Source organism: Delphinapterus leucas, chromosome 8 (genome assembly GCF_059928025.1).
Source record: "Delphinapterus leucas isolate spDelLeu-1000000601 "Yukka" chromosome 8, BTC_Dleu_Yukka2, whole genome shotgun sequence".
NCBI classification, from domain to species: domain Eukaryota; kingdom Metazoa; phylum Chordata; class Mammalia; order Artiodactyla; family Monodontidae; genus Delphinapterus; species Delphinapterus leucas.
In genome coordinates, this window is record NC_143136.1 from 20,050,153 (window position 1) to 20,122,241 (window position 72,089).

At 45.4% G+C, this 72,089-nt stretch overlaps 1 pseudogene; it reads right to left on the reverse strand.

Moving 5' to 3' along the window:
• Positions 1-25,056: 25,056 nt before the first annotated feature.
• LOC111172050 (potassium-transporting ATPase alpha chain 2 pseudogene) lies at positions 25,057-28,523 on the reverse strand (annotated as a pseudogene).
• Between the last annotated feature and the right edge of the window lie 43,566 nt (positions 28,524-72,089).

A 72,089-nucleotide genomic window follows, 5' to 3' on the forward strand; every position in this document is an offset into this window, starting at 1 on the left:
TTTGATGAAGCCCAGTTTATCAATTTGTTCTTTTATCGCTTGTATTTTTGGTATTGTGTTTTAAGAAATCATAAAAATTTCCTTCTATATTTTCTCTGTATATGGTTTTATAGTTTTGTATTTTACCTGTAGGTCTATAATTCATTTTGAGTTAATCTTTTTTATCTGGTGTGAGGTACTATTCCTGCTGCTCCCCATTCCTTTGGGAGGTTAATTTTCCATCTGGTTTTATTTTCTTTCTGACTGATGGACTTTCTTTAACATTTCTTCTTGTACGAGTCTGCTGGTTGGTAATGGATTCTTCCAGGTTTTTATGCTTGAAAACATCTTTATTTCATCCTTGTTTTTGAGGAAAGATTTTCATTAAGTATAGAATTCCAATTTTTCCTTTCAATACTTTGAAGGTGTTGCTCTACTGCCTTCTCATGTGACCTGTTTGGGATGAGACACCTGCTCACATTTTGATCTTTGTTACTTTGTTTATAATGTGTCTGGTTTTCTCTGACTGCTTTTAAAGTCGTCTCTTTATCACTGGTTTTGAACAATTAATTCTGTGGGTGTTTTTCTTCACATTTCTTTTGCTTCACATTTATTGGGTTCCCTGGCTTTGTAGCTTTCACTAAATTTGGAAAATAGCCAGGATTTTTTCAAATTTTTTTTTCTGTCATCTCCCCCCCCGCCCCCGCCCAATTCTATGACATCAGTCGTACATGTATCAGGCTGCTTGAAGGTGTCCCATAGCTCACTGGTGCTCTGCCCATTTTTCGTAAACTATCTTTTCTCTCTCTGTGTCCTTTTGAATAGTTCTTATTGCTATGTCTTCAAGTTTACTAATCCTCTTCGGCAGTGCCTGATTTCCCATACATACTAACTAGTGTATTTTTCATCTCAGACATTTTAGTTTTCACCTTTAGAAGTTTGATTTGAGTCTTTTAAAATATCTTGCATGTCTACACTGGACTTTTTACACATTTATAACACAGCTATAGTAACTGTTTCAATTTCCTTGTCTGCGAATTCTAACATCTGTGTCAGTTCCCGATTGGTTTTGGTAAGTTGATTGATCTCATTATGGGTAATAGTTTCCTGATCTTTTGAATGTGTCAGTGTAGAAGTCACCTCAGTCATTTCTTCACTGGAGCCTTTGAACCAATAGATTAGATGTTGGAATCTAGTAGTCAGAATGCTGAATCCAGTCTCTGGATGTGTTTTTTCTGTGCACAGTGTTTTAAAAATGATCTCACCAGTTTCTTACACTTAAAAACCAAGAGATCTCCTGCAAAACCATGGATTCCTTTAAAATAAAAAAAGTCAGGATATCTTGCAGCATGGCTGCCGTTCCTGCTGGGAACAAAGAGCTAGAGAGTGACCGCCCTATTTAGATGGATGGGACGTTTTGATAGCCCCTTCTATTTACATCACCTAAATGTGTGCATTTTAGTTTGAGTAGCTGTTGTCTCAGTTCAGTTTTTCAGAAGCAGCTCCTGAGACTAGTATTAGTGCATGAATGATTTATTAATGAGGGGCTCCTGGTACAAACTTGAGAGGGAGTGGGGCATGCAGGACAGAGGAGAGGGAGGAATCAAGCAAGCGTGAAATTTCAGGCAAAGATGCATGGGGGAGAATTTTCCTTGATCCCTCTGAGGAATGAGGGAGTGACATGTATGCCTCAGAGTTTGTCCCATCTAGCGGTAAGGGACCCAAACTTTCATACTTCCTCCTCAGTTAGTCAAATAGTTCCCCTTTCACCTGGCAAGGTGGGCAAAAAGGGAAGGGCAGTAGGGCTGGGCATCTGCATTGCCAGTTCCGTGCTTTTCCAGCTGTGCCAGAGGGGCTGTGCCGGGCCCACCTGGGAGCCTCCAGTGGTCCTGGCTGGGGTAAGGACCAGAAAGGATGCTGCTCTCATGGGATCAAAACCAGGAAAGAGTGTGAAACTCCTTCATCTTGACAATGCCACAGCTTTCTCATCTCCAAGATGGGAAGATGAATTAAGATCACTAGTGGAGGCTCATTTTATAGATGAGAAAACTTGGGTGCAACGATGGGTGGGGATTTACCCAAGGACTGCTCTCTCCTCCTGTTGGAAAGCCTAGCTGATGTCACCTCACACGTTTCCTTACTTTTAGGAGACATCCCCCAGATTTAGTATCACTGTAGTCCCAGGAGTCCCTAGCGAGGGGAACCCAGTAGCCTTCCATTCATTCATTAACTGACTCACTCATCATTCATTCACTCACTCATAAACAAGAACAGCTTGAAGGAGTGTAGTTTGACCCATTTATGAAACAGTGCCTTATCACTCGGCCTTTGCTCACTTCTCCCAGTTTTCAGGAGGAAATCGGGCAGTCTGCTATTGTTGCTCCAAATTCCTTCAAATGCTGCAACTGGAGGATTCCAACCTATGTCCTTCCAATCTATGCCTAGAGAGGAAGTTCTGTGACTTAAGTGACAGACCCAAGAGCCCCAAGTTCAGGCCCCACAGCCTGCCCTCTGGGTCTCTCTGTATCTCCTCTCTGTCTCTAGATCTTCACTTTCCCCCATGTGAGCTAAAACCATGAAGGCAGGAGACCAGGGGCCGGGCACTGGCCGTCACGGGCTCCTAGGACGGGGTGAGCAGAAGGAAATAGAGGAAGAAGAAAGCCCTTCGTCAGGCCATCTCAACCTCCGCACAGCCTTGGAGATAAGTGTAAATAACAAATCTGCTTTGGGAATGCAGTGCTCTGAAGGAATGGGCTAGATGGGGACCACAGGGAGACAGTGGGGGTAGGGTGGGGCAGGCAGGAGATAGAGAAGATGCAGCTGGTGGTGGGCGTACTGATGCTCTAGTCATTGTTCAGCTTTCAGTCTGCTGGTGTGAGCTGAGAACTGGAGGCGAGGCAGAGAGAGAGGAGAGGAAGGGAAGAGAGAGAACAGAGGAAAAAGAGCGGGAAAGTGAGAGAGAAAGGCAGTGGAGGGGGAGAAAGAGACACAGAAAGAAAGAGAAAGAGAAATCCCGTGCTTGGGGAGGGGAAGGATGCTGCCGAGGGATGGCCCGGTTTGGAAATTCTAGGGGTGCTGCAATTCTGGGATGTGGTGAAAGCGCCTCAGGGTCTCAAGAAGCTAACGGTAGGCCCGTGCCAGGCCATAATGACAGCCCTCCCAGTGGCTCTAACCCACTCTGGCCTCTCAACTCCCAGGAACACTAAATTCACACAGGCGCAAAATGCAGCCCCGTTCCAGCGCGTGCAGCCTAATAGCTATCATTCAGTTTGTGCTGCACTCGCAAGCATCACGGGCAATTAAGAAAGTTGTCTGTTGCAGTCCTGGGCTGCCATTTAAGGGCTGGAGCCTGGAGCCCTCCGATGCAACACAAATGAGCGGGGAAGGAGCGTTGTTTCCCGGGAGAGGGACCCTTGCCATCAGCTGGCAGATCCCAAAGGGAGGCGGACAAAGACTGCTGTGGGTTTGCAGGAAGGGGGGAGGAGGTGGACGGACGAGGGACCCTGATTGTGCAAAGGACACGTACACACACACAGGCACACCTTCTCACAGGCCGGCATGCACTAGCACGTACACACATTCACCCCCACCTGGAACACAGTCCTGCAGACATGTCAGGGGGAAATATGTGTAGAGCGCGCACACACTTGCATGCACACACGACAGCTTCATGCACATGCCACCAACAACTGCACACACTCACGGGCTCACACGGGCATTTGTACCAAGTTTGCATTTTCTGGGTACATTTATTGACATAAACCCACACTCACACATTGTTAGGCACTCTCACGGACACAAATATATGTACCTATGCACACGGATAAAAGCGTGGATGCACTCAGGCTCACATACATGCGCACATACAGACATACCCTCATCTTTTCATCCAAAATCCCAAAGCAAGATGGCTCTGAAGACCTTTAAAATATGCATACTCTAAACTCCAAGCTTCTTTCGTGGCCGTGAAAAAGAAGGGACTTGGAGACTGGGGCTGATGCATTTGTCTGGTGGAAGAGAGAAAAGAGTTAGAAGAGAGAGTTGCCCTCTCTTTGTTCTGCTTTGAGCCACAGCCAGTGTCATTTAGGTAGTTGAAAAATAATTGTTGGTGGACAGCGTCTTTCCAGGAGCCCGTCACCAGCCCCTTGACCCTGTTGCCACTGATGCCATGCTGATGAATTTTAGGCTCTCTGGGAAGGAAATTTCAACATATTCTTGATGCTGTGAAAGCAGAGCTGACACGCCTCACTTCCCCAAAGTGTCTCTTCTTCCGTAGCCTGCCCAGAGTAGGGGACCAGGTTGGATGAGTAGAGGGCTGTGTGCTGTGACTTGGCGAATTTGATTTTCTCATTTTTGAAATAGAGTTTAGAAATGTTTTCCTCCTTTTCTGAGGTTTGGGGTTTCTCCCTTTCCCTGCCTCCCTCACCCCTATCTCCCGCACTGTTATTAGGGCAAGAAAATTGGAGACCGTGTCCATTTTGAGAACATCTCCCAGAATTATTGTGCTGTGACACACGGGGAGCGCAAACTGAAAACAGGAAACCCAGCTGCAAGGGCTCGTTTGAACTGGCAAACTTTGCAGCAAAGTTTTCAGCCAGAAAATCCTCAGCTTGCAGCCATTGCCCACAACACCACTTCCCTCCGTGTCTGGTTGAGAATGGAGCCTGCCATTGGCCTGATCCATATCCTGTGGTGGGGATGGTGACCTTCTCCATCAGACCCCAAGACAAAGTTCAGTGCATTTGCTGTTTTCTCCACGTGGCACATTCTGGAAGCCAGCAGCCTCTGACCACCCTCCTATCCATGGAGCCAAGGCTCTGTTGGAAACCTGCCAAGGACATTTGTTTTGGAGGCTTTTTGGCAGTTTAGATTTGGGTCAGAAGTGGCTTCAAGAAACCTAATTGACTTAAGTATTTTCATTGTACTTTGAGCACCCTCCTCATTTTGATCTTTCAATTTCTCTTAATTGATAATGAAATGTGCTAGAAAGATCAGAATATTTGACTGCTGGGGTGCTCAGAATTCCTGGTGAGTGGACGTGATGCTACTGAAGGATGCTGACATCAACTTCAATAGAGCTTCTTCTGCAGCTCCTGGGGCTGGCACTGGGTGAGAAAGAAGTGGCAAAGGATGCTTTGGGGTGTGGTTTTCCTCTAAGACAGGGGCTAGTGTGTGTGACCTCCCCAAGAGCCATTCTGGTATTTAGAGGCAATGATAATTAGCTATTTTAATATTTAAAGGTCTTTCCCCCTGGCCAAGGAATCAAGATTATTCTGTATAGCTCTAGAGGGCTACTATGGAGTGCATCAGTTTATATTTTCTGCATAGGAAGACACCCCAAAACTTAGTGACTTAAAACAACCATTTATTTAGCTCATGATTCTGAGGGTGTGCAATTAGGGCTGGGCTCAGCAGGGCGGTTCTGCTGATCTGGACCAGCTGGGCTGATCTCAATGGTGCATCTATGGTCAGCCAGCAGGTTGGCTGTGGCCTAACTAGTCTAGGATGGTTCAAGCTGGCATGACTCAGTTCTCCTTTACGTGTTTGTTCATCCTCCAGCAGGCTACCCTGATCTCGTTCTCATGGTGTTGACAGGGTTCTGAGAGAATAGACATAGGCAAGACCCCTTGAAGCCTAGGCTCCATAATGGCATGACATCACTTTTGCTGCATTCTATTGGTCAAAGCAAGTCATAAGATCAATCCTGCAAAGTCACATGTGAGGGGCATGGAAACAAGGAGTGGAGAATGATGACCATTTTTACAGTTTACCACAGAAGGTACAGGTTCTGACTTGACATTCAGAAGCACTTTCTAAACGATCTAGAGCTGCTCAGTGGTGGGACAGACAGACCCGCCCACCACGGACTTGCTCTGGAGGAAGGACTACCTCTCAGGTGATCAGAATGGGACCAGGTAGCTTCTAGAAGCCCTTTAATTCCAAGTGTTTCTTTACTAGGACCTTATTTTCAACAACCCGGAGTAGAATATTTTCATAACCTGAGAACCAGAAGAACTGGAATAATTTCCCAAGTCCCTGATAGCCCCAGTCTTGACCCCATCCCTCCTCTCCTTCCCCTCCCCTTGCCAAATGCTGACCGGATTCCTCTCTTTCCCTTTCACCCATAATTACACCCTCTAGTCCCATGCACCTGCCCGGGCTCTGTTTGGTCAGGGATAGGGCAGAAGAGAGAGGATAAAACATGCTTCCAAAGACCAAGACTGCTGGGCTCCAAATTTACGCTATGGTCTCTAAAGAAAGATGTGTATTGGAGAGGAGAAAGGAAACAGCATGTACGTATTTTTCAAAGAAAAGCACACATGCAGGGAGTGGAAAATAAAAGAAACCAATAGCCCAACCCAAAGTCACTCTAAAGGAGGGCGATGTGAACTTGAGCTCTGGAACTGGGGCCAGGACAGGAAGTGGGCTTGGCCTGCACGAGGGGCATATGCCACATGGAAAACCACCCTGGGCCCAGGCTCCCTGTCTTCCTAATTCCCTTCAGCCTCCAGCCCCTGCTGACCCTGGGAACAAAGCAGCTCTGTGCTGAAGGGTTTTCAGCCCAAGCAGCCAAGACTGTGCCTTTTGTGATGGCCTGGGAGAGGAAGAATGGAGAAGCTGGTTGGACGTCTGCACGTGTGAATCACTCATGTCACGTGGCTGGGCCTGCTGCAGCGGCTCCCCGGGGACACACAAGGGCACTAGGGGAGCATGATTTGAGCCCACGCCTGGAGGCTGGTGAGCCAGCTGCAGGGTGCCCTGCTCTGAACCGAACAGCCAGGGAAAGGACAGGGAATGGGCTGGGGGTGGGGGAAAGCCTGGCCCAGCAAGGCCCTTGAAGACATTGGTGCCACGGTGCGGGCTCTGGGACCCTGGACATCTCTCTCCAAATCCCAGATCAGTTGCAGGGACTGTGTCTGATGGTCTTGAGTCACAGAACGTCTGCTTCATCCCTGAAGCCTGCAGGATCTTGGCTGGTTCCTTGATGCAGGCAGGTCAAGACTCCTTCCGCTGAGGCAGCTTTCCCCATGGACTGGAGAGCGTCCAGAGTATGGAGAAGACACCCCATTCTGCAGCAGAGAGGATACAGTGAGTCGGGCAGGAGCTGGGGGCTGCTGTGTTTCCCAGAACTGTCTGGCTTCTGGCTACAAAGTGAGAAATGCCCAGGCCTGCCTGCCGGCTCCTCCGAGGGCAGATTGGAGAATGTGAACATCAGGGCAGGTGGAAGGTTCAGGCCAGGCGGAACAGATTGCTGGGGGTGAGGGCAGTCCCTGTCCCTGCTTCAACTTGGAGGGGGCTTGCCCTGCATGGAGGCAGGGGTATAGATCCCATGACCCTGGGAGGTCTGAATTACATTCACCTGCCCCAGCCCAGCCCGGGTACCTCTCCCTGGTGCCCTGCAGAGGGCAGTGTGGTACCGCGGGCAGGACTCCACTGCCTCATGAGCTTTTCTTTCCACTCCACTGCCCTCCAAATCTTTTCAAACCAAAGCTGCTTAGACACACACAACCTGAGCCCTGCTTGAATGACATGGATTTAACCTGGTGTTCTGGGCTCCCTTTGCTGAGAGAAGCACCCCCATCCTTGGCTATGCTCAGAGAGGATGCCTAACTCTCCCCCGGTCCTAAAGGCAGCTGCGTAGATGGGCAGAACTTGCTTGTACATATGTAGAGCTTTATGGTTTTCAAGACACATTCTCATGGGCTCCTCAACAGTTATGAGAGGTGTGGGAGCGGTGCAGTGACAGCACGGAGGGGCTCAACTGGTAAGAGGCAGAGCCAAGTTGGGGTGCTGTCTTCTAACCCTTGTTCCGCTGCCCACTCCACCCTGCCCCGGTGCCCCTGAAATTCAACCAGCACCATCCTTATCCCCCAAACCCTTCCCCCTCTTTGTGGTTGTATTTTCTCCCAAAAGAGAGTTGCGAAGACATCTCTACCCTTCTAGATTCTCATGCTACTCTCTGGTCAGCTGTATAATCTTGGGCAAGTCACTTCCCCTCTGTGGGACTTTCTTTCTCCATCAGGAAAATGAGGGTTTTGGATCAGATGGTGTCTAGGGTGGCTTGGGATCTTGACTGTTTGTGGTTCCATGTTTGGGCTGTAGGACCAATTACAAGTTAGCTGATCTAAATGAAGAATAAAACTCTCGAAGGGTGTGATGGGTGGAGTCGCTATGTGAGTTCAAATTATGAGTCTGACCAAACTCTTGCATTTCAACTGGTTGTTTCCACGCGGTGGATGCAACTTTTGCCCTCAGGGCTTAGGAGAGTCAGACAAAGCCACACGGGGAGTCTCTCATGCCGACAAGTGACACAGACAACGGTGGCGGTGAACACGGATGATGGTCAGTGACTGAGCCCAGGGGAGCTGCACACTCAGAAGCTCTCCGGGAGATGCTGGGGATGGAGCATGTCCCTCCGGAGGTCTTGCTTTTTCTGCGCAGTCTCTCCAGCAGCCATTTACAGTCCCAGCAGTTAGGAGGCAGCACAAAGCTACCTCTAAGGCTGCCTCAGGAGGTCTGCTCTTTTCCAAGAGGTGGACATTGGACAAAGAGGCCAACTCTCCAAGGCACAACCAGGGTCAGACCTACAAGATATAACTGGGGCGTGTGGTATGAGGAGGAGTGGAAGGCCAGAGCCTTCAAGTCAGAATTCCTTTATAACATCACGCGTCGCCATTACTTGCGGACAGAGTCAACCAGTTGATGCCGTTACCATCTCCACTTTACAGATGAAGAAATTGAGGTCCAGAGAGGTTGAATAACTAGTCCAAGGTCATATAGCTCACCAGAGGTAGTGTTAGGACTGCAAAGCACACATCCTTAATCACCACTCTGGGCTGTGACTGTCTCTCTGGGATTGGGTTATCTTCCCTATTCTCCGGACAAGAAATTACGAGATGCCATTTTAAATGGATGAATGTGCTAAAGAGGCATCTGAGGAAGAACATCTGTCATCCACACTGTTTCCAGAAATCTGGGTTATTATTTGTCTGTGTATCGATTTATTATCTATCTATCTATCTATCTACTTATCTACCTATCTTCCCTCTCCTCCCCCATGCCCAGTACCCCACCAAGCAGGAAGTATAAAAAGACCTGAAGCCTGTTCTGATTTCTATATCATTGTTCTCTGGACAGCTCTGCGGTGTGGGGAGGGTCTCAGCTCCCTCATCATCCTGAGATGAGGGAGCTGAGACCTGGCGAAGGTCAGTGACTTGTTCAAGGACCCACAGGTGGTTGGTGACTGTCCTGGGGTAAGAACCAAGATCTCCTGATTGCCAGTCATAGTGTCCTGTTGACCACAGGTGTCCTGGGGACAGAGTGTTGGCTTGGCCGGTGAGACTGGGGGATGCTGGCTTCCCAGCCATAGGGTCTCTGCCTCTGGGTACTTTGAGCTCCTGGGAGTTCTGTGCAAATATGCACCCGGAAGTCCAGCTCTGCCTTTGACAGGAACAGCACAGGATTTCGGTCCAAATGCAGGTTTGGGTGGGAGGTGTTGCGGGATTTATCCTGCACCTAAGTTCTGACGTGGGGAGGCATGAGCTTTCCTATAAGCTGTGTCAGGGCTGAGAGTCAGGTGGGAGTGCCGAGCTTTGTGCTTCCAACCAGAGCTGCCCCCACCAAGCCAGCGCTGCCGCTGGGCTGTCCTGGGGCAGCCGGAGACGGAGACAAGCCCACAGGAGGGAGACTTGGGTGAGGCTGAACGGCATTTGCACGGGGCTTCATGCCCCAGATGCACTGTGCGGCTTAGATTTCTGAGAAATGGTTCCACCCAGTCTGGGTGGCTTAAGGAAAGTCTTTTCTGGAGGCAGGGGTCTAGACCGAATGATTTTAGAGATTATTTTCTACTTAAGTTTTTCCTTCTTCTGACTAGTTTTACTTTTCTGCTTTAAAAACTGCCATGGTTAAATGTCTATAATGTAAAACTTCAACTATTTAACTTGCCAGTAAGGCTACTTTCTTATCTCATCCCTGCCGCTCCCTTTCTCAGGCCTCGATCTTCCTCTTGTTTCTATTTTCTAACCCCTGTGAACACCTGTGTGATTTTGGGCATGTCTTGTGTGTTTCAGGCTGTAATGACTAGAGCTGGGTTCTAATCTCTGCAGGCAGGCTCCAGCCAGCTGCGTGAACCTGGGTAAATCACCCTATCTTTCTGAACCTCAACTTATTCTCCTGTAAGACGGGGATAATGATATCTAACTCATCTAGTTGTTACCAAGATCTCAGGAGGACCTGTAAGTTCTTAGAACGTAGAGAGTCTCAGAATCTGCTGGAATGAGGCAGTTTGGTGAGTGAGGAAGAGAGAATCTATGGAATGTGGAGAAGACCAGATTTTTGAACTTGATTTTAGTCACAGAGTAATTGAGTTCTTCCAACGTGACATGTGAATCTGTGGATTAGCAGATGTGCCTTTGGGGACACTTGTGGTCAGTACCTGTCCTGGAATGTGAGCTTGAGTGCATGCTGCTGATGGCATTTGGAGTGGGTGTGTGGGGTAAAGGAGGTATCTGAGAAGGTCTCCCGGCACTGGGGATTCAATAGGATTCTAGCATCTTAGGAAGAGGGAAGCTGGAGAGCTAATTCACCATGTGAGATAGTTTGAGAAAGTGCTGGAAGGCTGGAGAATGAAGTTGTGTGGCATTTGTCTTTGTAGGGGTAGAGGTGGTGTTTTATGGCCCTTTAAAAGAAATTCAAGAAGGTGGGGGAGGCCAGAAGATGGAATGCTTTGAAGCTCCATCCGTAGAAGGTTTAATTTAGGCTGAAAGAGGCTTTGGCTAACGGGTAGAGGATTCAGCAAAATATGGGGAGGGTGGAGTGAAAGCGGAGGTGGATGGGATGCTGGAATTCTACCAGCTTTTGCTTATGAGAGCACACCCACCTCGGAGAACATCTTAAAATGGCTTATTTGTTTAATTTTTTCATTGCTTTGATGTTTCAGACAGCAGCCCTCAAAGCAGCCTACCAGACTCAACTTAGCCTCAGCGAACACTTAGTTCCAGATGATCTGTGTCTCCATGTCACACCCCCTCTGAGCCCTGCGGCCCAGGCAAATGGGCAATGTGAAGCACTTGAGAAGCTGCTCCTGATGTGAGCACCACGGAGATCATCAGAGAGCCCCATGGGTGTGGCATGGTCAGGGGTAGGCTTCTGGCAAAGCTCAGCCTTCTTACCCTTGGCAGCATCTGGTGGCCATGACCTTCTCACAGTCTCCTGGAGAAAAGCTGCTATGGAAAGGAGGAGACCAAATGATTGGTGTCTTGAGTTAGCATCCTGTGTCCCCGAGTGATCTTCACAATTTCTAAGCAACTCATTCTAAGCCATGTGAGCCTGGGATAGGCTTTTCCAGGGAGAAGCAGACTAGGTGTTATTCATTTAGATTTAACTGTCTAAAAGATATTGACCTTTTAAAAGAACTGAAGTATAGTTGATTTACAACGTTGTGTTAGTTTCAGGTGTACAGCACAGTGATTCAGTTATATATGTATGTGTATATATATATATATACACACATACATACATATATATATATATACACACATACATACATATATATATATACACACACATACATACATATATATATATACACACATACATACATATATATATACACACATACATACATATATATACACACACATATATACACACACATACATACATATATATACACACATACATACATATATATATACACACATACATACATATATATATACACACATACATACATATATATATATATATATATACACACACACATACATATATATACATTTTTCAGATTCTTTTCCATTATAGTTTATTACTGGGTATTGAATATAGTTCCCTGTATTATATAGTAGGACCTTGTTGTTTATCTATTTTATATAGACTAGTTTGTATCTGTTAATCCCTAACACCTAATTTATCCCTCACTCCCTTTTCCCCTTTGGTAACAATAAGTTTGTTTTCTGTGTCATTTCTGTTTTGTAAATAAGTTCATTTGTATCATTTTATTTAGATTCTACATATAAGTGATATATATTTGTCTCTCTGCCTGACTTACTTCATTTAGTTTGATAATCTGTAGGTCCATCCATGTTGCTGCAAATGACCGTATTTCATTCTTTTTTATGGCTGAGTAATATTCCACTGTATATGTGTATATATACACCACATCTTCTTTATCCATTCATCTGTCAATGGACATTTAGGTTAAATAGTGCTGCTATGAACATTGGGGTGCATGTATCTTTTTGGATTAGAGTTTTCTCCAGATATATGCCCAGGAGTGAGATTGCTCGATCATATGGTAACTGTATTATAGCTTTTTAAGGAACTTCCATACAGTTTTCCATAGTGGTTGCACCAATTTATATGCTCACCAAGAGTGGAGGAGGATTCCCTTTTCTCCACATTCTCTCCAGCATTTATTATTTCAAGAGATTGACTTCTTAACACTTTTCAGAAGGCCTGTAAGCATTGCAGTCTCTTCCCCTGTGGAGGAAGATACTCTTGGCTTGTGCCCAGAACTTGAAAGGGACTTCGGGTATTGTCACATCCCTGCTGTTTTCTTTCTTATCTGGCGCAACAGGAAGTTTAGCCATCTTTGGACTCCTGTTTGAGACTTCACTCCAGCTGTACTAGAGGTAAGTAGTGTTACTGCAAACCCTACCAGGTGCTGATAGCATAAAGGGTTTAAGATTGCAGTTAGAGAACGTGCATTCAAATCCTGGCTTTGTCACCGTGTTCTGGGCTTCAGTTTATTTCCCTGTGAATGGGAAAAATAATGAAATCTACCTCAGAAGTTTGTTGTGAGAATTAAAAGAGATGATGAATGTGAAATGTAAAAGAAAGGAGATCATAAGCATAGGAGAAGCAGTTCAAAGATGGCGTCGTTTCTTTCACCTGGGTTCCAACAAGTCTTTAGTATTTTGGGGCTGAGAGCTCTAGTTGTGTCATTAAGAGAGTTCTAATCAACGGAAGGGCTGGGGTCCTGTATTTGGTGAGGATGCAGCCCAGTTCCATCACCCCCTTAGAATCTTCATCATGTTTCTTGGGTTGTCTTTTTCTGCAGACCAAGCAAATACAACTCTGCTCAAGTGCCCATTATCTGTAGGTTGAATATACACATCACTTGAATTGGACACATCAATTTAAAATGGAGTTATAAGACTAATCACTGGCACAGGGCCTCCTGCCACTTTGGATGACACTGAAAGAGTTCTCGGTCCCACGTGCTACCTGGCCAAGGCACAGAAAACTGTCTGAACCAAAGGCATCTTTTGATACCTCCTTTTCTTCCCTTGGGGGGATTTTCGGTCTTTCCATGTTACTTCTAATTCTTGCTCATTTGCCTGAGTGGCCTCTACCTTGTTTCCTTCCTACTCTCTTTTTTCTACTAACTGACAATGATTAAGGTTGATCTATGTTGCAAGTGAAACCAAAAGAAAAGGAATTCTCATAATACTCTTATCAAAGCAAATGAAAACAGTAGACTTGGGTATAGTTAAGAAATAAGGAAAAGAATGACAATACTCATGATATTGAGAGTGTGGGGGGCAGGCACTCATGAACTGGTGGAAATGTAGTTTGGTCCAACCGTACTAGAAGGCAATTTGGCATATGTATCAAAAATTAATAAACTCTTACATGGTGATTTTACATCTAGGAATGTATTCTGAAGAAGTGACCAGGCAAAATTCACATAGTTGTATATGCAAGATGGGGAGTTTATTACAGTGTTGTTTATAAATACCAAAAATTGGAAACACGGTAAATATTCAATAATAGGGATTTGTTGACTAGATTATAGAATAGCCATATGATAGTACACTACATAGCCAATTAGAATGATGGTCTGGATTGGATGTTATTGTTAAAACTGAGAAGAGAAGAGACTACAAAATATGTATAATTTTTATATAAACAAAGTACTAATAAGTGCATAGAAAAAATCTGTAAGTTATGCGGATTTTGTGGGAGAGGAAATTAAGCGGGATTTAATTTAAAGGAAACTTTTCTGTTCAATTGAATTTTGATTATTTTTTTCCTACAATAAACATATATTGCTTCTTTAATAAAGAAATCACAATATTTTAAATAGAATCATGACCATTAACACAGACTTAAATAGTGTCCAGCTGACATTTCCATCAGAATCCCGAAGTCTCTATCTTTCTTTCTCTTTAGAATAGATTTGCTTCCCAGGATTCTAGGAATGTAAAACACAAACAATTAGTTCTTCAGCAATATTATTGAGTAATCTTGTGCTGAATTTACTAATTTGCCAATGATACTGTTTTCCGCTGTTTTTCGTTTATGGCATTTCTACTTCATTTGGGCTGAAGGAAAGCAGAAGAGGGATTCTTAGTCCTGTTTTCATTTTTCCATGACTGTCCTTTCCAGCTGCAGCTTTGGAGAGAAAACATTGAAACCCCAGCAGGGAGGCAGCTGCACCCATCCCAATCAGTCTGCCTGGAAGGACTCACTCTTGGGAACTGACCCAAGGGCAGAAGCTCATTTCCCGTCCTCCCAGCCCTGCCACCCTGTCTCCACTTTTCTTGGCTTTCTCTGAGCCTTGCTCCTGGAGGGCTTTTGGAACTGAGTTTAGGGTACCTGTAGCTTAGTTCTCTTTTCCAGAGGAACTTAATTTGTCCATGAGAAACGAGTTAGCATGCAGAGCCTGGAGGTGTGAGACACTTCTGTTCTGAGATCTGGAATCTTCCTGACAGTCAAGAAAGTCTTGAAGAGTAAAGGCTAAAGGCCTAAAGGATGGAGCATTTGGTTTCTGGCTTGGGTAGGCATGTTCTCTAGAGAAGGCAGAGCGATTTTGTTAAAAACAGGAAGATACACTGGTGTGGGGTTTCTGGGCTGGCGTGAGACCGGACCCTGCTCCCCTGCAATCCTGGCCTCACACCAATGTGTGAATTCATTATCAGAGCACTTGTTAAATTCTGGGTTTCATTTAGGGCTTGGCTATGTGCAGGAGAAGAGCAGGATGGGACAGCAAGCTGAGAGGTTAGGGTGAGAAATTTGAAGGATTAGGGTAAGCTAACAGGATAGCATAAGATACAACTGGGGGTCGGGTGGCATGGACCCAACTGAGCAGTGGTCCTCTAAATTGCGAGAGGAGATTGGACGGACCCCAGTGAAGGATTGCTGCTGGTGCTGTGTTCCTTACTTGCAGTCTCCATCTGCAGAAGAGGACAGAATAAGACACCAGGAAGAAAATCATGAGACATGGCAATCAGTATCCAGTGGAATTTTCTCCCCTGGAGAATTTGTTTTTCAGAAGGAAAGAGGTGGTCCTGGCAGGACTGGTTTGGTTGTAGCTTTGCAGAGATGTAGAGTGATTAACAAGAAGGCACACGGGGAGGGAACACTAGTTACCACCCTGGCTGCTTTTCATCCCAACCCTCTCCTCTGCTAGGAGAATTTACCACTGTGTGAGTCTTAGGTATGAAGCGTGGCTCTTGTCCCCCCATAGGAAGCTCAAAGAATCAGAACCCTATTCCCCTGTGACCCTGGAGGTTCTGCAATGTTCAGTGCTCCCACTGGAGGACTAAAGTCTCAAGAAGCTTGACAGAAAGAAGCAGGGACAGTGTAGAACTCGTTCTGGTGGTGGTGACTCCCAGAATCCAGGGTCTAGTGGTAGTGATAGTGCAATGGTGGTGGTGTCCCAGGACAAGTGACAGTAAGAATGGCACCTTAAGCAGATGGTTTCTGAGGCATAAACTTGGCTATTCTCCCTGAAGAGTGGAATTATCTGTCCTTCCTGTTGATTCTTTGAGTTACCCAATGTTGTTCCATTAACTTCTTTCCTGAGGATGAAACAAGCAGAATCACCTTTAGCTCATTTCTATAATTTGTAACCAAGAAACTGGACTGGTATATTCTTGAAGATGTTAATCTTTTCAAGAACAGAAACTTGCATTCCCAAATGAGAATATATCATAACCCTTTTCTTCCTTCCTTCCAGGTGTCCCGCTGGGACGACTTGTCACTGGAATCCCTGATTCTATCCTATGCCCCAATTGTAAGGTGGGCTTTGGAGAGTCTAGGTATTTTGAGCTGTGAGTTTTAGGGTCCCTGGGGTTTTCCTGGTTGTTGAGAGGGTTTATGTAACAGAGATAGGCTAATCTTAACTTGTCACCACTATTAACCAAACAAGGATTTATAGAAATCAGCCATGTACCATTCAGTCCCAGATTCCACCCAGACTATAGCAAAAAGATGATTCAACCAAAGAGATATATCAGCTCCACCTCCTTGAATAATACCATCTTGCATTTATGTGGGGCTGTTAGCTTTTCAGACCTCTGTTTAGTCTGCTCTCTCATCAGATCTGGGAGAGCGGTAGGCATGGAACAGTAGTTACTTTTTTTTTTTTTTTTTTTTTTGCGGTACGCGGGCCTCTCGCTGTTGTGGCCTCTCCCGTTGCGGAGCACAGGCTCCGGACGCGCAGGCTCAGCGGCCATGGCTCACGGGCCCAGCCGCTCTGCGGCATGTGGGATCCTCCCGGACCGGGGCACAAACCCGCGCCCCCTGCATCGGCAGGCGGACTCTCAACCACTGCGCCACCAGGGAAGCCCCACCTATGTCTTTTGATGTGGTCCTCTCATTATAGTCCCAACACTAGAGCAATTCTTGGCAGTTGGTTATTAAACAAAATACTTGAACTTAATTTTTCTTCCCCCTGCCCCTGATGGAGGAGCTGATGAACTTGGCATTGGGAAAGACGGACATGGAAGGCAATATGGAAAACAGAAAAAATAAGTCATGACTTTGGATCAGACAGGCCTAGGGTTGCTCAGTTAACAGGCTAGATTTTTCTAACTAACACTGTGACTTTGGAAAGTGACTTAGAGTATAGCTGGAGCTTTCGTGTTTGCAAGTGACAGAATCCCAACTCAAACCGCCTTCATCGGCAGATGTATTGGATCGTGTTCCTGGGAATGATGTGGTGGGGCGTGTGTCAGGCGTGTCTGATTTCAGAGGGTCAATACTCATCGGCCTGCTCCTTCCAGTTTTGCTTTTTTGTTTGTGATGGTTTGGTCTAAAAGGCATCCTCAGTGGTCTGAAAGCATGTCCACTTCAGTGGCTCCCATGTCTGAGTCTCCTTTCAAGTGTCCCCCTGCATTCTGCTATGCTCTGTCCCTCCTCGTCCATCTTGAGACCATCAGGGAGTCTCCAAGGACCTGGGTTCTTATGATGCTGACCCTAGAACGTGGGGCAGAGGGAGATGGCATTCCCTGAGATCCATCTAAGCTCTTGCTACCATCTTGCCCTTTCCCCCTATTTTGCACTCAAAGCATGCTGTTCTACTGGGGCCGACTCCTGGTGACCCGACGGGGAGCTGAGCTGGATTTCTAATGTGGTGATTGGAAACAGAGATGCAGTGGGGAGTTGGGGAAGAGGGAGGTGGCTGATTCAGGAAAAGCAGCCAGTTCTGCTGGGCCAGCCTGCTGCCTGGGGTGGTATCTGAGGCTGGGATCTGGACACAAGTCTGTCTCCCATCCAGATTTCTGCAGCAGGAACAAAGTGACCTGGTCCTTGTCTGTCCAAGCCTCCATGCAAGTGGTTTCTGTCAAGTTTTGTAATGTGAGAGCTTCTCTGGAGGCCGAGGCCTTTGTGCTTAGCTACAGGTTGTTGAGACACCATTTCCAATCATTTTAGCAAGTGGATTGGCTTCCAGATTGACAGCCTTGGAAACCGGATTCCTCTGTTTGTCCCACAAACAGGTATTGCCTGTGGATTGCAAGCAGACGCAGAACACGGTGTCCAAGGCCAACTCCTGATTTTCTACAGTTTGGGGTGGGTGTGGGAGGGTGAGGGAACATGTGAAGAACCCAGAAAAATGGTGTCTGTAACCCAGAATTAATAATGGTTATGAAAACTCAGCCACCTACCTTAACTTCCCCCTGAATAAGATGTTTCTAAAGTCAAGTAGCTGAAAAGTGACATTCAAACGATTTCAGTTCTAACTCGTCCATCACTTTGAGGCTGCCCTCCAAGGACAGAGCTGATGAGAAGCAAAGAATGTTTCTGCCCCTCTTCAGGCAATAGAGACAGGAGAGAGAGCCCAGCCCTTACCCTTCCTTCCAGGTGTACATCTGAGAATCTGGTGAAATTGGTGCTAGAATTTCAAATGGATTGTCTTGTTTAATTCTACCACAAGAAGAAAGACAATAACAACAGGAGGATCTATGGTTTATTAAGCACCTACTATGCACCAGACGCTTTATACATATAATCTCTAATCCCCAAACACTCTTGCGAGGGAGTTGTCATTACCCTCATTTTATAGACGAAGGGTCTGAACAAAGAGTCTAGAAGAAGTTGTCACTTGCCCAAATTTACATGACTCAGAAATGTTGAGACTGGCATCCAGGTGGACATATTTTCACTCCAAGTCAGGAGTGCTTTTCCTCATGGTGCTCTGGGCAGACTCACGATCTCCATCTTCCCCCAGATCCAGGACAGGTCAGGATCAGGGAAGAGAGACGTCCACTGCTCACCCAGCTCTTGGCTTCTTCAGTGTACAGCTCTTGGCTGGAATCCATTGTCCTGGTCTACCGCTTGGCTGGGAGAGGAAATGGATTAATTTGTCTTCCAAACCTCAGAAAGGTAGAGGTGGTTGGGCAGAGGGATGTCAAGGGAGGAACCGGGGGTGGAGATAGGAGGTGAGAAATAGGCTGTGTTGGTTTAGAGGACTGTTTACAGATATTTCTCAAGGTGAGGGGCATGTTCACTCGGTCTTTCCTGTGTTCTCGGAGATGATGGAGGCCTGGTCTAGGGAATTGTCTTTAAAAACAAAATTTACAGGTATTAAAGGTTTCTGATTTCTCTGATGAAGACTGGTCAGCAGGGCTCGGTCAGATTCACTTATATCTCAGGGTTGTAAGAGCATTTTAGAACTGCGCAGCTGCCCTTTTAGCCACCACCAGTGGTTCTGGTGTCCCCAGAGAATTTGGGGGAAATCTCCCAAAGGCCCCATATGGTTGGGAGGAGTCAAGGAGCCCTGGGAAGAAATGTAAAGCCGTTAACCAGAAAGATGTCCTGAGCCAGGAGCTCAGAGGCAGTGATAGGAAATGGTTGCAGATTTGGAACCTGGGGCCAACTTCACCACGAGGGACAAAATCTTCAACGCTTGCTGATCGGTCAGCACGTTGGACCCTCCCCTGTCCAGCCCTGTCTGCCTCTTTCCCCACTCTGAACCCTGCCTTCTGCTTTACGACTCATGCTACCTCACGGCCCCAGTCTCCCCATTGTACTAGCCTGAGATGACCACAGTCCCCTTAAGTAGTGGTGACAGGGAGAGAAGTTTCAAGGACAGTCAAAACAAAAATAATGCTCCCCAGAGGGTGGACTCCACACCAGGCCTGCAAAGTGCTTTATGTACATTAACCTTAACCCTCTGTAGAGAGTGGGCGTCCATTTTACTGGACCAAGATTCAGAGAGGTTAAGCGACTTACTCAGGGTCACACAGCTAGGAAGAGTCAGAATCCAAATTCAGGTCTGATGGGTTCCAGAACCCACAGCAAAGAGGACAGAGTAGAAGTGGTCTTTCTAGTCATGAATACCAACATCACTGCTCAGTTATCCCTGTGCTTGGTGTGATCTGTGGGATTCTGCGTTCTGGGTGCTGTTAGCCCCAGATGGAGAAGCTAGAGCACAGAGATTTTGAGTGAAATATCTACGGTCCCAAACAGGTCAACAGAATAAAGCAAGATGTGGGTGGTCCATTAATTCATTCCCTCTTTGCAAAAACTGCCAAGAGATCCAATCGATTCCATGAAAAATATCAACTCAGGGAAACACGTCAGTCAAACTGATAAAGACGTCAAACATCAAGACACGTGTTTGTCTAGTGAGCCAAGTGTAAGAAATGTGGGTGGGTGATGTCTTCGAATGCTGGGCAGGGTGATGCTCCTATTCACAGGATCACAGATTCCAGAGTAGGGAGACATCTGGAAAGTCAGAGGGCCTAGCCCTTACTGCATCCCTGACAAGCCATCGGCCAGCTCCTGCCCAATACACACAGTGAAAGGGAATTCACATTTTCAGGGACTGTGAATTCTGCTTCTGGACATTCTGACTTCTGGTCAATAGAAGTAGAACTTCAGTATTCCCAGCCTGAGTTCCTTTAGATGCAAATGAGGCCACCATAAGAGTCCAACACTTTGGGACCCTTTGGGAATGCCAAATGGTCTAGCCACTTTGGAATACAGGTTGACCCTTTCTTATAAAGTTAAATATATGCTTACCATAGGGCCCAGTGGTCCCACCCTTAGGTATTTCCCCAACGACAACATGCGTCCACACTAAAAGTTGTATGCGAATGCTTCATTCTTCATCATCAAAAACTGGAAACAATGAAACATCAACAACAGTAGTCCGCCGATTGGCAGATGGATAAACAAACTGTGGTGTGCCCATACCTGGGATGGTACTAGCATAGCAAGAAAAAAAGAACATAGGACTGATAGGTACGACGTCATGAATAAATCCCAAGAGCCTTACCTAAGGGAAAGAAATCACACTCAAAGGCTACATATGCTATGATTTCATTTATATGACATCCTGGAAGAGACAACAAACAGAACGTATACATATACTGGGACAAAAGAGATTGGTGGTTGTCAGGGGCTGGGGATGCAAGTGAGGTACTGACTTCAAAGAGGCATGAGGGGATGTTTCGGGGTGATGGAAATGCTCTGTATCTTGATTGTGCAGGTGATTTTACAACTTTATGCGCTTGTGAACATTTATTAAATTGTACATCTTAAAAAGCTAAATTTTAAGTCTGACTTAAGGAAAATATTAAAAAAAGACACAGATACAAAATTGAATCACTGGATGGCCTCCATCTGTGTGGCTGCAAAAGCTTGGTCCTCATGGTGAGAATGGTAATGAGAGGACCCCTGCTCCGGAAATCTACAAGGGTTCCCGTCCACGAGGGCCTGAATCCGTGCAGCCGCTGCCAAAAACCTGGCCACTACTCTCTTATGGGCCAATAATTCTGATATTCCTGCAGCTCTGTCCGGGGCTCTATCTCTGAAGCTGCATTTGGTCTGAAGTCTGTGTCAAGGCCTTTCCACCCCAGGCTGCTGATGTGCTCCCTGTGCTCCAAGCTTCTTTTTTTTTTTGCGGTACGCGGGCCTCTCACTGTTGTGGCCTCTCCCGTTGCGGAGCACAGGCTCCGGACGCGCAGGCTCAGTGGCCATGGCTCACGGGCCCAGCCGCTCCGCGGCATGTGGGATCCTCCCGGACCGGGGCACGAACCCGTGTCCCCTGCATCGGCAGGCGGACTCTCAACCACTGCGCCACCAGGGAAGCCCCAAGCTTCTTGACTGTAATTTCTTTTTCCTGCCAAGATGGAAATGGTTTCTTTTTCTTGGCTGTCTACTCCTTTGCGGTTCTCTCTGAAGAATTGCTTGTGTCCTTAAATCTCATGGCTTTTTTAATGTTTACACAAGACACTTTGCTCTTTATACACATGTCACCAGGGTGCCTGGGACTGAGGCAGATTAAAGCAAGGCCACCACCATGCTATTCCCAGTACCTCCACTCTCACCCTTGATGCCCAGACCCTGGGGCGATGTCCAGCACTCCAGGGTTTTTCTACCCTCGTTGCAGATTCTCCTTTGCTTCTTCCTTTCAAATTTAGCTTCTCTTGGCATGTGCTTCACGCACACCCCAAATTCAGCATGCCCTTTTCTATGTCTGAACACCAAGTTTTTCTACGGTTCAAGTTCTTTCCCCAGAATATTCTAACACTCTATGCAAATTAGCGTTGTAAATAAATTTTGGGCTTGGAGGAGTATGCCTAACTTCAGATGTTTGCGATAGTTCAATTCTAATTTTGGCTAAAACCTTTTTTTTATTATTATTATAGTGAAGATGTTTTTGCCTCTAGCATCTTCTGTGTATTGTCCCCATTCTTCTCCTCTTCTGCTGAGCTGAGCAAATCTAATGCCTCTTCTGGTGACAGGGCTTCAGCTACTTGAAGACAATGGTCATGTTTTTCTGGACTCTTCTATCCAGGCTGGCTTAGCAAGAAGGCCATGTCTGTTGAGAAGACTTCATCTGGAGCCCTGAACTAAGATGTGGACCCTGGAGGAGAGAAGAAAATAGAAAAAAAGAGAGGGAGAGGTGGCTCAGCAAAGGACAAGCAGAGGCACCCACACCAGCAGCCCCGGAAGAGGGACAGCCCTGGACCCACCTTTGCTTCCTATGCAGGAACAACCTGTCCTTGCCACGTCATTACTGAGCAAAAAATCTCCTTCCCATCAGAGAATCTGGAGTGAAATGATACTACCCCTGAAAGTTTTCCATGGAGTTATTGGCATGTTTTTGAATAAATTATTTTTACTTTTTGGCCCCAAAGTGAATTTAGCATCTCCTAGGAGTATCAGCTTAGGCTGGATTTGGGGTAGAGGCTTAGAAGGAGGAAAAGTCCTGGTTTTAATGGAAGAAACACCCCCAGACATGTGGGGAAAAGACTCAAAAACTAAAACAGAGAGGCGTAGTGTACCCAGCCCTCCTCAAAGCACCTGGGAGTTGGCACTGTGTGTGCAATTCTGGTGCTCAATCAAGGTTGAAATATAACCCAAACATTGGTGAGTCCAGGGGCCAACTCCCTACATTTCTGGAATGGTCTCACTGAGAATTAGAAATACACTTTATGGATCAGAATTCCTCTTAGTCTTTACCACCCAGGCTGCCTCTTCTGTCTTTATTGGACAAGACCGACCCCATTCTGAGCACAGCAATGTTGTCTGAGCACAGATGGAGACCCCCTTTCCTCCCTCTTCAAAATTCTTTCCTGGAGAGGGCCCTGTGTTTATTTGGAAGAAATATTTTGAGTTACTGTGGGTGCAGGGTGACACCCAAGGGTATGCTCAAGTAACAAAAGAGGCCTTCGGAACTCGTGCATGTAGGACAAGGAGGGGGATTTGTGTTGTTCCTGGGAGGGGAGAGAGGAGAGAAAAGAGTAGAAAGAGGTGAGAGAGAAGCCAGGATATGGAAGAGACCTGGACGGTGCTCCTAACTCCTGGAAGGTTTAATGTATAAGTAAGTTATTAAACTCACATTATGGACTTAGTGATGAGTAGACTAGAGAAGGGTTGAATATTGTGCCTAAACTTGAGGGCTAGAGGCCAGAGACTGTGGCAGGGATGCAGGAACTATCAGTCTGAACCTGAGTTACATCTGTTTCTTTGTTTATTTTACCCATTGAACTTGAGCTCCTTCCTCTGGTGGCTCCACCTTTGCATTTCCAGTGCCTAGCACACTGCCTGAAACATAAAAGGCCCTCAATCAATGTTGTTTAAAAGAAAGAAGGATGGAAAGATAGGAAGTAAAATCTTCTAATTTTGCAAGTAATAAAGAGTAAAAGATAATTGAGACTGTCTCAGAAACTTCAAAGATAATTGAGACTGTCTCAGAATCTTCAAAGATAATTGACACTGTCTCAGAAACTTCAAAGTCTCAATATTGGTTTCTTGTAAAGCTTTCTGATTCATTCAAAGGAAAATGGGATCTGTTAAACTTCTCTTAAAACATTGTCTCTTTTATCTTGACACTGTCTCTTCTTTAAGTCCAGCCCAGAGGCACCTGCTCCTTGAAGCCTCTTCTATGTCCCTGACTGGACATCACGGTACATGACCTAGAATCACGGAAAATTAGGATTGAGAAGGGACATTAGAAGTCTCTTACAGGGACTTCCCTGGTGGTGCAGTGGTTAAGAATCTGCCTGCCAATGCAGGGGACACGGGTTCGAGCCCTGGTCTGGGAAGATCCCACATGCTGCGGAGCAACTAAGCCCATGTGCCACAACTACTGAAGCCCGCACGCCTAGAGCCTCATGCTCTGCAACAAGAGAAGCCACTGCAATGAGAAGCCCACGTACCGTAACGAAGAGTAGCCCACGCTCGCTGCAACTAGAGAAAGCCCGTACACAGCAACGAAGAACCAATGCAGCCATAAATAAATTTAAAAAAAAAGTTCACTATATATTAAAAAAAGTCACTTACAGATAATCTGATTCCTGGACCTTTCTTATGTCACTTAATACTTTCTATCTTAGTTTGTTTGTTTTCTAAAATGTCTTTTACTTTATTCTTTATTTCATTTTATTTTATTTTACATCTTTATTGGAGTATAATTGCTTTACAATGGTGGGTTAGTTTCTGCTTTATAACAAAGTGAATCAGTTATACATATACATATGTTTCCATATCTCTTCCCTCTTGATTCTCCCTCCCTCCCACCCTCCCTATCCCACCCCTCCAGGCGGTCACAAAGCAATGAGCTGATATCCCTTTTACTTTAAAATGAGGTCTCTCTGGGCCTGTCAACATAGATGTTGTTCCACACATGAATAAACCTAAGTTGAAAGCATGAAACATGATTGGCATAACGTTCGTGCTGGAAAGTGCTTTGCAAATGTTTTACAAGAAATAGATATTACTATTTCAAACCAATATGGCTTCCTGGTGAATGAAAGACCCTTTTGTTCAGTACAGCCCCTTGAGTTAGGATACGCAAAGTGGACTTGGAGTTTGGATTTGGAGCAGGAATTGGAAGAAGTCCAACTGGCATTCCAGTAGTAGCGGTGAAGGGCCATCTGGGAGGGAGCAGAAGAGGTGAGGCAAAAATCGATGGGCCAGTGAGATGCTGAGAGTTGAGGGTGAGGGGTGACATGGCAGGGAAAGCATGCTGTGGCAACATCTGAGAGTCAAAGTGGGGCATGTCCGTGCTCTCATGATGTAACCTTGCCCCCTTCTCCATTTCCTGCAAACCTTGAGTTGGATTTTTGAGCAAAGTGGACAGTTTCCCCAGGAACTCATAGACATCTTGAGAAAGGCATTGATCTTCAACAGGATGTACAATAGAGGTATGAGAAATCCTACCTAGAGCTTAAAAGCAGGGAGACCCCAGCAGATATCTGGGTTACACAAGATTACTTAATATGTTGGAAATCTATGTATATACAAATAAGTGTTTCTTCTCTACATCATCACCTTGAAATTTACATATTTAAAAACCGGAGATAGAGATAAAATTTATACATAAATAGTCAAATCTCAGCTGTAAAGTACAAAACATCAATTGAGTGTCTTTCATATAGTTTTTGTCTTTCTCTGGTATAAATTTGGATGATGTCATTATTACACAAGAGAACTGAAGATCATCACCAATGTGAAGTGGGGACACTTGGGCAAAAAGATGGTGTTAGTGATATATTATCCCAACAGGTTCCACAGTAAAGTCTGATAAAAAGTTTTCACACCTCATTATACACCCAAAGCAGAAGATATGGATGTGGCATATCTACAAACCAATCCTGAACCAGGAGCCTGGTGAAATCTAGGGCTGTCACACTTCCAGTGCCATAGGAGAGAATTACTGCTATGATAAGCTGTGAGGCAATCCCTAGCCAGATGGCTTTATTTCTGGAAAGACCTTGCTGGAAGATGAAATTGCTCCAGGTCTTCTTCATGATCAGATATGCTATTTGGTAGTTCACGGTGCCAGTGAGAGCAGCTGTGTAGCCGGTACATTATAGGTATTTCCTCTGATACCTCGTCCATTCTTATCCATAGCAATCGCCCCCGTGATTCATGCTGTTATTCCTCCATTGCTCCAGAGGTTAATGAGAGTGCTGGGCCTAAATCTCCTCTGTGCATACATGGTGACATAGACAACGAAAGCTCCTGGGCTTGCATGAGGCCAGTGTGTTGGCAGGACTACATGGCAAGTGACTTGTTCACCAATCTGTCCATTTTCTTATGGTGGGGTTTCTGGTTCAAAATGACACTTTCAGCTTTCTCATAGGATAGAGCAATAAGGGAGTTAAGTCTGTGCCCAAATTGATGAACAAGATAGTACTGATGCCAGTGATCAGGGAAAGCCCAACAACAGTGTAGATCAAAAAAAAATGCAAAGCTTGGCAATGTTCTGGGTCAGAGTATAAGCAATAATCTTCTTTAGGTTGTCAAAGATTAGGTGGCCTTCCTCTACCCTGTGGTTAGAGATGCAAAGACATCACTGTCATCCAGTAAGACTGTGTGGCCTGCACTTTTGGATCCATTAGAACCTGCTACCCTCATGGCAATCCCAACATCTGCATCCTTTAGAGCTGGAGAAGCGTTAAGTCCATCCTCTGTCACGGGAACAAGTGCATCTGTCTCTGACAGCCCACATCAGTGATTGGCTTCTGCTGGAGGAATGTCTGAGCAAAGGTGGTTTCCAAGTACTTGGTTAAGAGCTCATCCAAGGTGCTCTTGATTTATGTCCTTCAGCTCCATACTGGACATCACAGTGGCTTTACCCTATTTGTGTACTTGCTCCATAGCAAGGTTGAGGCTTTTTCAATGTCTTCCACCATCTATCTCACTGTTGGCTGGAATGATACCTGGCAATAGTGTTGGCTGTGAAGGGATGATCACTTGTGACCATAACAACCTTGACCCCAGCACTCTGATATTTGGTAAGTACCTCAGGCACAGTGGACCGAAAGGGATCAGTCCTTGACAAGAGCCCACAAATCAGAAACTGGAGGTGGGAAAGGTCATGACATCTGTCAAATGAGTAGGCTTCTGGGAACTTGATTGCTGGCAGGAAGAGGTGACAGAAACCCAGAATGTGGCTCCTCCAGAACCCCTAACTCCATGTACATGGTGTGGAAGGCCTTAGCTGTGCCCTTGACCCGAGGCTGCTCTAGGACATCAATAATGATGGTGCTGCACTTCTCTAGGATCTTCTCAGGGGCCCCTTCATCATCGTGAGGCAGCATCTGTCACTGGGGTCATCCATCTCATGTATGGGGGCTGAAATTTGTTGGTAGAATCAAAAGGGATTCCAGGCACTTTGCAGTCTCATTTCCTAATTTCTATCACATCCCCCAAAATGACCTCTGAAAATGACCTCCAACCACAACTTTCTCCATGATGGTTTCTTGTGTCCTTGTTTGAGCTCAGCTTGGTTATACAGTGTTATTATCTTGAATAAGGAGGCCCAGATTCCAGGGCTTCAGGCAAGGAGTTGGTTTTTCTGTTCGTCATGTGTCAGCCACATAGATCTGCTTGTCACACCGCACATGGGTTCTGTTGTGAGTCTGAGGGTCGATCTTGTCAGAGCAAATGATAAAGGCGGAACTGAGGTCTTCACTGCTTCCAGGTTCATCTCCAGGCAGTTCTTGGCCACCTGTTTTTCTGTCATTAATGGAGTGACAGTGGCAATCACCAGGAGGTCCTCAGGTGCATGGGCCACAGTGACACCAATGAGGAAGGTGGTGGAGTCCAGGACATACTTCATGGACACTGTGATAATAAAGAAAAGGATGCTGGTGAAGTGGCCACTTCTGCCACAATACAAACAAAGTGCTCAATCTCAGTGGCAATGGCTGTCTTCCTATTGCCAATTCCTGAAGCCATTGAGGCAATCTGTCCAATGATGGTGTCATTGCCTGTGTTGGTGATTGTGCCAGTTGCCACACCTTTAAAATAAGTTGTAGAAGAGAAGCCAGTGTTCTTTGTTTCAAGGGGATTGCCATGAGTAAAGTCACGGGAACAGGAGTGGGGCTCAGACCTCCTAGTGAGAGATAAATGATCTGTTTTAGCTCACTGAGAAGCCAGCCACCTGATATCCCTAGGAATTTGGTCTCCACCCTTAATCTCCACCATGTTCCGGACGATTAGCTACTCTTCAGGGACTGTACTCTCCCTTGCATCCCAGATGACAAAAACTTGGAGAGGAATAATTTACTGAATCTTAACATTATGCTGGTGCTTTTCACTTATTGGAAATAAGCAAATATCACCCCAACCAGAGCAAGCACAGAACCCAAATACACACTGTCTAAGCATGCGCACCTATCATTGAAGTACTCAATTCCAAATGCAAGCCAGCATAGGACAGCTCCTGTCCATAGAAGGATGGGGAAGCCCCACACCATCTACTGGGAAATCTGACAATCCCTCATGTTTCTTTGAAAGGCCTGAGTGTACTGGGGCTGTCCTGAACCAAGAGCTCTTCAGCTGTCATGCTGGACAGCACTGTATCTCATTTGGACCATAGCTCTCTTCCAATTCCTTATTGCTCAATTTCTGATCCTCTAGGTGAATTCTTTCTTGCGTTCCTCTTTCTAGTGATTCTTTATGAGTTCCTAGCAGTTGTACTTCAGGATCTGGTACTTCTCCTGGCCATCCCCACTGGGTGTTTTCTCTATGTCTTTAGTTCCACTGAGCTTCACAGAGTAAGTTTTTGGTGTTGTTTTGCCCATGATGCTGATGACACGGGTGCTTGTGGAATGAAGTTGGTCACAGAAGGGCACAGTTCCAGGGTGTGAGCTGTACTAAGGGCCTGGAACTAAGGGGTCCAGCTGCAGTAGTTTGAGGTGGGAGACCTGAAGGGCCAGTCTCAGACTGGACCCTGTGCTGCTGAAGCCCAGTGGGTTCAGTGCCTGCTCATAGTTTTCTATCTTATTTCTGCTCATTTAAAAATCTACTCTACCAGGTTGAAATCCTCCTGAGAGCAGAGCCTGTGTTTGTCTACCATTGTATTCTCAACACATGGGGATTCAAAATAGATATTTGTTGAATGACTAAATGATCTCATAATTTGTGACCTGTGGGTTTTGGCCATCTCTTGACAAAGTAATATTAGCCTCTGACTAGAAGAGATAGAGCCTGGACGAATGTGCTTCATAAAGAGAGGAGCTTGAACCAGGTCAGCATGTCTCAGCTGAAGCCTCTGGAAATCTTTGCAGGGAATGAGATACACAAGTCAATCTGAGCCTCAGTTTCTGCATCTGTAAAGTCAGGATGAAAATAGGGGAAAGGCAATATTTACCTCTTGGGGTTGTTAGAATTAAATGAGATAATGCACATAGAGCACTTAGAACTATTCCTTGTACTTAGTAAGCACTCAAATTTAGTTATTAATGTTAATATTACAATACATGATCATAATAAAAAAGTAATGTCTTGTAGGGACTGTAGATTCTGTAGCTCTATTTCATTCTATTTGTCAACTATTAACTGCCTATGACACATGAGAAATTGTGGAGGAGGAAAAACATTTGTCTGATTTACCATAACTTACTAACCCAGAGATGGTGAGCCACCAGCAGCATCATCTTTGTCCCTGCAGATAGACTGCTCATTCTAGCTCACGATGACATTTTTGGTAGTTATTGACTTTGGAAGGTTCATATGGTGGTCTTTCAGCCACCTTCTCAAGAGAAACAGATATATGCATCACCCTTTATGGAGCTCTTTGAAGGAAGGGAACATGTTCCCTTCATCTCATTATGCTGCACACCTAGAACACACAGGAGATGCTAAATACACTTTTTTTTTTGGTAACATCTTTATTGGAGTATAATTGCTTTACAATGGTGTGTTAGTTTCTGCTTTATAACAAAGTGAATCAGTTATACATAAACATATGTTCCCATATCTCTTCCCTCTTGCATCTCCCTCCCTCCCACCTTCCCTATGCCCCTACTCTAGCTGATCTCCCTGTGCTATGCGGCTACTTCCCACTAGCTATCTATTTTACATTTGGTAGTGTATATATGTCCATGCCACTCTCTCACTTTGTCACAGCTTACCCTTCCCCCTCCCCATATCCTCAAGTCCATTCTCTAGTAGGTCTGTGTCTTTATTCCTGTCTTACCCCTAGGTTCTTCATGACTTTTTTTTTTCTTCTTAGATTCCATATATATGTGTTAGCATACGGTATTTGTCTTAGTCTCTTTCTGACTTACTTCACTCTGTATGACAGACTCTAGGTCCATCCACCTCACTACAAATAACTCAATTTCATTTCTTTTTATGGCTGAGTAATATTCCATTGTATATATGTGCCACATCTTCTTTATCCATTCATCCGATGATGGACACTTAGGTTGCTTCCATGTCCTGGCTATTGTAAATAGAGCTGCAGTGAACATTGTGGTACATGACTCTTTTTGAATTATGGTTTTCTCAGGGTATATGCCCGGTAGTGGGATTGCTGGGTCGTATGGTAGTTCTATTTGTAGTTTCTTAAGGAGCCTCCATAGTGTTCTTCATCGTGGCTGTACAAATTCACATTCCCACCAGCAGTGCAAGAGTGTTCCCTTTTCTCCACACCCTCTCCAGCATTTATTGTTTCTAGACTTTTTGATGATGGCCATTCTGACCGGTGTGAGATGATATCTCATTGTAGTTTTGATTTACATTTCTCTATTGATTAATGATGTTGAGCATTCTGTCATGTGTTTGTTGGCAATCTGTATATCTTCTTTGGAGAAATGTCTATTTAAGTCTTCTGTCCATTTTTGGATTGGGTTGTTTGTTTTTTTGTTATTGAGCTGCATGAGCTGCTTGTAAATTTTGGAGATTAATCCTTTGTCAGTTGCTTCATTTGCAAATATTTTCTCCCATTCTGAGGGGCTACAGTAATCCGGACAGTATGGTACTGGCACAAAAACAGAAATATAGATCAATGGAACAGGATAGAAAGCCCAGAGATAAACCCACGCACATATGGTCACCTTATCTTTGATAAAGGAGGCAAGAATATACAATGGAGAAAAGACAGCCTCTTCAATAAGCGGTGCTGGGAAAACTAGACAGCTACATGTAAAAGTATGAGATTAGAACACTCCCTAACACCATACACAAAAATAAGCTCACAATGGATTAAAGCCCTAAATGTAAGGCCAGAAACTATGAAACTCTTAGAGGAAAACATAGGCAGAACACTCTATGACATAAATCACAGCAAGATCCTTTTTTTTTTTTTTTTTTGCAGTACGCAGGCCTCTCACTGTTGTGGCCTCTCCCATTGCAGAGCACAGGCTCCGAACGTGCAGGCTCAGCGGCCATGGCTCACAGGCACAGCCGCTCCGCGGCATGTGGGATCTTCCTGGACCGGGGCATGAACCCGTGTCCCCTGCATCGGTAGGCGGACTCTCAACCACTGCGCCACCAGGGAAGCCTCACAGCAAGATCCTTTTTGACCCACCTCCTAGAGAAAGGGAAATAAAAATAAAAATAAACAAATGGGACCTAATGAAAGTTAAAAGCTTTTGCACAGCAAAGGAAACCATAAACAAGACCAAAAGACAACCCTAAATACACTTTTGAATGAATGAATGAATCCTATTCATGGAAGGCATTGATACTGAACATTGGTTCAAAATAATTCAGAATCAGTGGTGATTTAGAAGCGATGGAATTGAACCCCTAAACTTCCTTAGAGACCTTTCCATATGGGGAAGTTCTCATTATGTTATGATGTATCCTGCAACCAGCAAACTTGTGCCCACTGAACCCGTTCCAGATGTGGATCCAGCAGCTCCCTCCACAGGGAAGAGAGCGTTAAACATCTGATTTGTTCTAATTAAAAGTCATTCAATCTGGGCTCTGGAGGGATAAAGTCTGATGTAACCCTCATCAACTTCATCAACAGGCCTTGATACATTTTAAGAGTTGAGCTGATGTGGCTTATCAAGGGACCTTAGCTACTATGACACCATGGCCTGGCTTGTTGCCCTCAGCCAAAGCCAAATGTTGGGTGGGTAGCTTGGCTCTCTCAATAGCTTGCTTGGCCCACTCTGGTGGTATGTGTCAGGGCAGCAAGAATGCATTGCCTAAGCTAGGAATATGGACTGTCTCTGAGGGCTGGAGGAAGAGGGTAATAGAGGGAGGGAGTTCTGATTCCGGTGGTGGAACAAGCGAACAGGTTGTCTAGAAGGACATGTAAGCAGTCCTTGAATCCAGCATCCTTGCTGTTATCCACAGTTACTCACAGCTAATGTATCATGGGTATTGTTCTAGGGCAGGGAAAGAGTGGAGCCAAACCAGGAGCAAATGACAAGGCACATTCCAGATCTGGTACATAGGTATAAACTTGATCTTGGAATACAGTGGACGTGGCTGGGGATGCCATAACTTAATCTTTATTGGAGTATAATTGCTTTACAATGGTGTGTTAAATTTAATCTTTGGATTAAAATTTAATCTTTGGAAAGAGATATGTTCATCCCAAGGATACCTTCAGGGCCTATCTTTGCAAAGAGACACATCCTAATTTGATGATTAGAAGGGCACTAGAAGTCCTGTCTTCTCCCCATCCCAGCCTTTCCCCATCCAGGCAAAAAAGGACCACGAATAATCTCATTCCTTTTCCCTTGCTGATTGTTAATTAATTTTAGCTTATGGAACATTTTTAATAAGAACAGGTTCACGTCACTGAATTGGAATTTGGGCTTGAAAGGCAGGACCTTAGGACTTTGAAAAGTTTTGTAGAAAAGGCATTGCCGTAAGGGCTCCTCTATTACCAAATGCCATTCCCACTGGAGGGAACGAAACCACTCCTCGAAAGTGACTCATCCTGCAGGTGACAAAGTGGCTGTGGTCTAAGTTTCTGGTGCAGTAAGCTTGATACTGTGAAGAATATGTTATTTACCCTCTTTGCTCAGCCATCTTAACTTTCTGACATCCCTAGAATATACCAGGATTTTTCCTGCCTACACACTCCACTGTCCTGGTCTTTGCACGACTGGCTTGTTTTTATTCTTCAAGTCCCTGCTCAAGGTCAGCTTCTCCAAGAAGCCTTCCCTGACCACTCAATGTCTAAAATAGGTGTTCAGCTCTACCTCCTCCATATGCTCTAGGACAGCCCTCTAGTTCTTTCTTTTCTGACCCTCTTCACAACTCTAATTGCATTTATGCGTTATTCACTTGTTTGTTGTCTTCAGAGTGTGAGCTCTATGAGGGCAAGCCTGTCTGGTTCACTGCTGTATTTTCAGGGTACAGGACCAACCTATTATAATTAGAATATTTAAGTCTATCATGCACACTTCAGTACTTTGGTAATTTCTGGGGATGTGAGTTGGACCCAGACTCTTAAAGCTTCAGGTCTAGTTGGGAAGACAGAAAATTTGTCAGTAGCACTTGTGATAAGTGCTTTGAGAGAGGGAGTACAGGGAGCTGCTGGAGAAACACCCAAACAAGTCTGCAGAAGTTAGAGGAGGCTTCCTCCTGGAAAATAGAAGCACTGAGACCCAAAGAAAGTAGAAATTAACCAAAGAGAGAAAGAGTTCTGGCAGAAGGGATAGCATGTGCAAAGGCCTTGAGGTGGGAAAAATGATGGCACTTCTGAGGACCTGGAAGTTTAGTAGGTATAAGAGGGCTAGCAGCAAGAGAAGAGGATGGAGACAGCAGTGCCTAGAGCACAGCGTGGTGAAGCTATACTAGATTTGGATTTTATTCTGTAGGAAATGGAGAGCTACTGAAGAGCTATAAGTAGAGAGAGGCATGAGTTGATGTTCACTTTTGAAGGATCACTCTGCTTTGTGGGGAGCAAGGGATTGGAGGAGCAAGACTAAAGAAAGGATAAACATATAAGGGTATATTGGTGGCCCAGGAGAGCAAAGATGGCAGCCTGGGCTAGGAAGGTAGCTTTGGGTATGGAGAGCATAGGAATGGTTCATTAATATTTAGGAGCAGGGTCTAAAGATAGATGATTGACTATGAGGGAAAGTGGAGTGTTGGAGTGCTTAGTGAGGCTTTGGTAGACATAAGGATGAGACCCATTTTACTTGGGCATCTGTGTGGGTGGTGATGGCATTCATGGAGATGGGAGAGCCAGGGGGAGGAGACATACCAAGTATGTCACCATCTTTGAGCCACCCTTTCTTTTCTCTTTCCCTTGGGAAATTCCAACTGCCCTAGAGACTAAGTGCTGTCTCCTTCTTGACTTTCCCTCTGAACCTTCCTCTGAACCACAGCACCAGGAACTAGCCCATACCCTTTGCCACTTGTGTATGTTGCTATGAATTATTTTATCCAAGTTAGTCTTGTCTTTCCAACTAGGTGCTGTGCTTATTGGTGGCAGAACAATTTGTCTCAGTGACTGCCATGGGGCTAAGTACATGGCCGATGCTCCGTCCTTGGGGACTGTGTTTGTCAGCCTTCTACAGAGAAACAGAACAAATAAGATGTGTCTATATCGAAAGAGATCTTTGTAAGGAATTGGCTCAGGCAATTATGGAGGCTGGCAAGTCCAAAATCTGCAGTGTGGGCTTGCAGGCTGGAGACCCAGGAAGAACTGATGGCACAGATGAATTCTGAAGGCAGTCTGCTGAAGAATTCCCTCTTACTCGGGGAGGCAGCTCTTTTTGTTCTATGCAGGCCTTCAAGTGATTGGATGTGGCCCACCTATATTATGGAGGGCAATCTGTTTTTTCAAATTTAAATGTTAATCTCATCTAGAAGCATCCTTCAATTGTTATAAGGAGTTAATGAGTCAAATATTTCTAAGGCACTTGGAGTGGTGTCTGGCACATAAGAAATACTGTGTAAAGCTGCATTCAATGAATAAAACCTGTCCAAAAAAAACAACAACCCATGCCCTTCAAGTTGACACACAAATTCACTATTACAGGGACTATAAGAGTGATTTTATGCAAATCATGATCATGCTTTTAGGCTAAATGAGTGGTCAGGTTGGCAAGGCTGTAACTTCTTGGATTTCACAGGCTTATATAGTAAAGTTGAAAGAGAATGCCTGGGCCCGGAGAGGTGAAGTGATTTTCCCAAGTTCACCCAGCAAGGTACTGCCAGTAGTGGAACCCAGGTTTCTAGACATCTAGAAACATTTGCATTTTTTATACTGCATCTCACAATGGACAATGTGTGTGTGTGTGTGTGTGTGTGTGTGTGTGTGTGTATGTGTGTGTGTCCCTGTCAAGGGGCCAAGATACCTCACTGGAACTGTGACTTGCAATTTTTAATTTGGAAATTATAAAACATGAAGAAAGGAGATACTTTTCTCCAGTTGTGTATTCTTTGTCACTGAGCTTCTAAAAACAACAGTTTTGGCTGGAATACAGGAAAGGTATGACACAACTTAAGGCCTTCATCAAAAATAACCAGTTCAGGTCACTGAACTGAGGCAGCCTCAGGCCTGGGAGCCCTGGACAGTCTGGATTTGCATGGATGCCTTGAGTCCTGAGGACAAAGTGGAAACCTGTCAAGTTGGAAGAGACAGGCAAGATTTAGGATCCAAACTAGAAAGGTGGGGGTGGCTCCAGGCCAGAGGTGCTCACCAGTCACCAGGCCTCACACAGGCCCAGAATCTAGAGTTCCAGCTTGGGATGAGTTTGGGATTTCTAGTTAAGCATAAGAAAATTAGGTAACCCATGGAATTTAGACCAGAATACTTGGGACACATTCTGGGTCAGGGAATAGCCTGTTAAACTCTGCTCCAGGGAACTGGGGTGTGACGATTGAGCCCAGGGTCTGAATGCCTTGTGTTTAATCTCTCTGTCTGTTTCTCCATCTCTCTGTCTCTCTCTCTCGTGGGCTGGAAAATGTGGCTGGTATGTGCTGCTCCTCTGAAGGCCTCGTAGGTCTGCCCATGAGGGCAAGCGGCACCAGGAGTCTAGCTTCTCAGGGGACCCTCCCTGCTCTCCTAGAAACTCTCTGGGCAGCAGCAAGAATTCAAAGCAGTTGGCCTCTTTCATAAAGCCTTTAATGCAGCAAAATTCAACATGATATATATATGTATATATATATATATATATATATATATGGACAGGCCTTGGAGGATGCTATAATAGGATTTGATCTGCATAGTTTCAGTACTTGTCAAGACAGTAGAATCAGATACCAATTATGTCCCCAGGATGCCAACTACCCAGATGGCAGAGAACAATCCATTTGTCAGCTTGGTCCACTGACATTCCAGAGAACAGAAATTCCCCAAATTTCTGAATTTGTGAAATGGTAGAGACTGGATTCATTGTGCTTTCTCTCCTCTAAAACTGCTGTATTTTATTTTCTTAGCTAAAAGGATTAGTACAAAAGAACTTGGAACCCCACAGATGTCACAAGGGAGAGCTCGGGAGTCAGTGCAATTTTGCAGCCACCTTTTCAGAGGCCCACACCCACCCCCCCAGACCCTCAGGCCATGCCTTGAGTGCCACATTTCAGAGAATACCTAATGGATAAATACATTAGGCACCAAGACCCTAGCTGGTGGGGAGTGTGGAAACCTGGCGGTGTCATAAATTTTCAAGAGCATGGTGAATGTTTGGAGCTCTAATCAAACATGATCTCTGCTATATGCACCAGAGCGCCATGGAAAACAGAACTGGGATCACAAAGGGGAAAGTGCAAAGGCCTCTGTAGGGAGAGAGGCAGGCCTGGCCAGTAGGCCAGTTCTGCAGACAAACTAAAGAGTAAATTTCGAAACCTCAGTGGGTGGGTGGAGGATGGGTTGGTTTTCTTTTCCATTATTCTTTTTCTATTTGCAGAATTACTCAATAATAGGATGAAAGGAGTTCTGTAGATGCTATAGGTTTGGTATTTTAGGAAAAATGTGATAGGACTCCTTGTAAATTTCAATTTGCGATGTGGATAGATTATTTTGGGAGGCACTGCAGCCAGTTCCCTGCCGGAGAAATGGCCAGAGGCCAGGAGGAGTGAGCATAGCAGCTGCAACGTTGGTCACCAATACTGGTGTGTGTGGTGGAGGGGACTGGCTGCTTACTTGCAGACTGAACCATTGGAGAGCAGAGCTTCACCTCTCTCCAACCTCCTTTCCAAGCCATGTATGGATTCCGGAACAGGAGGTGTTGGTGGACAGAACTTTCCAAATTTAAAGATCCTTCCTTGGTGGGAAGAGACAGGAACTTAACAAAGTCCAGCCCGGAACTGGACAAACAAATATATCTGTGAGACAAGAATCCCAAATACAAATATGCAAACAGTAGGGAGAAAGGTGGAAAAAATTAGCACTAAGAGAGACCTGGGGCAGGAGGGGCGGACTGTAAATTTGTTTCGTACTTGCCCTTGACTTACCACTGGCTGACCCAGGGCTGAGGGATGAGGAATGGTGGGTGGGCGAAGGAGAAGGAGAAGCCAGTACTATTTAGGGCTGCAGACAAATGTAGCTGAGGTCATGGGGAAGGGCAGTAAGTGATCTTCTTGTAGACGCTAATGAGACCATAGCTGTAAAGAACTTAGAGACAAGAGTTCATGTCCCTGGAGTGATAGATTCTGGAAGAGTTTCAAAGAGGAAAGGGTCTGAAAGCCCAGCATGATGTCAGTTTAGCATCATGACTGAGGTCTTTTTGCTTTGCTAAAGGATGGCATTTTAGGATTTGCTGGGGGTCTGCACAGCATAAAAAGGGAAAACTGCAGAAAAAAACCAAGGCAGCAAAAGAGAGACTAATGTTGCCAGAGTAGAGGATAAAGAAGTGAGAATTAGACGGATTCTCAGAGCCCATCGTGTCTATTCTCTTTCAATGTCCAGGAGGAGGGTGATATAGAGGGTGGGGGATGAGTGGTTTTAGGCTCCAGGGTTCCCCTGGGTTCTATAACATAGAATGAAATAAGGGAAGAGACTTGTGTGCAGCTCAAGATTATCCTCACTGCGTATGGCACGAGCTGGAGCAATCTCTTTTGCGGATGGAGAAGAGGTGAGAATCTAGAGCTTGAGTAGATATTGGATAGGAGCAAACATCAGCAGGGGTAATTTTGGAAACTGGGTGGGTCGTTGGCGCAATCCTGAACAACCTTTCAGGATTGCATTTCCCCCCTAGTGTCCACAGGAAGCCCACAGGTGGAAAGACAGTGGGGGGAAGCGTGGGTGGGAGAAGGGGTTGACATTGCTGGAAGGAGAAGGTGCGCTGATCTCTACCATGAATATCTTTTGGATTCTTAACTCAGGAAATGCCTTCTTTGAGATCTTTTCCGCTCCCTGGGAACGTGGGGTTTCCCTCACCTAGTCTTCATAAGTACTGTGGGGAGTACTGCCTTCAGAGACATCTGGAGGCTGGCAGACGTTTTGCCATGTAGAAGACCCTCATAACAACCCCAGCTGCGTTAGCTGGCTTGTGAGTCCTGACTCTACTCCGTGCACCAAGGCTGAGCTGGGTGCTGAAGATTACTGAGGGATGTGGTTAAAAGCAAAGATCCTAAGACCTCCCCCTCCCAGACCTCCCGATTCAGAAATTTGGGGGTGGGCTGGCAGTCAATATTAAAAAAAAAGCTTTCTGATGAATCTGATGTGTGATTGGGGTTACAAACCTCTGTGTCTGAAGACATTGCTCAGAGTTGGGTCCTTATCTTCCAGAAGTTTCTGATGTAAAACAGGTAGCATGGTCTTAACATCTGCAGTACTCTCAGACCATTATAAATAACGGCAGTAAATGTTGAACAAATGTGTAAGATTTATATATACGTTGTGCAGAACGCAAAGATATATTTGTGTTACTGGAATGTCATAATCAATCTAGACAATGACAAACTGTGTTGGCATTTCATTGGAACACACATTCTCTTTCAGTCTATAGTACAAAGGGGACCTTCCTCCTTACCAGCATCTTCTTGGTTTGCTCAATTTTCAAAGCAGTTTCTTTCAAAGCGATTTCTAGGGCATAGAGGCAGAAGCCCTGTGTAGTGTGTAAGGGTTTCTTGGGGAGAAGCAGGACTTCAGAATTCTGTTAAGAATGGGATTTTTCAGGTTGTTTGTATGTGTGTGTGTGCCTGCACTTGTGACATTTGATGGGTTTCTAGATGTTTAAGTGAAATGCCCTTACACCCAACACTTGTGTAAGAAATGCAAGTCAAATAGATGGGTTTGCCGTGAGCACGCAGCAAAGTTTTCAGGATCTAGGGATGGAATTAAATTGACAGCATGGCAATGACAGTGAGGAGGCCAAAAAAGAAATGGTGAAGGGAGACTCATCAATTGTGTCCTTCACCTGGAGAGGGGCTGGATTAATCCATTCAAAGAGACAAAGAGTGAGGGAGACCTGAGGAGCTTCCATCACCTCTGTGGATTCCTAGAGAGAAGATTGATTTTGTCAGTTTCTCAAACAGGTTAGCAAGCCAACAGAACAGCTTCCCCAGAGCTGGAGACAGTCTTTGCTGCACACCAGTTATTTGCTTGATAAACAGAGCAAAGCCCTGGGGAGTGTTGAAAGAGAGGGGTGCGGCCAATGCCTTTGGCTGAAAGCACATTCAGAAGAGCTAAGAAAACAAAGGTATAAACTTTAAAAATCTTTTAGGTTTTGTTTACTCAGGCAAAAAGGAGTCCAGAGTGTAGCAATTAACTGACTGTGATGAATAGATATAGCTGACCTGGCAAAATCAGATCAGCAACCCTTTGTCAGTAGCCTATGTGGTCTTTACCTTCCTTCCCCAACCCACCCCTCCCCTAAAACACACACATACACACACACACACACGCCTGCAAAAACTCAGTTTTACTGTCTCATTTGATTTATTTATCTTTCAGCTCAGGGAACTATATATGCTGAATTTCATTGTTCCCCAATTATTTCATGCAGGAAAATCTTATCTTTCTGGAGAACCAGTGTTGTATATTTTGCTGCTACTTCTTTCCTTTCCTTTTTTCCCTTTTTCCCTCTTTTTCTTCCTTTCTCTCTTCCTTTCTACTTCCTTCTACAGGGTCTGCCTAGCTAGTGCTGGGTCTATGTTGAGCCTTCACTCATTGCTTTATTCTTTCACTAAACTGTCTTTAATAAGCACCTACTATGTACCAGTCACTGGGCGAAGCTCTGGTGATACAGAGATAAAAGCCATGCTCTCAATCTTCAGACTGTTCATAGTCCAGCAGAGAAGTTCTCTGATGCTAAGGAATCAAACTGTATGTACATGATTTGTTGAATATAATTGAATCTTTAATGCTGAAGTTTACAACTTTAGAAACTGGTAGGTTGGAAAGATGTTTGAACATGGATTTAAAAACCATCAAATGGACTAAAATGGTGGAGCCAATCACACATGGCCAAGGGAGCTTTCATGTCCTGGTGCAGCTGTCTAAAGCAGTCCTATAAGTCACCCAGCTCTCAGAACTGGCTTTCAAAAAGGCTGGGAGAGGTCTCCTACACTCCAATAGTAGCTCAAATGTTGGAAACCCAGAGTGAAGGCAAGTGAAGCCAACTGGAGCACTCAGCTCTAGCCACATGTGAATTCAACTGTGGTGAAAATTCTCTAGAACTCTCCTGGGCTTGGCATACTTTTCAAAGTCAGAAGAACTTTCCTCAGATTGCCTAGTTTCTCTGAACTTTGAGAATAAATTTCTCCTTTGTGGTTTAGAAAAGAAGTAGAGTGAGGGGGAAAAAGAAGCAGGAGAAAATATTAGTTTAATAATCCCTCAATTGTAAGAATGGGCAAAATATTTAAGGAAAAATGAACATGATTCAGAGGAGGGACTGGGTGTTTGGAAAATACGGCTTTCTCTGCCCAGCAAAGTCCTTGCTTACTGCAGGGAAGTTCAGATGAGCTTCAGTGTATGTGAAAGTGGATCTCTTTGGAGCAAATTGTTTAATTTGATCTGGGGATGGAATGTACCTTGTACACCTCCTTCTTCAAGGAACTGACATATTTCCAGCTTGTAATTCAGTTTACTTAAGATGAGGACAAAACAAATCACAGCACTTCCAGAAAGTCTAAGATGGCAAAAATTCCCCTCTCTGTCTTCACCATTACACACACACACACACACACAAACACACACACACGATCTCCATTGGGTGGGGCATCTTGTACCAAGCGCCAGCAATTTAGATGCCTATATACCATTTGGTTGTTATTGCATGAAGAAGACTGGGTGTGGTATGAAATTAGCTGGCTGAATTCTTGTCCGAGAAAATGGCAAATGTTTAAAATACTCAATGCTCGCTGTTGGTGTACAGTAAATCCTGTCCTTCCTGGATAAGAATGCTTATTTGGTGGTACTGATCCGTGTAGACCTTCTCATGGTAGAGGAAGAAGAACCTTTGGGTTCACTACCAACAATATTAGATTTGAGGTTTTGAGACCTCAGGAACACGTTGGACATGGTTGTGACTATAAAAAGGCATTTGGGGGATTTATCTCTCAAAACATGGGAAAAGAAGTAATTTTAGAAGATTGAACCTATAGATATTTTGCAAGTTATAGGCAATATAGTCTGAGGAATTCTGTATGTCTTTCTAGGTTATGAATTATTTCACGTTATGGGTTTTGTTGGGTTATTCTCTGTTTACTAGGAAACCCCCTCCCTTCCCTCAAAAGGAGAAAGTGGGCTTTTATGATAGTCAGAATATTCAAATTAAAAACAAGGAAAAATACTGTAACTTTGTTCTTAAGACAGGGACAAAAGCACAAAAGATGACTCTGCTAGAAATCTATTCTTGGTTTGGTAGCCTTTGTGTCTATTCCATACAGGTTAAATTTGTCTGTCTTAATGTCTTCTGAAATTATATTGCACTGATGTGTCCAAAAACATTGGCCATCAACTTGAACTTGAAAATTGGTTCCACAAACAATTGCCTGCCTACATTGCGCCAGGTGCTGAAAACAGGGATCGATACGACCTCAGGTCTCTCTAAGTTGAGTCAAATTGGTGACCTGCCAATAGAGGGCCCTGAGGCTCAAAGTATGGAACTGCTCTGCCTTGTGTCCCACCCAACATATGACAGTGGGCTTGATCCAGGGAAATACAGGAACATTTTCAAGGGTGAAAGGGGGTCCAGAGAGTGTTTCTTCTGAAAAGCTGGGTGAAATGAATCATCCATAACATCACGATCATGGTAACTATTATCATGTTTCATTTGATCTTCAACTCCAGGCCTCCAAAATGGTGGCACGCTTTTTATGGGAAGGGAGAATGAAGAGGCATCACCATTTCCAGAGATTTTGACTGAGCAAGTTTGTCTTGCCACTTTTCATAAAGCTGATAGGGTTTAGGAAGTCCCCCGGGCAGCCTAGTCAGTAATTGGACTCTTTAAGACGTATGTCACCTCACCATGAAGCCATTAAATCAAGGCAGAGAAAACTCTCAAAAGAACAAAATCAACTTTTTCCTCAGCCTTTACTGGATGGTGGGGGAGTCTTGTTGGACTTTGTGGTTGTGGTGAGGCATGGTGTCGACAATGTATGTGTGTGTGTGTGTGTGTGTGTGTGTGTGTAAGAGAAAGAGAGAGAACAGCAGTGCCAAGTTTTGTCTCTTAGAGATAACTCTCATTCTTAATGTGAATCCCAAAAGAATAGGATTGGGAGTTATCTCCCAAATACTCTAGTTTCCCGTAACTGTGGATTTGCCGTTCTAGTACCTGCCCAAGCATTTTCAGACTGTCAGATGAAATACACTTTATGTTACTGGCTTTCTGGACACGCAGGACAGTGCTTTCTTTGACTTTTCCAGAGCAGAAGTGCCCCTGGTGGATAAGTCTTCATTTTCCCAGCCCACGTGAGGAGGTGATGCTGGGGACTGAGGGTGGGGCTGGAGGAGGGGAAATGTTAGCAGAGACTCCACCAGTGTTTCCAAGGTCCTCTGATACTCAGACATAGAGAAGGCTTGCTGCTGGGGAAAGACCTGGGGAGGCCCCACCGTCCCTCCCCAGCTCCCACTGTGGGCTCAGCTAGCCATTCTGAGAGGCACAGCTGGATATGAGGAAAAGTGGGTGAAGCTTTGTGGACAAAGCATTTTTTAGTGACCCCAGTGGGCCCCCTGATCTCTCAGTAAGACTTGGGGAGCCATAAAATGCTGTCTAGTACTCAAGGGAACTTCTAGGTCATGACTATAGGATCTAATGACACGTGGCCAGTGATGAGGTGAAAGGTGAGGCCGAGGGAATGGAGCTGGCTTGCCCAAGGTCACCCTGGTTGCCAGCGGCAGAAGCAAGGCCTCCCGCCTTCCAGCCCTGGACTTCTCTTCCTACACCATGAGGCTGTGTGCTTGTGGAATGTCCTCTGGAGATTTTGGGGTGGAGTCATTCTGGCTCCTGGTCTCAGTCTTGACCTAGAGACTTTCACACCACTTTGCTTTTCTCAGCCAGACCCTTCTTTACTCGCTCTCTTTCGGTGCTCCAGCCATCTGCTCAGCCACCCTGAAACTCAGAAAAGAGAAATCTGTGTGACCCATGGAAAATTTCACTGCAGACAAAACCAGCCCCAGCCCCTCCCTGCTTTGTTCCATTAGCAATCTCGAAGTCAGTTTTCTTTGGCTTGTCATCTGCAGGTTTTCCCAACATTGGAATTGCCCTGACTCCCAGCAGTCCTGCTGGGTTGCCATGCCTCAGTCAGAATTTGAAATTTGCCATTCTTCTTAAAATCATTTTTTCTAGGGGTTTGCCCTGTCGGCTTGACTTATCTTGCACTCAAATTGTTTCTGGCTCTGATTTTTTTTTTTTTTTCATATTGAAATTTGAACTGGCTAAGAGACCTGTTGGTTTCCTCCATCACTAGCTTGATGTAAATTGGTTTTGGGCCTTAAGTAATTGTGAAATTGTTGAAATGTGTCTCTGGCACCCAACCACCTCCTTTTCCAGCCCCTTCCTATCTCATACCTTTTCCTTCCCTAGCTTTGTCCAGTGCTAGCTATTTCTCTTGGAAGTATTTACCAATATAACCACGTTATCTGATTAGACCTATTACACTTGTACAATAACAGCATTTCCCATCTCCACTTCTCTTCAGTTGTGCCAGAAGTTGGTGATCTGTAAACTTGGCTGGTCACAGAATATCCAGAGATTTTTGTTCCAAATACAGGCCTCACCAGGGGACAAAAGAAGGGAATCCTTGGGACCTGGTATTTTTAAACAATATTTCCAGGCAATTCTGAAAATTAGCTGCTTATCTCCAGTTGGAAGATTCCTTCCAACCCTGAGATTATGTGATGCTATGATTTTATCCTCATCACAGCCCTGTGAAGAATCATAATGATAATAACAGCTGACATATTAAGCACTTACTAGATGTCAAATTCAAGGCTAGGCATTTACATGAATTACCGCAGGAGTGAGGCTATTCTTTTTTTTTTTTTCCCGTAAACGGGCCTCTCACTGCTGTGGCCTCTCCCGTTGCGGAGCACAGGCTCCGGACGCGCAGGCTCAGCGGCCATGGCTCACGGGCCCAGCCGCTCCGCGGCACGCGGGATCTTCCCAGACCGGGGCACGAACCCGTGTCCCCTGCATCGGCAGGCGGACTCTCAACCACTGCGCCACCAGGGAAGCCCAAATGAGGCTATTCTTAATCCCTCTTCAACAACAGGGAAATTTAAGGCACATGTTGATCAACATGAACTGATAGACAACTGACTAGTGTCTTAAAATTTCTGTAACTACTGAGGAGTAGAAAACCCGCCAAATTCCCCACTCTGGGTTCCAGGGTTCTTTGTGCAACATGGGATCAGTAAAAGTGGTCTCAGGTCATTCAATCTGCAGTCCAGCTGTGAAGTCCTTAAGGACAAGGAACGTGTCTTCTTGTCTACACTCTCCCCTCCCCTAACACACCCTCACATCCTGCCTGGCAAAGAGAAGGCCCTTAGCAGATGTTTGTTGAACTGGAATTATCTGTAACCCAGGTCTCTTGACTTCTAGCCCAGGGCATTTCTGCTATCAAGACTTAATGAACTCCAGAACCCCAAGGTATAAATTGAGAACAGAGTTTAATTTGTTATATCATGGACAGATATTTGGGATTTTAAAGACTCAAATCATGCAAATTACAGAGATAATTATCTCGAATGATGGACAAGTGACCATATATATGTGACCCACATATATATGGTCACTTGTTTTTCAACAAAGGCACCAATGCTGTTCAATGGGGAAAGGAAGCTTTTTTCAGTGAGTGGTACTAGAACAACTGGATATTAATATGGAGTATAAGAAAAAGAAACTCTAGCCCCTACCTCACAGCATACATACAAGTTAATTTGAAATGAGTCATAGACTTAAATGCAGAAGCAAAAACGTTAAAACTTCTAGTAGATAACATAGAAGAATATCTTTGTAACTGTGGGGCGAGCAAAGACTTCTTAGGCCACAAACGTACAAACCTCAAAAAAAACTTGATAAATTGGATCTCATCAAAACTCGGAAACGAATTTCTGTTCATCACAAGATAACATTAAGAAAGTAAAAAAGGCAAGTTATGGTGTGGGAGAAAATATTTGCCAAAGGACTAGTATCCAGAATGTACAAAGAACTCTTACAGCTCATTTATAACAAAACAAATCACCCAGTTAAAAAATGTGCACACACACACAAAATCAACTATACGCCAATAAAAATGTAAAAACATGTGCGCAAGATTGAACAGGATTTCCGCAAAGATATCCACATGGCCAACGAGTTGCTCAATATTATTAGACATCAGGAAGCGCAAAATAAATTAAGAGAGGTATTACAGTATACGTGTCAGAATGGCACGTATATGAAGTATACGTATATGAAGTGCTGGTGAGAGTGTGGAACATCTGGGACTCTCATAGGCTGCTGGTGGTAGTACAGAATGCTGGAATCCATTTGGAAAACTGGAATTTTCTAATAAATATCAACATATACTTACCCTACGACCCAACAATTCCACTCCTAAGCATTTATCCAAGAGAGACGGAAATATATGTTTAAGAAAGGCTTGCCTAGGAATGTTCAATAGCAGGTTTATTAGTAAAAGCCCTAAACTGGAAACAATCCAAATGTCTCTCAACAGGAGATCAGGTAAACAAGTTATAGTATATTAATAACATGGAATACTATTTAGCAATGAAAAGTCGCTGATACAAACAACAACATAGAGGAGTCTCAGAAGCAGTATATTGAGTGAAAGAAGCCAGTCACAAAGACTTCATCTTGGATGATTCTCTTTATATGAAGTTTGAGAGCAGCCAAAATGAATTTATGATGGTAAGTGTTAGAAACATGATTATCTCAGAGAGGGAGGGAAGATGTTATTGACCGGGCAGGGGCACGTATAAACTCCAGTTGTCTGTTGTCAAGTAACAAACTCCCCCTAAACTAATGGCTTAAAGCAACGACTGGCTCATTCTATCCCACAGTTTTGTGGGTCAGGAAATCAGGCAGGGTTTGACGGAGAGATTCTTCTTTTCCACGTGGCACTGATGTGTAGGCTGGCCTTGAGGGTCCCAGACAGATTCCTGGCATATCTGACACCTGCAGAGCTGGTTAAAAGGCGGGGCTCAGCTGAACTCTTAACTGGATCACCACGGTGACTTCAGGCAGTCAGTGACTTCAGGCAGTCAAACTTCTTACTTGGGCTTAGGGCATTGAGAATGGGTGTTCGGAGACTAAGGCAGAAGCTCCATGGCCTTTAACTGGTGTAGCCTTGGCAGTCACACAGTATCACTTCTGCTGGATTCCACATCAAGGCAATCACAAGCCTGCCCAGATTCAGAGAGAGCAACACGGATCCCACCTCTCAATGGCAGAAGTGTCAAAGGATTTGCAATCATGTTTTAAAACTGCCCTAGGAACTTTCTGGGGCTGATGGGAATCTTCTATAGTTTGATCTGGGTGGTATGGTGGTTACGAGTGTGTAGAAAATTATTGAGCCATATACTTGAGATTTGCCCACTTTATGTAAGTTACACTGCAATTTAAAATCTCTGCAGAGTGCTTTACATACAACACTCTCATTATTTTCACAACAATCCCATGAGTCAAAAATTATTATCTCATTTTACAGATATACTGTTTTACTTAGTAGCTTGGCCAATGCCAGACAGAATCAGAGTTCAAATCCAGGTTTATCTGATCCCAAAGTGTCTTGTCTATCCACTAATATCCTGTTACAGGGACAAAATGGTCCATTCATTCATTCATTTATTCTTCAGTTAATGTCTATTGAGAACCCTCTGTATGTTGGGTCCCAGGCTAAGAACTGGGGATAAAAAGGAGACTAGCATATATCCTTGCCTTCAACGGGCTCATGACCTAAAGGAGGAGACAGATCTGTAGATAAATGTCAATCTATAATGTGATCAGTATTATATCATATTGGATACATTTTCTGGACTCCCAAATCAGGATCCCATGAAATATTTGGTACCCATGGACAAAAAAGGATAGAATATTTGAAATCAGAACTTGTTCTAGAAAATATATGGTCGCAGTAGACTAGCACATTTACAAATGTGCGAATGGGGCCCAGAAGAAGGAAGCCTGGAGGGAGAACAACTTTTTTAGAACACCACCGCTTTACTCTCCCAGAACTAGACCCTGACTGTCTATACTTAGTTACGTCTGTAATCTTTAAACTTTACATTTCAGAAATGCTCTTTATCCTGTTACATTCTTGCATGTAAATTTAATTTGCTTAGATGCTTTTCTCTTAAAAAACTTTTTTTTGGCTTTAGGGTTTGAATTTGATTGGGTTTTTACCCCTTACTTTCTTACTCCTTCTGCTTTTTGTCATTTTAATCGCATTTGGGATGGATTTGGTCCAGACTTGAACTGTCACACCTTCCCCTTCTGTGACCACACAGGGCCATCTGCTGTGAGACCTCAGTCTTTGTGATTGCCATCCTGGGATCCATCTTTCATGCCTTTTTCTTGTTTGGCATTCCAGGCTGCCAGAGTTAGCTAGCTTTGACTAGCAGGTGTTGATGTGTTGATCTCTTGAAAACAATTTTTTCTTCCTTGTCAGCTCCCCGATGTATCTCCCCATTGTCACCAGCCACCCTGAGATATGGGGGCCTCAGCCAGAGATTATGGAGTGTCAGCTCTCTAGAAAGTGTTTGGGGCCCCATCAGTCAGCAGCGGGCTTGGAGGGCCTGCGGCATTGTGCTGGCCTGAGTTTACAGAGAGAGACCGCTGAACAGCTGCTGGGGCTGAGACATACTCTGGGTTATTTCTTCTGGGAGTGGGTAGGGGGCTGATTTTCTAGTTTTTCTGGTCACTTGGATGGATTTACCTCATCTATCTGCTGAGGCTCTCCTTGTACCTAAAAAAGATAACAGTGAGACAGCCATTGAGGTGTGAGCAGACTGGCTCATCCGTGGACTGGCCCATGATACTGGCAGCCTGATCTTGCCTTTTCAACACATTTATTGAGTGCTTACTGAATGTTCTGACAAGTGCTTCAACAGCAATATTTCATTCAATTCTGATGATGACCCTGAGGAGGAAGATAAGCCTCGGAGAGATTAAATAACTCTTCACAGTCACCTCGCGATTAAGTGTGTGGGTCAGAATTTGAACTCAGGATTGCCTGATTCCAGACAATGTAATCTGACCTCTTTGCTGTGCTCTCCTGACTCTCTGAGGATATAACAATTTAACCACCTGTTACCTATGTGCTAAATGTGGGGCTGGTAGCACGGGAATGAATGAGATAGAGTCCCTGCCTTTGAGAAGTTCTCAGTTTAGTGAATGAGACACAGACTGGAACACAAATAATTCTAATCAGGGCATCAATAGGAGTTCAAGGAGTTGATGTGGAATCGGAAGGGCATGGACCTCTGTGTTTGGGGATGGAGTGAAACCGGGAATGCTTCCTAAAAGCAGATGGGGTGGAGGGGGAATGTCTGAGCAGGGTCTGAAGGGTACGGGACTTACCCCCTCACACCGCATGCAGAGACTCTGTCTTTATGGAGACAGAGAAAGCCGATAAGCCATCCTTAACCTCCAGGTTCTTTTCCTGTGCCCCTTCTCAGGGACTGATGCTAAAAATGTGCCTCCTTGGAGCCTGTGAGTCACACCTGCTTCTGTTCCTGGCACCCAAGACTCTGAAATTCCCTGCCCAAATGACCCTGAGACTTTCTGTTCTCCCAGGGGTGGCACAGCCATTGTACACATCCCTTGACCCCAGGGTGGCCAAGGAGAGGCTATATGTAGGGTCAGGGGGCTGTGGCCTGAGCTTGAAAGAGAAGCCCTGAGCATCCACATGTGTCTGTGTAAGTCTCCTTGTTGTATGGGAAGGAACTGGGGAGGGAAGGGGAGAGAGGTGAGCCACTGACCAGAGTCCAGAGTCTGAGGGCCCAGATACTGATAGACACTTCTCAATTCAAACCTGGCTTTTGAGATCATTATGAAGATTTTTTTTTTTTAAATTTTGAGAGAATTTTACAAGACTTACAAAAATTGTACAGAGAGATCTTGTATATCTTTGACTCAGTTGTCCTGAATATTAATGTCTTACACAACTGCAATACCATTAACAAAATAAATCAACATTGGACAATACTATTAACTAAATGACAGACTGAAAACTGGTAATTAATGCCTAAGCTAGAAAGTCCCTCATCTCTGAGGGGGTGACTGAGTCTTCCAAAGCTAGAACTGGCACCCTGGAGTTTGGGATTTCCAGGCACCCAAGGGGTGCATCTTGTCAGCATATTTACCATCCTGGGAAACCAGAGGCTTGGACATGAGGCTTGGAGGTTCACCCAGAGGACAGGCCTTAGCTCAGTGAAAACCTAATGAACGTCAGCTCTCTGATTCTCCTATTTATGATCTGATGAGGGAACAAGTAGTGTCCTCTAGGTCTGAGGTACGTTTCATGAGAAGCTCCCAGGGTCTAAGAATCAGGGCTCTATGAATATCAGATCCTGTTAGATTTTAGAGTATTAGATTATATTAGATAATGTGGGTGTTTGAAGAAGCCAAACACCCCATGCAGATGTACATACATGCAAGTTCTCATCTTGGTCTTCTTAATTCCCCTCTCTTCACTCTGCTTTCTACCTGCTGAAGAGTGGAGAGAATCAGGCTGGAGTCAGGAGGGCCTGGTACATCAACAGGGCAAATAACTTCACCCCTGCACATCCTACCTACCCAAAGTCTTTAAGACTTTGTTCTCCCTTCTCTGTACGTGCCTTTTCCTCTGCTCGCCTTCCCTCAGCCCACATCCTTCTTATTTCCCTCAGTCCTTCCCTCTCTCATTTGTCTACTTTGCTGGTACTTTCCCCTCCCCCATCTCATTCTTCCTCCACGTTCGCCCTTGTTCCCTCTCCCCCCCACTCTCTCAATGCCCCCCATTGCTTTTTCTTGCTTCTCCTCTCTTTCTCTTCCTTATTCCCCCCACATCCCATCCCCCCATCTAGGTACGATCTGTGCTACACAAGGTCCTCGATGGCCCACCAAATGCTTGCGGCAATTTTTTCAAGTGAGAGGGAAGAAAAGAAGGAATTAAATCATAGTATTGGCAGCTGGCAATCTGCTTCAATCGCAGAAAAATGTCCCCGGCTTCCTCAAATATTGAAACATTGATGAAGAACAGATTTTCCCTGGCTGTGTGAATTCCCTTCCGGCCGAGTTTGGCAGAGGGACTGCCTTGCTTGTTATTATTATAGGCATTTTGATGCATTCCCTGTTTAGCAAAGTTGGAATGCATTTCAACCAACCCCTGAACTGATGTAACACTATTTTTATTTGTAATGAGGGTGTATTAAAATATATATACATTTCCACTGATTTCTGGCTCTGGGGAGGGTGGGATCTGAGGACGTCCAGGCAGGAAGGCCTGGGTTTTTCCACCCTCTGTCCATGGGGAGAGTGCTGGAATTCAGGCATTCTCGCTTGTCCCCACCCCCTTGTTAGATTTCACTGATTTTAATAAACATTTTCCTGTCTTAGGTTTCCTCAGTGACATAGAATCAGATGTGTCAGTTGGATGGTGTCTTCCAGAGGTCACCTCTCTCTGCCCTGGACACATGGCCAATGGGCCCGAGCTGGGTAGGGACTGAGTGAGGGGTTAGGGAGGAGACGAAGAAAAGGAGAGTTAAACACATGGAGAAAATGTACAGATACAGATATGCAGTTATTTCACTGTGATCTGTCCTGCGCAGGGGGACACAGAGTGAGTGGGTGATGAGAGGAAGGGGCACAGAGGCCGGCCCGCTAGGCTGGTAGAAGGGGCTGTGAAGAGGGCAGGGATGGTTTGATATCAAGGAGCACAGGGATGCTGGGAAGGGCAGTGGCAATGGCTACTCACAGGGAGCTTCTCTTTTTTGGAAAAACCTTTAGTGCCTTCCATCAGGGTAGCTCCATCCTTTTATCAGCAGGTAACTGCCCCACGCAAGCGGACCTGGATGCAAGCTTTTTGGAATTCCAGAGTTCGCTGGGATCTTAGAAAAGATGATCTAGTTCTGGGGTCTTAAGCTGGAGTTTCTGAGTTCTGAGAATGCCCTTAAATGAAAGGAATGACATCAGTGTTCATTTTTTTCTGGGGCGTGGGGAAAAGGTATAGCCTTCATCACTCCTGAAAGAGACTCTGATCCAGATATTCTCAAACCACTGGTCCAGTTCAGCCCCTAGACTGACCATCTGGAGGAACTGAGGACCAGCAAGGTGATGTGGCTTAACTAAGGCCTTGTGGAGAGTTATTGTAATTCTTTCCATTTACGGACAATGAAACAGGCCTGGGGAATTCTAGTGACTCAGACAGCCAGCAGCAGAGCCAGGCTTAGATTTGGTAGCCTGGCTCTCAGCCCAGCCTCCTTTGTTCATGCCAATCTTTCCTGCTGTGCCACTGCTGCCTCCTTAACCTCCCCATCCGTGTCAAGCAGCAGCAATGCCTGTCTGTCCCAGACTTCACTCCCAACCCCCGAGAATTGACAGAAATACCTGGAAAGGTATTTGAATGGAGCTGGTGTTCACTGTGATGTTGTTTAAGGTCAGCATTCTAACACCCAGTACAGTGGTTCCAACCTCTTTGGTTTGGAGGAGCCTGATGGATGGAAACTCTAAGGCTTGACTTAACAGCGTGTGATGCAGCCCCGCTGATCTCCACTTACTGTCGTTAGTACTCATGCTCCATTTGCTCCAAAACAAATTCACTTTAAAAATCAGGTGTGGGAGGATAACATAAGGATCAGAGGGCTTGGCAGCAATCCGGTTAAGCCTTTCAAGCTTTGTCAGTTTTCACCAGGGGCTCTGAACTCCAGGTCCTCCGAAACTTCTTCTGTTCTTTGAATACACCACGCTCTTCCATGACTTTGGTGCAAGCTGTTCCTTTAGCCTGAAACACCCTTCCTCTGGAAATGCCTTATGTTTTTGAGACTTGCCCCCAAAGTCACCCCCGCTGTGAAGCTTTTTTGACTCTCCTTGGCAGAGCTGGTTCTCCCTCTTTTCTCTTCCTGGGCCTGTTAGAGAGCTTGTCCTGGGTTTTGGTGGGTAATGGTGTAGGGATTTGATGTCCCAGCTAGACTGTGAGCTCCTGGAGGATGGGGACTGTATAGAGCACTAAAGGGCAGTGACTCTCACTGGGGACCATTTTGTCCTCTACCCCCTGAGGGGGAGAGGTGGAGCGCTAGTGGCCTCTAGCAGGAAGATTTCAGAGATGTTGCTAAATATCCTACAACACCCAGGACAATAAATACTTCTTGGGCCCCAAATATCAATAGTACCACTGTTGAGGGACCTGCCATAGAGGGTCAATAACCTGTGGTCAAATTCCTCCAACAGCTGACGCAAATGTGTGAAGGGTTAATGCAGTCGGGGAAGAGCATTAAATGTTTCCACGTCTGAGTGGACAGACAAGGGGTGTGGCCTTTGACAACAGACATTTTAAAGAAAGTGCAAGCACTTGGTTTGTGTTCTAAGAGCTTTTTGTGACTCTGTCAGCCCTCAGAGAAGATGGCATTGAAGTTTCCTTCCAAATCTGGTATTCTAGAACTTAGTGCCCAGTAAATATTTCTTGAAAGGCAAGGATTAAGGCTGCTGGCTCTTTGGATGGGAGACCTAATTTAGGAAGATTACATCTTTATGAAACTCTTCTCATGCTCTCAAAGGAACTAAAGTTCTTTAAATGAGGATTTTTAAAATCCCATTTGAGGATTTATTGCAAGATAAGAGACAGACTACAAGTAGAATTTTAGGCATATTCTACCTAATCAGCCGTATTCTTGAGTGTTTATCTTGGAACAAACACATGGATGAACCATCCTTAAATAGTCAGCATATAAACTAAGGAATTTTCTGTAGCTCCTCTGAAGCATGCTAGTTAGAAGGCTAAAGCAGAGACAGTACCCACATGAGGGTCCATTCAGGAGGAGCTGGAGCTGGGGTGCTGGGGTGGGGAGGGGTGTGCAAGTTCATGGCAAGGAAGGGAAGTAGAAGGAAGGAGGTTAAAAAAAAAAGGTTGTTTGGTGAATTGAAAAAGGCAAGGGACAGGAGAATGGTGTGTGGGTGCCACAAGGAGGCTGGCTTAACAACGCAGTCTTGGATGAGTTGAGTCATTTGGAGAGGAGGTCCATAGCTATAGGAAAATGTTTCTATATCTCTAAGAGCAGTGGTTCCCAAACCTAGCCACCACCACAATCATCTGAGCCCCTTAAAAATATTCAGATTCCAAGGCCCCATCCCTGGAGGTTCTGATTCTATAGGTTTGGGGTAAGGTCCAAGAATCTTCAGTTCACAAGAGTTCCCCAGTGATTCTGATACTCATCCAGGTTTAGGTATCAGTGTCCCAGATTAGAAAAAACTGAGGAGGTGCTGATGGCTGTGGAGTAGCAAGGATACTGATCATTCAGTCAAAGAAATTGACTAGATTCGGAACTACACTAGGTGTTGGGAAAGGTGTAAGACACAGGGGTCTCTATCCTTAAGGGGCTTGTAAAGGGGTTCATAAAAGGCGGTGGGTGCAAATTCAAAGAGAATTGACTGTGTAAGTCATACACGAGGGTCTTGTAAGTGGCAAATAAGTGATTATAGTGGTTGGGATGGTCAGAACCTGTCAGGGGAGGGGTGAGGTAGATGTGAGCCTTTCTGGAACGATGGGTATGATTTCAGTGGGGAGGGACTCAACCAAAGGAGGAGGAGGTTATGGGGTAAAGGTGCGATGTATCCAGAGTTTGGACCAAGGCTTTGGTGTTGGAGTCAGGGAGGATGGGCACAGCTGGAAGTCTTTTGGGAAATGTAGTAGACGGATGCCAGGCATTGCTGGGGAACCTCTCATCTCCTCCTTGTCTCAGGGCTGTGTTGTTATCTTTCTCAAAGAGGGACCTTCTCCAGACCAGGGCATGTGGCTGCAACTCCCCAGAGACCTGGTGGGTACATTTGCCATTGAGGAAAGTCCTTGGACAGGAGAGTTTAGGAGCTCTGGAGGACACTGCTGATGTCCAGACTGCAGCCATTCCCTTCCTACGGGAGTGACCACAAGTGTCCACAGTCTTTACAGCCCTGTCTACAAGTCTTTCTCTTTCCCTCAAAAAAAAAAAAAAAAGAAGAACAAAAAACCAGATTGGATGATTTTGCCCTTGAAGAGTGGGCTTATAGAAAAAAGCTTGCATTTATTGAGCATTTATATACCAGATATATATCAAAAGAGCTTCAGTTACATTATCTTATTTAATCTTAATATAACCTCTTGAGATAGATACCGTATTAGCCAGGGTTCTCTAGAGAAAGAGAACAAATAAGGTCTCTCTCATCTATCTGTCTATCTATCTATCTATCATGTAACAATAAAGATTTATTATAAGGAATTGGCTTATGCAATTATGGAAGCTGGCAAGTCTAAGATCTGCAAAGCTGGTGCCCCAGTTCAAGCCCCAAGGCCAGCAGGCTGCTATAGAATCAGAAAGAGTTGAAGTCCCAGTTCAAAGACCATCAGGCAGGAAACTTCTCTCTTATTTGCAGGAGGGTCAGGCTTTTGTCCTACTCGGGCCTTCAACTGATTGGATGAGGCCCATCTACATAATGAAGGGCATTCCGCTTTACTCAGTCTACTGGTTTAAATGTTAATCTCCTCTAAAAACGCCCTCACACAAACACCCAGAATAAAGTTTGCCCAAATACCTGGGCACCCTGTAGCCCAGCGAAGCTGACACATAGAGTTAACCATCACAAGTACTAAGAGCGTCGGCATCCTTATTTTGTAGAAGAGGCAGGGAGGCATGGATGGGTGAAGTCTTGTGCACAACGTCACACAGCAGTAGTTTGCAGAGCAGGAGTTTGAGCTTATGTAGCCACTGCTTGACTTGCTTAAGCTTTGACCTTACTATCTCTCTCATGGAAAGGGGACTAGGTAACTACTCCTGGTGTGATTCATCAGACCAAAGTGGACATCTCAGACCTCTGAAAGTCTCTACCATCACCTTGCTCATTGCCTGGAGTTCTTCCCAAATGTGAAATCTTTTTCAGGTCACCATTAAACATTTTTCCTTGTCTATGCTTCTTTGTTTCCTGGGGGCAGAAGTGTGTGTGTCTTCCATCAGCTTGTCGATCAGCAAGCCTAATTCTGTCTGATTTATCTAGCAACTCTGCATCCTCATGGGCCAAGGGATGGAGAGCTGGATAAGTCACTTCTGCTGAAGCAACCTTGCTCTCCTGTCCCTGGGTGTCCCCGTGGGGGTATCCTGAACAGTCCAAGAGCAGCAAGAAGACAGTGGACTCCTGGAGAAAGTAACAGGTTTCTGAAAGGAACCATGTTTCTTTAATATTTCCAGTGGTGGGAAACTCACCACCTCACCAAGTAACCCATTATACTTTTAGGAACATAAAAGGAAATTTCTGCTTGAATTGAAATCTGCTTTCCCTTATTCTGGAGTAACAGAACGAATAACCTCTTTCTTACATGAACACTTTTCAAATATTTGAAAACAGGGATAATATCCTCATGAGACATTTATTCTCCAGGCTAAATGCTTCCAGTTCCTTCTAGCATTCTTTTTGTGATTCAGCTTACAGACCCTTTGTTGGCTTTGTCTTCCCCTGTCTATGGTGGATGCCCTTCTTAAAAAAATCCCAAGTGTTCTGCTCTGACTAATGCATTTAGTAGAGTGGAAGTATCACTTCCATTGTTTTGGACATTAGGTATGTATCAGTGTATCTAGGTTGCATTAACTTTTGTAATAACATTTATTATTTTATATTGAGACTGAAGTCAACTTACATTAGGTCTTACCATGTTATACTTCTGCACTTGGTTTTTGGATTTGAAATTTAGAATTTTATATTAATTCTTATTAACGTATATCTTTGTTATCTAACCCATATTTCAACCTGATTCTGCCATCTACATCTTGCTGCTGATTTGTGGCTAGGGGAGAAAATGGAGGGGCACTGAAGAGAAAGTCCTCTTAGTTGGCGCCTCTGTCCATTGTTGTTCTGAGGCTGGAGGAAGAACTTCAGGGCATCGGAGCTTCCTGGGGAGTGGGGGTCACAGTGAGGTTAGGGTCCAGGCAAATATGCTGACAGCGAGTCCCTACACTGGAAAAATAACACTGTGTTGTATTTTCCTTTTCCATTTTCACTTGTCCCAGGGATCTGAGAACAAGGAAGCCTCCAGGGATGGAGATCCGAATGGAAAGACCTTGTGCAAAGGATCCTATTGTTATTCAAAGCTTTCACATGGACCTCTTATGTTTCCTTGGGGGCTCAGTCTAACCTCTTTCAGAGTCTTGGTCCAGAAGCAATGGAAGATGCGGTCCTTGCCCTCAGGAAGAATCATATGATGGTTTGGGCAAGAAGACTTGCATGTGTGAAACCACAGCAAACTGGCTAGGAATGAAGACAAATTTGTGCTAAGTGGCCTGGAGCTGACCACAGCCCACATAGGGGTCTATGGACAAGGAAGAGGTAAGAGGAGAATGAATCCACTAGGGAGTGCCCCAGAGGAAGTGGGAATGGAGCTGGGTCCAGAAGGGTGTGGAAGGGGAAGAAGGAAGGAACGACTTTACAAGGTAGGGAGGGGCATGAACAAAGTGGCTGGTGGTGACAGCAACTCTGCAGAGACCCAGAGAAGGAAAACAGACTGGTTCTTCCCTAGGCAATGGAAAAACTCACCAATGGGAAGTGTCCTGTGACAAAGACCTTTCAAAGACCCCGTCCTTGGATCTGGCCCAGTTCTGCCATTTCTCTTACCACCAGCCCAATCCAGGCTCTCTTCCTCTAATTTCCAGATTCTTCACCCTTTCTTTGCTGGTCTTCTTGCCTCTAATGTCCTAAACTCTTACTCAAGATACATATTAATTTCTTCCCAAACATTGGAGATGGGCAAGATACAAAGAGGCACATTTACGCTGTCCCAATTGCAAATATTCTGCCCCCCTGGCCCTATTTGCTGATCTCCCCCGATAGAATTTGCATCTCAGTTTTTCACTTAGAATACACAATAATAATATTATTAATAACGGATAACAGCAGCTGACATCCAGAGTGAAATAGATACGCCAGGTTTTATATGTGCCGTGAGTTAAACATGACAATTATCAATAAGGTAGGTACTATTATCATCCACATTTTATAGATGAGAAAATTGAGGTGCATAAAGGTTAAGTAAATTGCCCAAAGACATACAGAGAGTAAATGACAGCACTGGGACAAGCCCAGGCCATCTGACTCCAGGTTCTGCCCTATTTATCGTATACCACTCCTTCATTCTAGAAAATACAGGTTTAGAGTGTTCCCCGAGAAGGAATGGAAAGAAAGGGAGTTTTTATTGACACCTAGTATGTGCCATTCCTTGTGCTAAGGCACTGTACATGTGTCATCTCAATTAATCCTTACCCCACTCTGAAAGACAGATTATTACAAAAGAAGGAGGTGGATGCAAAATGAAGTAGCTGGTGTGGGCACACAGCTGGTACAATGGGTAGTCAGATTTCAACTGAAGTCTGTTTTTCTCCTGGAATCCACGTGTTTCCATTGCAAATGTGAACTAGATCTCAAGCGGCTGGTATAAGGAGAGTGAAAATGAGCCACATGCCAGCAGAAAGAGCCTAAGAAAACTTTCCTCACCATGAAAAAGCACAGCATTTCAGTCCATGTGACACAGCCGGGCACAGCTGGAAGATAGCATTTAGGCAGTCTCTGTGGCCAATGTGCTGTTGATTCATGCATTTGAGAACAAAGAGTCTGGGCTGATCTTCAGCGTTTATGTGCCAAGAATCTGAGAGAGTAGCAGGCACGCAAGTACCAGCTACTGACTGCATCAAAAAGCATCTATCCCCTTTGTACAGTACAGCAAGGGACTGTCTACTAACAATGACCCCTTTAGCCTAAGCTACCATCCAGGTGGTAAATGCCACCTGCAGGGTCATCTTTGGATGACCTAAGGGAGAGAAACCCAATTTCCATGATTTTGGATGCTCTGTTTCCTTATCTTCTTCCCTTCAGGATGGGATAGGAATAGGCAGGGAAAGGAGAGAGAGAGAGAGAGAGAGAGAGAGAGAGGTGTTTCTCATTGGGACCCACAGCTTCTGAGGTTCTGGACCAGTATTTCTCTAAATTTCCTGTGTGTCAAAATCACCCAGAAGTGACTGTTAAACCTGAGATGTTAAATGAGATTGTTAAAATTCAATCTTGTTAAAACTGAGGCTGTGGGACCCGCTCTCAGAGTTTCGGAATCAGTAGGGCTCAGGAAGAATTACTAGGTCTCGAGCAGGGCTCACACGTTTGCATTTCTACCCAGTCCTCAGGCGGTGCTGATGTTGCTGTTTCCGGGACCACACATGATCTCTCAGGCTGAACAGCCCCTTTCTCTCTTTCTTTAACCTCCACACTTGCCTTGAACATAGCGGGTGCCTCAGTCAGGGGTCCTGGCAAGAACCATCTTGGATGGTTCAAACATGACTCTGCTGAGGGGCTGCTTACAGGAGTGTGGGCAGGATATTAAAGGGGTGTGCAAGGGAAGTTGAGGCACCTGGAGACCCACAGCAGCAGTAGCGGTGACCACCTTAGGGCTGCAGAAACAAGGGAGGGGACAATGTTTCCAGGGCTGGGTGAGGACTGTCTGGGGGCGCTGGGGCCGGAGGGTGGGGTGAGGGTGGTGGGATATGCCAGAAATGCAGCACGAGAAGAGACCTCTGCTTCTCTACTCTCCAGCTGCCTCCTGGAGTGTCCCAGTGGCTGAATCCTGCTGGGTGCCAGAAAGCAGTGGTTGAAGTCGTTTGCAGGGGTCCCAGGGCACGGAACAGAGCGGAGGGTAGACCTGGGGTGGGTGGAGGGCGAATGGAGAATGACCAACACACCAGGTGAGACCCCGCCCCTCTCCCTCATGATGCCCCATCTCTTCCACCTTTGGTTCTTCCAGGAGCTTACTAGGAGCCAGCTGACCCAAGAGAGCAGAGGGATGGCATCATGCCTGTAGTTATCCTCAGCCCTCACTCAGTAAATTGGGACTCTGGACTCTACCTCAACTGTGCACAGGGACCTCAGGACTCCCAGAGAGGCTGTAAGCAGAGCTGTGTCTCCTTCCCAGCACTCCCCTTCCCAACAAACTCTCTCCCCCAATCTCAGACAGGATGGCAATATTTCCACTGGCCCGCTCCGGCTTGCATAGGATCAGGGTGGACTGGAAAAACCCTCGCTGCTTCTGCAGCAGCCTTCATGGGGCTCTGATAGGAGAGATCACAGGAGCTGGGGGGACTGCGGGGGATGTCTGGCGGGCGGGGAGGGGGGCGGGCAGAGAGTTTCAAGTTATTTCCAAACCAAACTGTAGGGAACACACAGTGCTTGGCGTCGGCTCAGATAGAGCTCCCTTTCCATCTATGGAACAATGAAGATGACAACTCAATCCTCAGGAAAGAAAACAGAGAGAGGGGAAAACAAGAGGAAGAGGAGAGCTGTTTACAGGCGAGAACTGCCAGGCCAAGGGCCATGTTGCTACTGGCCCTGGCTGGCCTGAGTTTGTGTCTCAATTTACCTTTCTGTGGCTGTCAGGATACTTTCCTGAGCCACGCAGCAAGATCTCTGTTTGATAACCCCTCCGTGGGAGCATGTTTAGGGAAACTGTGCTGACTGGTAGTTTTATACCCTGACATGGCAGCGGGTGGGTGGCAAACAATCTTGGAGGCTCTCATGCCCTCTGAAAAAGGAGGACTGGGCTTCTCTGGGGGCAGGGAGGGGGCTCTCGGGCGTCAGACTCCAGGAAGGCCTCCTGGGCAGAGTGGCCTGGTGAAGTGGTCTAGTCCCTCCCCAGGTGGATTAAAAGAGTCTCTTCTCAGCTGGTCCTTTTCTAGTCCCTTTTCTTCTTGAGATAAAAACAAAACAAAAGAAACTGAAGCCAGAGTCTGCCAAGGGCTCCTGAACCTTGAAAAAGGGGCTGTTTATGGATTAGGAACAGAAAGCTCTGGCTGGAGACCAAGAAATGGGCTCCCTGCAGTATGATGGATTCCCCTCCATGGTTCTTCATTTGATTTTTTTTTAAAAATATGATTATTTATTTATTTATTTTTGGCTGTGTTGGGTCTTCGTTTCTGTGCGAGGGCTTTCTCTAGCTGCTGCAAGTGGGGGCCACTCTTCATTGCAGTGCGCAGGCCTCTCACTATCGCGGCCTCTCTTATTGCGGAGCACAGGCTCCAGACGCGCAGGCTCAGTAGTTGTGGCTCACGGGCCTAGTTGCTCCGCAGCGTGTGGGATCTTTCCAGACCAGGGCTCGAACCTGTGTCCCCTGCATCGGCAGGTGGATTCTCAACCACTGCGCCACCAGGGAAGCCCGGTTCTTCATTTTCTTATCGCTCTGGGTAGAGACCTTGGCCTCCCCCATCATACTCCATGAACCCTAACTCTATCCTCGAGTTCACCCCTTGCCCATTTTGAACCCAACACACAGAATCTTTGTTCTGTCTCCTTTGACTCAGGCGACACAGAAAGAGCTGGGAAGCAGACAAGCTTCTGCTGTGTATTTAAGAGCCCGGTGTATGTGGAAGGGAACAGAGGTCCTCTTTGGCTGGGTCCTGTGGAAGAGGAGATGCTGGGTTGGGAGGAAGCTGGGCAGCATGAGGGGGAGGCAGGGACAGACTTCACTCCCAGATAGGGGTGAGTGCTGGGCCTTTCTCGGGGTTTCCTGTAACAGCCACTTCTACTACCTCCATGGCATCCCAGAGCTGGAGGAAACCTAAATGTGTCATCTGATCGTGGGAAAACTGGACGGCAGTTCAGGGATCCCGGAACTGGAGGGAACCTAAATGTGTCTTTTGATGGTGGGACCATTGGACGCAGTTCAGGGAACCCGGGGTTCAGTCCACCTTCTGCTACAGTCTAACCTGGGGGAGACTTTCCCTCCCTGAGCTGCTAACTTCCCAGGGGTGTCTGGCTAGATGAACTTGGAGATCCTGTCTGGCCTTGGCAGTCTGTGATTCTATAGCCTCTGTATGTTTCTCGTATTCAGAGATAGGGTTCACATTTGTGCTTTAAAGAGGAAAACAGAGAATTGAGAATCTACCACATTTGGGAAATACATCTTCCTGACATCAATTTGGTTATTACAGAGGCTGAGTCCAGGCCACTGCACACTATGATTTTAGAGAAGCTCAACTGTTAGTGAGTTGGGGCCCTTTCCTGGCCCTTAAGCCTTGTGTGCTGTGGCTAACGTTTCTATCCAGACACCTCATCTCCTCCTGGCAGCTTCCATGCCCATAGTCTCAGGCCCGGGTCTGACCCAGAGCTAGGGTTTCTAGCTCTAGCCTTTCAAGTTGGCCACAAGATGCTGTTTTCCCTTCTGTTCAGATCCAGGTCAAGTGCTCAGATCAGTATCGGGGCTAAAGGAATATGGGAGATGTGAGGGTGGGTCAAGGTTGGTAGCAGAGACTCAGAGCTGAGAGAGGGACCATGAAGGCCTGTTCTTGGAGTCTCACAGATCCAGGGCCCAACCTCTGTGACCCAGGGCTACTCATTTCATTTCCCTAGCCTCAGTTTCCTCATCTGAGAAATGTGTATCCCCCTTAGATAATAAAATTACACACACCTTTGGGGGTAGCTAGCAGGTGGACATGAAAACATTTATGTAAAGCGTTTCTCTCATGTCCTAGCTTAAGTTAAACATTCAGTTCATGAGTTTCATTTCCTTTTAAATTTCCTTTTAAATCTCTGGCAAGAAAGTGAGAGGAGAGAGAGCCATTCTGGAGAAAAGCAAGCCAACGCACGATTTGGAAATGGCTGTGACATACACAGGAAGATGACTCACAGGTGTGCAGACTGTGCCCTTCAGAAAAGAGAGCAGGTATGTCCATCACAGAAAGAAAATAATTTTGGGTAACCACAAACACATAGAGCCCAGGGAATGGGAGGCTGGTGGCAAAGATGACCATTTCTAAGGTGTTGTCTTTCAGCTGGTAGATTGTCAGTGCTGGATGGGCATCTTGGCATTCCTTCTCACACTCGCCTCTTTCTCGCTTCTCTTCCCCACATCTAGGTCTTCTCTCTGCCTCTTTCCTCACCCGTCTTGGCCGCTTGGAGCCTGAGGAGCCCTTCAGTCCTCAGTAGAAGCGGGCTTTTCTTGTTCAGGTCCCTCAGAGTAAGCACTGATCACACCCAGACCTCTCCCTCACTAATAGAGAATTATTATACCAAAGGAATCTCTTCCCAGACAGGTCAGGAGGGAGAGTCAAGGGAGTGAGAGGCCCACCAATCGCATTCTGTACATTGAAGGATGCCCCGATAGCCTTTTATGAATCTCCATAGACTCACATCATCAAGTAGCTGGAGGGATGGAGGCCAGACATCAAGAAGATTATTCTAATAATGAGAGTAAAAGTCCTAGATCAGCTGAGCAACACAATCTCACACTCCCTCCAACCCAATGCATTTTCCAAAAACCGAAAAGAGACTCCTTTTTAAGAGAATGGCCTACCAGGATCAGGGGGATGGAGGAAAGAAACCCTCAAGGCATTTTTTCCTTTAGGGCTCCACAAATCAGTTCAGACAGGGCTGGGTGTAGTGGGAGCCCAGGGAGCGGGCTGCTGGACCACTCAGGTGGGGATTTAGTCCCCTCCGAGCCCCATCCTCATGCTCCCGCAGCCCCCGTGTTTCTGGTCCTCTGCACACGTGGGCCCAGACCCAGATTCACAGCATGGGTGAATTCCTTCACCCGTGTTCTGCAGAGACCCGCCTTTGTTCTGGTGCCCACTCCTAGCTTCCTCTGAGAACAAAGAGGAAGTCCAGTTACAAATGTCCTCTTGCAAAGTAATTAAGCTCATGGCATGGGGGCCAGTGCTCCTCGGGGCTGGTCAGCAGGGGAGAGTTGGAGTCCACAATAGGTCTTCCCAGAGGGACCTGCTGGTTCTCACGTCCTTCCATCCCCTAGTGGAAGTGGCGCTCCCACACGCGGCTGTCCAAGTGGTGACGCTGTGGGCACAGGGGCCTCGGGATGTGTCCTGGGGCCTGCTGGCACCGTGCACAGAGCCACGACCTCCTGGCTGCATTGGTCACTGGGATGCTACAGGCTCAGCCACACGTGGTCATGGAGGGTGCTTAAGGGAGGGCTTTGTTTACCCAGAACCTACGAATCAGCCCATAAAAGGGAAGGCTGTGTTGCCAAGGACATGTGCTGGGGGAGGAAGAAAAGACAGGGATTGGTTAGGCTTTATGTAGTGGACTGGGGCCAAAAGTTCTCTCTCTTTACTGAAAGAAGCAACAGAGACTGCAATAAAAAGAATTTAAGTTAGAAGTGCGCGCTAGGATGTTTCAGCACCAGGAACAAACAAAGAGGAACAGGCTGGATTTCTTTCCTCTGGGTGTTCTTCCGAAAGGAATAGGATATATATTTGAGAATCCTGGCTGGAGGCAGGGAAAGGAACCCGCTGGCTGTGCATGATACTTACCAGAAGTGACAGATCTGAGATGGCCCAGGGAGCAGGACCGTGGCAGCTTCTAGAATCTCTGTGATGAGTTAGGAGTATTTCAGAGATGTTTTCTCCAGAGGGCACAGCTTGATCCCACAGAGAGGTTAGCAGGGGGAAGGCTTTCGCCGACTAGGAGGAAGAACATTTTAACAGCCACAGCTGTCTAACTGTGGAAGGGACTATTTTATTAAGGCAGTAAACTTCTGATTTTGGGGGGTATTTAAATCAAAGGTTCAAATCTGGAATCCTTTGGAGGGATTTCCTGCATTGGAAGGATGGAATCAATGCCCTTTCAGGTTCCCTTAAGTGCTCAGATACTCTGTTTCTTATTCTTCTAAACGTCTCTAAAAGTTAATGGACTTAGAGCTATGATTCCTTTTTGGTGGAAAGATGGCTCCATCAGGCCAGGGTCTGTTCATTAATTTATTTACTTGTCCTTGGAATGCCTAGGTACCAGGCCTGGAGATATAAAAATGAAAAAGATATGGCGACTCTGTATTTGGGGAGTTCATTGTATATTGGGAATGCAGACATGGAAACAGATTGATTGCAATTTTGCATGGCGAGGGCCAAACAAAAGCATCAAGAAAGAGCTGTGGATGCACAGAGGAGGGAATAAGAAGCAGCTCTCCCTGGGAGAATAGGGAAAGAAGTACTTTTTCAACTGACAGCTCGGTCCCAATCCAATTCCATTCCAATCCAGTCCAGGTAGACTTACTCAATGTCTGCCAATGTAAGGCAATGTCTGCCAATGTCTGCCAATGTAAGGCAAAGAGATTGGACACAAAGAGGCATTCTCTAAAGAGCTATACAGATGAAAGTTCGTCTTTGTGCCGTTGGAGTTGTGTGCCTTGGGATGGAGGATACACAGATGAACAAAGCCTGGTCTTTGAGGAGTTTCCAGTCTTCCAACAGCCCCCTTTTCCAGGATGTGTGTCCCTGATTCTGGTGTATAAGCTGGATCAGAGGGAGTAGGTGAATAGGTGACCACTTGGAAGAGGTGTCAGAGTGTAGTGTTAGGGAATTTGTTTCTGTGGCTCACCTGTCCTTTCTTGGGGTGGAGGTGATGTCTGATATGTGGCTGTCTAAGCAATGACATCATGGACACAGGGGACAAAACATACTCTGCTGGGTCCTCATATCTCCAGTTTGCAGCCCTGGGTGAGGTCCACTGAATGACAGCAGGAGGCAGGGACCTGTTTTATGGTTTGCTTCTTGTCTGGGTGCGGCAAGAGGTAGGGAGGGCAAGGCTGCTGGGTGGAGGGAGACAGAGATCATCTCTTTTGCTCATTCTGTGGATTTATCGGGACCACTGAAGTAACTGAGGAACTGCAGGCAGCTCCAGGGCCCAGTCATGAGACAAAACACCACTGTGGTTTCTCAAAGAGGTAATTTAACCCAAAGAATTGTTAGGCTCAGTTGGGCTATTGAGGAGATGTCAGACCAAGAAAGTTGCCAAACGACGTCAGGTTGGCTTCTGAATTAACGTAATTCAGCGATTGAAACAAACACAAACTAAAAAATGTCTTGTCGCTTAAATATAATTCCTTCTAGCTCTCATAAGTCCAATATGGGTGTTTCTGATCACTGGGTGACTTTCTTCCAGGCAGTGAGTCAGGGATGCAAGTTCCTTCCATCTGGTTCTGTAACTTCAGCACTGGCTTCCAAGTTTGTACCCTCATCGTTGTCAAGTCAGCAGCAGAAGAAAGACCATGTGCCCACGTTCCATTGTCTAGGCCTCAGGTGGACACACCTAACTGCAAGCAAGCCTGGGGAATGCAGGCCAGTTCTGTGCCCAGGAAGAAGAGAAAAAGAGGAAATAAAGAGCCAATTTCAGCCACACGTTCAGCAGGTCCTAGATAGGTTAGCCTTTCCGCAGTCCTTTCCTGTGAACACTGACTGAACTTAGCTGACTCCACAGGTGTGTGCAAGGAAATCGAACCAGAGAAGGTGGGAAAGATAGAGGGAAGAAATGCCCTAAGAAATCATAATTTGTTTTTCACTTCAGTCAAACAAAGCCTTGTGTTCCCATGGAGGTTTTGTTTTCAAGAAGGAAAAACAACAACAAAATTCAAAGGGTATGTATGTTGCTAATGTGTTTCTCCCATTTTTGCTTGTCTTTTGACTTGGTTGATGGTGTCTTTTGCAACAAATGTTTTATATTTTAATATTGTAAAGTTTATTAATTTTTGTTATGTATTTCCTCTTCCCTACTCCGAAGTCATAAACACATTCTCCCATATTTTCTTCCAATACTTTCATGTGCAGATTGTTAAGGTTTTTAAATCCATCTGGACTTCATTTTTGTGAATGACATGGCATAGAAATCTGATTCCATTGATTTATTTTTAACCAGATGACTAGCTAATTGCCTATCCTTTTCCAGTTATTTGAAATGATGCTTTTATCATATCTTAATTCCTTTATATACATGATGTATTAGTTTCCTATTGCTGTTGTAACAAATTACACAGATTTAGTGGCTTAAAGCAACACAAATTTATTATCTTACAGTTCTAGAGATCAGAGTCTGCAGTGGTTTCATGGGGCTAAAATCAAGGTGTTGGCAGGGCTGCATTTCTGGGGAGGCTGTACTGGAGAACCTGTTTCCTTGCTCTTTCCAGCTGCCCACATCCCTTGGTTCATGGCCCCCTTCTATTTTAGAGTCAGCAACGGCCAGTAGAGTCTTTCTCATGCTGCATCACTCTGAAGTTGACTCTCATGATCCCCTCTTTCACTTAGAAGGACCCTCGTGATTACACTGGGCCTAACTAGATAATCCAGGATAGTCTCCTCACCTCGTTCAAGGTCAGATAATTAATTCCATCTTCAGCTTTAATTCCCCGCTGCCACTGCCGTGTGTTATGAGCTAATTCCTGTCTCCCCATAATTTATATGTTGGAGCACTAACCCCCAGTATCTCAGAATGTGACTGTATCTGGAGAAAGTGACTTTACAGAGATAATTAACATTAAATGAAGTCATATGAGTGGACCTTAATACAATCTGACTGGTGTCTTTTTAAGAAGAGGAAATTTGGACATACAAAGAGACACCAGGGATGCATGAGTACAGAGGAAAAGACAAAGTGAAGAGGCAGTAATAGGTCGGTCACCTGCAAACCAAGGAGAAAGGCCTCAGAGAAAACCAACTCTGCTGGCACCTTGATCTTTCAGCCTCCAGAACCATGAGAAGGTAAATTTCTGTTGTTTAAGCCACCCAGTCTAGGGTGTTTTGTTATGGCAGCCCTAGCAAACTAATATACTACCTAATATAACACATTCACAGGCTCCAGGGATTAAGACATGGGTAGGGGCTTCTTTGGGAGGGCACACATTAGTTGATTTGTAGTTGTTCTGTTGCATTGACCTATTCATTTATTCCTGAACCAATACCACATTTTAAACATTTCTAGGGTGTTATAATTATTTTACTCGATGGGGTGAATTTCCTTTTGCGTTCTTCTCTGTCTTCCTTTTACCCAATATTGTATTGATTACTCTTATGCAATTGTTCCATATCGATTTTAGAATCATCAAGTTTCCTGAAGATTGTGATTGTGTTAAATGTACAGATTAATCTGGGGCCCTTGAAATCTTTACATGAACACAGTATTTTTCCGTTTAACCAGATCTTCTCTGCACCTTTCTTCATAATGTGCTTTCACATTTCCTGGTCATAGGTCTTTCAGAGCTGCTTTATAATTGTCATTGATATTGGAAGTAAGTCGAGTCTCCCTCCTCTACAGAAGGAAAACAGGCCCGGGGAGGGAAAGGACTTATCTGGGAGCAGGCTCTGGTGGAACACAGGCCTCTGATTCCTAACCCTCACGCTCTGTGCTTGGCCACTTAGAGCCTCTAGGCCAGCTTCCATTAGATTCAGGATGCAGTGTTCTGTCTTAGGCCAATGCTCATGCATCTACTAGAACAGTGCTGGACCAGCCTGGGAACAGGCTTTCTTCGAGCTCGGGGTAGTTGAGGGGTCATGTAAAGGTCTCTCCTGTTTCACAGATGGAAACATCATAGGGTAGTGGTTGGGTGAGAAGTCTGAGAAGGAAACAAGGGAGCATCTGTAGAATCACTTACTTCTTCACCTTGGCCTATTAAGCAGCTCTCATCAGGGAAGGAGTGTGTACTCATAAAAAGTGATAACAAATAGAGCTCTTGTTCACAATTCACAAGAATAAAAATCCAACTCCTGCTCAGCGCGGAGCAGTAAAGAGGTCCCAAAGCTCTTCATTAGAATGACTAAAAAGATTAAGAATGGTAAAAGAGAGACATTAGGTTAATTTGACCATGGAAGAGAATGTGTACTATGGTCCAGAGATACCGAAGTTCAGGGAATGCAGAGGGGGGTGAAGAAAGACTATGCCTCTCTCAGGTTGCTCACACCACCTCCCTACATGGCCCCAGCTTCAGGAGCAGCAGCGGGGCGAGCTTGACCTTGCTCATCTACCGGTACACCCCGGGGCCCCTTTCAGGAGCTGCTCCGTTTGGAACTCCCAGCCTTAGGCAGAGGTCATGATCCATTAGCTACACTCAAGGGTACTGCGTTTGCAAATACGATACTTTGGGGGATTTTCCAAATATCTTTCAGCAGCTGTATTTTCTAATGTCTAATGATGGCTAATGTCTAAGAAATTGAGGAATACTGCTTATTTCCAAGCAAAGAGTCCTCTCACCGTTGGGACCTCTCCCGTTGCAGAGCACAGGCTCTGGACACGCAGGCTCAGCGGCCATGGCTCATAGACCCAGCTGCTCCACGGCATGTGGGATCTTCTCAGACCGGGGCACAAACCCATCGGCAGGCGGACTCTCAACCACTGCGCCACCAGGGAAGCCCTGAAGACCTCAATTTTATAAACCAGGCAGTGGAGGCTTGAGAGTAAGTTACTTGAGTCAACATTGTTTATTACTCTTAGAAGTCTTAGGGTCTAAGGCTCCAGGATAGTTCACCTTTTAGGGGGTGGTTCTTCCCCTGGCTGATAAGATAGATTACAAGCCATAAAAACTATAGAGACCAAGATGTCAATAGTGGTAAATGTGTGTGCGTGTGGGAAGGGGATATGCAGGAAAGGGGGATAAGGTTCTTCATTTTCCCCAGAGGCAGAAGACTGCTGCTCCCTCATGGGCACAGAGGAAATATTCTAACAGGAAATTGAGTATTAGATCCACTTGTCCTTTCATCCATCCATTCATTTGTTCATCTATCCATGCATCTATACATACATCTGATATATTCATGCATGCACGGCATGAATAGTGTTTGAATGGTATGGAGTTGTAAAGTGCCTTGCTGAGAAATTTGGAGTTAAGCCTAGAGTCAGTGAGGAGCCACTGCAGATTCCTGGATGAGGGAGTGGCTAGATGTGGGAAGGGATTCAAGGAGAGTGAGGCAGCATAAAGAGAGATCTAAGGGGCAAAGGCTAGATGTGGTCCTTTCACAGGTCTCACAGGTGAGCTTGAATTCATCTCTTTTCTGGTTGAGGTCTGGAGCCAGGTTCTGGTCTTGGCTGAAAAGGGGTCAGACAAAAATGAGAAAGATGGGGCTTCCCTGGTGGCGCAGTGGTTGAGAGTCCGCCTGCCAATGCAGGGGACACGGGTTCATGCCCCGGTCTGGGAAGATCCCACGTGCCGCGGAGCGGCTGGGCCCGTGAGCCATGGCCACTGAGTCTGTGCCTCCGGAGCCTGTGCTCCGCAAAGGGGGAGTGGCCACAACAGTGAAAGGCCCGAGTACAGCAAAAAAAAAAAAAAAAAAAAAGAGAAGGATGTAAAAATTGGCTAGAAGCCTGAGAGAACGAGATATATGATGTGATGTGTTCAGTGGACTTGTCTGGAAAATAATCAGTTCAACAAATATTTGCTGGGTACTCTCAATTTTCCCTGTCATTTTCTTCCACCCTCCAGCCCAAAGGGCCCTGTGCTTTCTGGCAGGACTATTAGGGAAGGAAAGACTGGGTCTGGGTCTTGGGGCTGTATATTTTGCACATTTCTGGCCACTCCAGCAAATTCAGCAATCTGGCATATGGAATGGGTTTTGGAGTTGAGGAGGGTACATTGTATACGAAGAGACAGGAGACACAGCAAATAGGGGTTTGTTGGTGAACAAAAACCAAGGGTAACGTTAGGGGCAGTGGGAAAAGGGGCCCTCCTCTTCCATCTTTAACTAAACAGTTGCCTGCACAAGTGTCTGTGGTGGGGGCCCTGCAGAGTACATTGTCAGGATGCTTGCCTTCCAAAGGATTACGGCAAGGGGAAGGGGAAGGAGCAAGAGATTTAGAGTCACACAGATCTGCTTACCAGCTGTGTGACCTGGGCCCTGCTTGCCTCAAGCTCTCTGAGCCTCAGTTTCTTCAACTGGAAAATGAGGATCATAATATCACCCGACTCATGGGATTCTTTCGAGGACTAAACACAATAATGTATGTGAGAATGACTTTTTAGAATGTCAATCACAATTTAAAGATTAAATATGAATAATAACGACAAGTTTCCAATGTAATTGCTGTTGTCTTAAAATGCAAGCACATTAACCCCCTTCCAAAATCTTCTGTGGTGCTAACATCTGGGGGGCAAACATCCAGGAGGGAAAAGACCATTTGGGACCCTCAGTATTTATAAGTAAAGGCTGTGTTCTCAGCCATAAGGTGACTCATGAGTGTATGGATGAAGCACCCTGCCTTTTTTGGAATGTGCACAGATCTTTATTTTCACATTTCATGACCTTCTATTGGTTTTTAAAATATGATTTATTGTGCCATTATATCTAGCTGACCTTCTCATGTTTTTTGTTTGTTTGGTGTGTGTGTGTGTTTTGCTTTGTTTTGTTTTGTGAATCAAATCTAGAAAATAAAACATTACTTCCAAATGATTGGAGTTAGAGGAAGAGGGGGAGGAAACATGGCCCCAAGTTGAACCTAAGGAGATTAGAGACAGAACTCCATAGATTTCTGGAAACGCGGCCACCTTCCACTTTATCCTTGTCTAGAAGGAAAGCCTTGCAGCTTGTTGGTTTCTGGTACTGGCCTTCTTCTTCTCTGCCCTGGGGAGAACCTGCCACTTGCTGATATCCATCCAGAGCCACAGGATGGGGCCGCCACCAAGGCCAGGGCTGGGAGCGAGTCACTTTGTCCAGAGACAGGGAACACTGGGTGGGTGGAGGGTCAGCTGGGAGAGGCAATTTTCCTGGCACCAGGTCCTTCTCCTGGGGGAATGAGGATGTGAAAATTTTCTGTTTAGTTTTAGTTGTTCCTGTTCAGCAACTGGTAACCTCCCCCTCTGTTGAAGGCATGGATTCAGTTAATGCTGGGGCTTTGGGCCTGTTAAATTGTTAAAATGCAAAATGATAACCCCCTTTGCTGGTTAAGAATATTTATTTCGAGTCCTAAATCAATTTCAGCCCCTCTCTCTCTTTCTCTCACCACTTTTCTCCTCCTCCCCTTTGGAACTTGGGAAAATCCAATTTCCTTCCTGCCTTAATCTCTCTCCAGCGTTTGCACTGGCTCTGCTCTGCCCGCACCTGCTCCTTCCAGCTGTGAGATTCCTTTTGGTAAAATACTTTGTGTCCTGCCAAGTTGTCGATGGACAAGACCCCCATGGCCACTTCCTGGATCCCTTAATGAACATAGTTGTTCGGTCCCACCAGGTCCCCAGGAGCTCCTTGCTTCAATCTGTTAGCCAGTGGTGGTTTCCACATTTAGAATGAGACCCCTGCCCTGGGCCCCCAAGCGCCTGCTCTTGACTGAGGAAAGAATTTGAAACCTAGCACTCCCCATGCTGGTACTAAGTGCTTTGAGCTTTACAGGCCCTACTCCTGTATCACAGGAATGTCAGGCTAAGCAGAGAGACTCCAGATCTGCCGTCTCCCCAGCCCTGGGGCTAAACTATCATTATTAATGACAGCAATCACCACCCAGTACTCCGGCCGTAAATAATAAGTGTCTTTCAGCAGTCACAAGAATGGCTGCAAACATTCGTCATCTACACACCTCTCGAAATAGTCATGGGAATGAACAGCAGAACTATTATGGCCAATTCTATCTCTATGTCAATGCTAACAACTTAGTTTTATGTAAAAAGAAAAGTCCAAAGCAGCATGAACTTCATGTGACAGTGACAGAGATTCTATAAAAAAAGGATTCTATTGCTTGAAAAACTCTTTGTTTATTAAAAAAAAAGTTAAATAGATTTCTGTATAGAAGGATTTCTCTGAGTCTTTAATATGCTAATGTGCATTGGGAATTTCCAAGAGAGGTAAGTTGTGTTTCCCCAAAGTTTATTTGACCTTAACTTTTTTCCCCTTTGGCATACATAATGTGTCACATCTTACATGACACTATTTAGTGGTGTGCTGGAAATATTTAACAACTGGCTCTCCAGGAGGAGGTAAAAGTCCCCATTAGTAGTGTTTGCTGGTTTCCATGGTGTAAATACTCCCATCATGACTGATTTCAAGCTGCCAGCATGAAATCACTGAACATGGTGTTGGCTTCTTCGCTTGCGATCTAAATCCTTGGGTCCTTTAGCTCTAGTTTCTCCTCCCCTCCCCTCCTTTCTCCTCTTCCTAGATGATCAAATCCATTCTCATAGGTTTAAATACCACCATTGTTCTGATGACTCCCAAAAATATAATTTGAAATCATACCTCTTCTCTGAACCTCACATTTCTATAACCAACAGTCGACTTAGTATCTCTACCTGGATGTCTTACAAGTTTCTCAACTTTAACTTGTGTAGAAAGGAACTTGATGTACCATCTGCCCTGTTTCTCCCTCAGCCTCCCTTATGTC